The 70,264-nt window shown below is 39.2% G+C and overlaps 5 protein-coding genes and 2 long non-coding RNA genes across 14 annotated transcripts; 4 read left to right on the forward strand and 3 right to left on the reverse strand.

The window, feature by feature from the left end:
- Positions 1-16,564: 16,564 nt before the first annotated feature.
- LOC110933688 (glutathione S-transferase T3-like) lies at positions 16,565-17,654 on the reverse strand. The gene is made up of 2 exons (XM_022176898.1): positions 17,180-17,654; positions 16,565-16,938 (listed from the first exon to the last, which is right to left on the reverse strand). The coding sequence occupies exons 1-2, from the start codon at positions 17,652-17,654 to the stop codon at positions 16,565-16,567; spliced, it is 849 nt and encodes a 282-aa protein (XP_022032590.1).
- Positions 17,655-19,411: 1,757 nt separating this feature from the next.
- On the forward strand, positions 19,412-27,012 carry LOC110934868. Of its 5 annotated transcripts, XR_004890368.1 has the most exons (14): positions 19,412-19,500; positions 19,669-19,718; positions 19,807-20,692; positions 20,800-20,813; positions 20,915-20,965; positions 21,148-21,218; positions 21,291-21,362; positions 21,796-21,845; positions 21,990-22,320; positions 22,485-22,588; positions 24,063-24,172; positions 24,958-25,030; positions 25,117-25,641; positions 25,734-27,012. It is a non-coding gene; the product is annotated as an uncharacterized LOC110934868 (long non-coding RNA). The 5 variants fall into 5 exon arrangements; XR_004890369.1 differs by lacking the exon at positions 20,800-20,813 and having other exon boundaries at positions 19,807-20,102; XR_004890367.1 differs by having other exon boundaries at positions 19,807-20,965.
- Positions 27,013-28,778: 1,766 nt separating this feature from the next.
- LOC110936856 (phosphoribosylaminoimidazole carboxylase, chloroplastic) lies at positions 28,779-34,617 on the forward strand. Of its 2 annotated transcripts, XM_022179271.2 has the most exons (17): positions 28,779-29,049; positions 29,485-29,522; positions 29,597-29,788; positions 29,877-30,216; positions 30,296-30,358; positions 30,812-30,950; positions 31,042-31,097; positions 31,180-31,253; positions 31,654-31,801; positions 31,907-32,080; positions 32,181-32,268; positions 32,363-32,476; positions 32,557-32,654; positions 32,798-32,915; positions 33,018-33,112; positions 33,794-33,900; positions 34,264-34,617. In XM_022179271.2, exons 2-17 carry the CDS (start codon positions 29,515-29,517, stop codon positions 34,358-34,360), a joined length of 1,911 nt encoding a protein of 636 aa, XP_022034963.1. In that variant the 5' UTR covers positions 28,779-29,049; positions 29,485-29,514; the 3' UTR covers positions 34,361-34,617. The 2 variants fall into 2 exon arrangements, with proteins under 2 accessions (XP_022034963.1, XP_022034964.1); XM_022179272.2 differs by lacking the exon at positions 29,485-29,522 and having other exon boundaries at positions 29,552-29,788.
- Positions 34,618-35,392: 775 nt separating this feature from the next.
- LOC110936855 (putative WEB family protein At1g65010, chloroplastic) lies at positions 35,393-36,419 on the forward strand. Its single transcript, XM_022179270.2, has 2 exons — positions 35,393-35,477; positions 35,578-36,419. Exons 1-2 carry the CDS (start codon positions 35,393-35,395, stop codon positions 36,417-36,419), a joined length of 927 nt encoding a protein of 308 aa, XP_022034962.1.
- Positions 36,420-36,504: 85 nt separating this feature from the next.
- LOC110936854 (protein BREAST CANCER SUSCEPTIBILITY 1 homolog) lies at positions 36,505-41,639 on the reverse strand. The gene is made up of 13 exons (XM_022179269.2): positions 41,448-41,639; positions 41,299-41,352; positions 41,110-41,180; positions 40,421-40,528; positions 39,803-40,290; positions 39,619-39,720; positions 38,674-39,498; positions 38,502-38,602; positions 38,247-38,433; positions 37,931-38,158; positions 37,290-37,455; positions 37,078-37,196; positions 36,505-36,987 (listed from the first exon to the last, which is right to left on the reverse strand). The coding sequence occupies exons 1-13, from the start codon at positions 41,501-41,503 to the stop codon at positions 36,667-36,669; spliced, it is 2,826 nt and encodes a 941-aa protein (XP_022034961.1). The 5' UTR covers positions 41,504-41,639; the 3' UTR covers positions 36,505-36,666.
- A 3,451-nt stretch (positions 41,640-45,090) lies between these two features.
- On the forward strand, positions 45,091-48,456 carry LOC110936853. 3 transcript variants are annotated; one of them, XR_004890371.1, is made up of 3 exons: positions 45,091-45,583; positions 45,697-46,028; positions 48,085-48,456. It is a non-coding gene; the product is annotated as an uncharacterized LOC110936853 (long non-coding RNA). The 3 variants fall into 3 exon arrangements; XR_002590341.2 differs by lacking the exon at positions 48,085-48,456 and adding an exon at positions 46,936-47,089; XR_002590339.2 differs by lacking the exon at positions 48,085-48,456 and having other exon boundaries at positions 45,697-46,174.
- An 868-nt stretch (positions 48,457-49,324) lies between these two features.
- On the reverse strand, positions 49,325-52,779 carry LOC110936852 (hydroxyproline O-galactosyltransferase GALT2). The gene is made up of 7 exons (XM_022179267.2): positions 51,441-52,779; positions 51,113-51,345; positions 50,741-51,031; positions 50,531-50,659; positions 50,272-50,445; positions 50,069-50,176; positions 49,325-49,805 (listed from the first exon to the last, which is right to left on the reverse strand). Exons 1-7 carry the CDS (start codon positions 52,348-52,350, stop codon positions 49,599-49,601), a joined length of 2,052 nt encoding a protein of 683 aa, XP_022034959.1. The 5' UTR covers positions 52,351-52,779; the 3' UTR covers positions 49,325-49,598.
- Between the last annotated feature and the right edge of the window lie 17,485 nt (positions 52,780-70,264).

Consider the following 70,264-nt stretch of genomic DNA (forward strand, 5'->3'; position numbering starts at 1 on the left):
AGCAGCATAGTCGTTGGACAACTTGGTGTAGGTTTCAATCTCTGACCCAACCATCTTGAGCTCATAGTACTCGTTCTCAAGCTTGTGGATGTCATCCCGGTGACAGTATTCCTCCTTAATCATGTCCTTGAAATCCTCCCACGCAGTAGCATTTGCAGTTTCCAATCCAAACATCTGAATCTGCGCCTTCCACCAAGAAAGCGCGCTCCCTTCGAGCGTAGCAGTAGCAAATTTCACCCAATTTGCAGTGGGACACTCGCAAACAGCAAAAACAGCTTCAATTTTCTCGATCCAATGCAGAAGACCTATGGCACCCTCAGTGCCGTTGAAAGGGAGAGGCTTGCAATCCATGAAAGTTTTGAAAGTACACACTGGTGGTTGCGCAGGTGCTTGCTGACCTGTTCGTGAGAAGCGAAGCGTATAGGTTTAGAGGCGAAAAGTCGATGTGGCGGTAGGATCTATACATCCTAAAACAACGAGCTTACCTATAGGGTGAGCTGCGAAAGCTGCAGCCACTGTGTTGAGTAGGTTAGTGAACTGAGCCTGCGTCATGTTAATGTTTCCTCTTCCGCGTCCACTCATTGTCTTCATAACCAGAAAACACAGTATGAGTGTGATGTCGTAGTGTAGCGAGAATGAGATAGAAGAGAGAGGTGTATTTATCTAGTTTAGGCACACTAGTACGTATATCATAACAGGAAACATAAAGCAAACAAGTAAACACTGATCCGAGCTATGAGGTCAAATGTGTCGAGCCTTGCACTTGGAGTGTAGTGTCGTCGCGAGTCACGGGTTATAGTCTGGTTTTCTCCAAAAAGATTTTCCCCTTTTTAAAACCAAGTTCACTATAACCAATGGCTCTGATACCAATCTGTCACACCCCCAAAATCTACCTGCGGATAACACCCGCTTCGGGGGCGTGACTGACCAGGATCCAGCCACCAATTATACCGAATACTTAAGTTGATAACAAAAGTAACACTTACTATTCATAAGCTTAGCAGATATTAAGTTCAGAGTTTAAAGTTTTAAGTTCAAAATAGTAACAAGTAGCGGAAGCATAAGTAAGGGAGTTTAAAACAAAGTTCATGATTCAAAATAAGGTAACACCCAATACAAGGGTGAACAGACACTACATGTCCCCAAGCTGCAAGCTCCTTCGTCACTGGTTACCTGCAAAGCATGCAGTATGGGGTCAACAATAATGCTGAGTGAGTTCACTAGTTGTCCAGTTTTAATTTCCAAAAACTTTGTTTCACCGGTTAATTTATCCGTTTATACATGCCCTGGGGAGCTACCCCAAAAGTTAGCGACTAAACTGTTTTTCCAATACCGAACACTAGGTAACCGTTGCGTATCCGCAGGATGCCCCGATGTCAATGTTCTATCATCATTGACGGATTTCTGAGTACATTAGTTCACGACCGTCCCAAACCAGGGCACGGTGTGAGGCTGGTAAACACCTAAATAGCGCTATCAACTAATAACCCGTTCGCCTGAACCCGGCGACTAATCGGTATTTGTAGTAGGGACTTGAGTGATAGAGTTTCGTTTAGTGCCGTTAGTTGCAATCCGTATAAACAGTAATTAACCAAAAGGTTTCCCAATACCAGGGAAGGAAAAGTAAGTTTTGTTCCCGATAACTAGGGAAGGTATGTAAATGGTATCCCCTTTTACCAGGGGATAGGGTTGTTAGTCTCGTGTCCCAAACCACCGGGACGCATGCTTTTAAGTTGTGAACTCACCTTGGGTTGCTCGGTAGGTTTAGGTTACTTGTCAATCACGTTGGTCACCACGTCCTAACATGGTTACCGGTATAGGTCAGGTTCGGTGTACAAGTAATCACGCAAGAACACATATACAGGCACATAACATACATACAAGTAAATAGTCATGGGTTATTGGGCCGGCCCTAACAGTAACACAGTCAAACAGAACACAGCAACACGTAGTCCACTTAACAGATAGCCCAAGTTAGCACAGAATGGCCCAATAACCAAAATGGACAGCCCACTCGCAACCAGCTGGTCTCGAGTCGCAACCAGGTGGTCTCGGCTTGTCACGCTGTGGTTGCGAGTCGCAACCGTAGTCTCGAGTTGTTACGTTTTGGTTGCGAGTCGCAACGGCATGGTCTTGAGTCGCAATCTCGTGGTTTCGAGTTATCCTGCTATGGTTGCGAGTCGCAACCGTGTGGTTTCGAGTCGTAATGCCGTCGTTGCGAGTCGTAATCTGTCACTTTCATGTACACGTGATGATGCAGATATGACAGTCCAAATTGTACCAAGAATTCAGGCCCATATAAGGAAACAACCAATAATATTTCACTAACACTTTTCCTCATTTGACTAGTAGTAAAAATAGATCAAACTTTGCCTTATTTTGAATCTTCAAGCCATATTCAAACAAGTTCTTCTTATGTTCATAGTTTTCTAGGGTTTTCATGCCAACATAAACACATATTTATGAACCGAAAATCACATATTTTGACAAGATCATGATGCTAAACAAGAAAACATACATTATATAGCCGAAAATCTTATGTTAAACATCATCATTCTTGCAAGAAACAAAGAAGCATAGTTTGGTTAGCTATACATATTCTTAGACTACCATTTTCTAGTCATTTTAAGCATGTCATCAAGCATACAAACATAGTGGTTTACACATAATGCCAAACTCACAAAATATCCTAAAAATCATGCATAGCCATTTTAACTAACCATTTACTAGTTTATAAACATTTCATTTATCAAACATTCAAAGCATCATTCACACAAACATAGGACACTAACCGGTTAGGAGAAGAAAGAGCCGAAAACAAGGGAAGAAAATGAGAGAAGATGAAGTGTCCGAGTGATCCGAGCTTGACCGAGTCCTTGTCCGAGATCCTTGCTTGAACCGAAAAGAGAAGAAGAGTGGTGTTGTTGTTGAAAGTTACTAGTTGAGAGAGAATAGAAGTGTTGTGGGTTTGTGTGTTGTAACAAATGAGGGAAAGTGAGGAGAAGGTGGGATATATATACATGGGGTGTTTCGGGTTGGGCTTGGGGGTTTCGACCCAAACCGGTTACGGCCCAAAGGCCCACTCGCAACCGAGTGACCCACTCGCAACCGAGTGGTTGCGAGTCGTGGTCTCGGGTCGTGGTTTCGGCTCTCATAACTATATCTATACTACATATATAATACATACAACACATAGAATGCACAAAGGATCACGTTTTCATTTAATAATATTCATATAGACACAAAATATCACAAGGTGTTCGTTCGGAAAAACCTAGAGTGTCACACCGGGAATCCCATGCCTTAGTAGGAGTGTGAACTCACCTGGGTTTGCTCGGCAGACAATAAAATGCTCAAGTATACAAGTAAGGGATCAACCACGTCCGAGATGAAAACAAGAATCGAGCCGAGAGCTTCAAGGATGGAGATGTGGTCGCCGGTTCAGAGAGAGAGAGAGAGCTTGTGTGTGTGTTGCTTTGTGGTTGCAAAGGTTGTAAAACTAAAACCCTAAGATGTGCATGTGTATATATACGTAGAGTAGGTGTGGGCCGAAACCCCACATGGGTCTCGAGTCCACCATGTTGACCGAGTGGGTTGTTTTTGTAATGATTTACTAATCGGCCCAAATAGTAACATAGGCAATCGCAATAAATCACGTAACATGTAACATTCAATCAATATAATCACGTAATCACACTAGTTCAATGGTTACACGTAATGTACGAGACGGTAAAGTACGAGTTGTCACAATCACCCTCCCTGAAATCACCAATGATAAGTCTTGGCAAATTCTTTCATACATCATGACTGCCATTAACAACTCTTGTCAGTTTCACGGTCGTGATGATGAAGACGCGCCAGCACATATCAACCGTCTCACCCGTCTGTATAGCACCTTCGGCATCGAAGGTGTGAATCTTGATGCCCGCTATCTCCAAGTCTTCCCCTTTTCGCTTGCTGGCCGCGCAGCCACCTGGCTTGATTCGCAGCCGGCAGGTACTTACACCACTTGGGCTGGACTTAGAGATGCCTTCCTTGCTAAGTATTTCCCACCTGCGAAGGCCTCCGGCCTTCGAGATCAGATCCATTCCTTCAGAATGGAGCCTGACGAACCTTATCACTTAGCATGGGAGAGGTTTCAAACATTGCTCTCGCGTTGTTCCCAACATGGACTGTCGGATTGGGCCTTAGTAGAAAAATTTAATAATGGTCTTACCCCTGAGTGCAAGGCCCGATTCGACACATCCGCAGGAGGCCACCTAATGGGAAAGAAAACTGTGGCTGACTGCAACGACCTCTTTGAGAGCTTCGCTCATGCTGATATAGATCATAGTGCTACCGGCAGGAATTCCAATCCTGTGATTACCTCCTCATCTTCTCGAGGAGTGAATCAAGTCGTTTCAGACTCAAAGGTAATATCTCAGCTTGACTATATCACCAAAGAGTTGCTAGAAATTAAGAAGAATTTAGATAGATGCGAGGTTTGTAGAGGGGGACATGACACCATAGATTGCCCAACCATCACCCTAGAGCAGGTCGAGTATTTAGCAGGTCAAAATAGGGGTCCAACTAACCCGTTCAACAATAGTAACTCTAATTGGCGTGCTAATAATTATCGCTCCTCAGGTAACCCCCCTGGTTTTCCGTCAGGTCAATACCAAAGTAGGGGGCCAGGTTTTTATTCTAGTGGGGGGTCGGGTCAAACAGGTCAATTTGCTAGTTCAGGTTCAGGGGGGCAGTTTAGAGGTGAGGGGTCAAACCAAGAGGTTCAACCTAAGAGTGAGGGGTCAGGTGGTAGTTTGTCTAGGATAGAGGACCTTCTTTCCCAATTATTGGTTAAGGATCAGGCTACCCAACGTACCTTAGAGGACCATGCTACGCTCCTAAAGAATAATCATTCAAGCTTCTTAGACCTTCAAAGGCAAGTTGGGGATATTGCACGCCAGTTGCAAGAACGACCTCCCGGTCAATTTTCGGGCAATACAAGGCACAACCCATCTGGCTCTTTGAAGGCAATTTCGACCCGTAGTGGTAGGACCTTAGGAGAGATAGTGAGACCCGAGAGTGTTGAGATAGAAGAGGAAGAACCCGTAGATGAAGAGATTGAAATGGAGGCGCCCGGTAAAGTGCAACCTAGGTTAATCCCAGCAAGTACCGCACACACCGGGCGCCTTCGAGTGAGAAGAGTGTAGGAAAGAAACCCGTTCAAGTCGTTCCTTCACCGAATGTTGATATTTCCCGTGCTCCGTTTCCTTCCCGCCTTAAAAATCAAACCTATTCCAAAGAGTACGGGAAATTTTTAGAGATCTTTAAGCAGCTTAGGATCAACCTTCCATTCATAGAAGCTCTCCAATCCATCCCAAATATGCAAAATTCTTAAAAGACCTTCTAAAACGCAAGGATAGGTTAGGAGAGGTTTCTAACATCCCCCTTAGTGGAGGATGTTCCGCCGTAGTGTTGAACAAGGTTCCGGAAAAATTGACGGATCCGGGCCTTTTTACCATCCCGTGCTTGTTTGGGAGTGATACCGAGTGTAGGGCCCTAGCCGACCTAGGAGCGAGTATAAACCTAATGCCATATTCTTTGTATGAGAGGTTAGGTCTAGGAGAGTTGTCACCTACACGCATGTCTTTGTCGCTAGCCGATAGGTCCGTTAAGTATCCACGAGGCATTATTGAAAACCTTCTAGTCAAAGTGGATAAGTTCGTCTTCCCCGTAGACTTTGTCGTTCTTGATATGGAAGCCGACGAAAAGGTTCCCATCATTCTAGGACGCCCATTCTTGTGTACCGCCAAGGCCATCATCGATGTCTTCGACGGGAAAATCACACTTCAAGTCGGCGAGGAGAGGGTGACTTTCGAGATAGCACGCTCCATGGAACACCCTAGTGGTTCCGACGATCTTAGTAGTCCTTGTCATTCGGTCTATTTCATAGAGTCTTTCTTATCTTGTGTTGACCATTGCTTTGACTATATTAGTGGAGCCGACCTAGTCGAGAGTAGGATAGAGGAGGTAGTTGAGAAGGTAGAGGAGATTGTTAGTGAGAGTGAAGAGGTAGACGAGGACGAGTGGGTCCCCGAAGTGCTAGAATTGAGTGAAATTAAGAGTGAGGGTGAAAGTACTCCTATAGAGAAACCCGCCCCTTTAGAACTCAAAGTCCTCCCATCCCACTTAGAGTATGCTTTCTTAGGTGAGGGTTCCGAGTATCCCGTCATTATTTCGTCTAAGTTAGAGGAGGGAGAGAAGGGTAGGTTATTAGAGGTGTTGAGAGTGAATAGGGAAGCCATTGCATGGCGTCTTTCGGATATCAAGGGCATAAGCCCCGCCTATTGTACCCACCGGATACTCATGGAAGATGACTATAAGCCGGTGGTGCAACCTCAAAGGCGCCTTAATCCGAACATGCAAGAGGTTGTTAAGAAAGAGGTTCTTAAGTTGTTAGATGCCGGGGTAATTTACCCCATTTCCGATTCACCATGGGTTAGCCCGACCCAAGTCGTCCCAAAAAAGGGTGGGATGACGGTGATCATGAATGATAAGAACGAGTTAATCCCTTCCTGTACCGTTACCGGTTGGCGTGTATGCATAGACTATCGAAAGTTAAACGACGCCACCCGGAAAGACCACTTCCCCTTACCATTCATTGACCAAATGTTGGAGCGTCTAGCGGGTCAACAATTCTATTGTTTTCTCGATGGATTTTCGGGTTATTTTCAGATCCCCATCGCCCCGGAGGATCAAGATAAAACGACATTCACATGCCCTTACGGCACTTATGCGTATCGCCGCATGCCTTTCGGGTTATGCAACGCTCCGGCAACTTTCCAAAGATGCATGGTTGCCATATTCCAAGACATGCTTGAAACTTCCATGGAGGTTTTCATGGATGACTTCTCGGTTTATGGCACCACTTTCGACCAATGTCTTTCTAATCTTGATAGGATGCTTAAGAGGTGCATAGAGACAAATCTTATGTTGAATTGGGAGAAGTGTCACTTTATGGTGACGGAGGGGATAGTGTTAGGACACAAGGTGTCGAGAGAGGGCATAGAGGTGGATAGGGCCAAGATAGATACCATAAGTAGATTGCCTCCACCTACTAGTGTTAAGTCCGTTAGGAGCTTTTTGGGTCATGCGGGCTTTTATAGGCGTTTTATAAAGGATTTTTCCAAAATCACACGCCCGATGACTAGGCTTTTAGAGAAGGATGTACCTTTTGTCTTCGACGAGGAGTGCATCACGGCGTTCGACTTCTTGAAAGAAAAACTTGTTAGTGCCCCGATACTTGTTTCGCCCAATTGGAGTGTCCCTTTCGAGCTCATGTGTGACGCAAGCGATTATGCTGTAGGTGCGGTCCTAGGTCAAAGAGTCGATAAACATTTTCATCCGATCTACTACGCGAGCAAAACTCTCAACGATGCTCAAGAGAACTATACCACGACGGAAAAGGAACTCTTAGCCGTAGTGTTTGCGTTTGATAAGTTTCGCTCATATCTCGTGCTTTCTAAAACCACCGTGTTCACCGACCATTCCGCTTTGCGCTTTCTTTTACAAAAGAAAGATGCAAAGCCACGTCTTATTAGATGGATTCTTTTGCTCTCCGAATTTGACATAGAAATTAAGGATAAAAAGGGAGCGGAAAACGTGGCCGCCGACCACTTGTCACGATTAGAGGATCCAAAGAGAGGGGAGGTTCGTGAGGATTCCATAGAAGATACCTTTCCCCACGAAACCATAAATTTTGTTAGTGCCGAGGTAGAGGGTTTGCCATGGTTTTCGGATTTGGCAAACTATTTGGCAACCGGAGATCTTGTGAGGGGTATGTCCTACCAACAAAAGAAAAAGCTTCTTAGGGAGGCTAGGAAGTATATTTGGGACGACCTTTACCTCTTTAGGATAGGTGGAGATAGAGTGCTTAGGAGATGCGTTTCAAAGGAGGATGGGTTGGACATCCTTAGACATGTGCACGAGGGTTTAACGGGAGGCCATCACGGGGCGAATGTGACGGCACAAAAGGTATTTGATAGTGGGTTTTATTGGCCAACGGTAGTTAAGGATGCCGTAGAGTTTGTTAGGACTTGTGACCGTTGCCAACGTACCGGCAACATCTCATCCAAGGATGAAATGCCTCAAAATCCCATCCAAGTCTTGGAAATCTTTGACGTATGGGGCATTGACTTCATGGGACCTTTCCCATCCTCTAGTGGGAATAGGTACATCCTCGTGGCCATTGACTACGTTTCGAAGTGGGTCGAAGCTCAACCTTTGCCCACCAATGATGCCCGAGTGGTGGTGAGATTCCTTAAGAAGTTGTTTACGCGTTTCGGAGTCCCTAAAGCTATCATAAGTGACCGTGGCACGCATTTTTGCAATTCCGCCATGGAAAAGGCACTTGCACGCTACGGTGTCACTCATCGTCTTTCTACCGCGTACCACCCGCAAACTAGTGGCCAAGTAGAGAATGCTAACCGAGGGGTGAAGAGAATCTTAGAGAAAACGGTAGGAAAAAGTAGAAAGGATTGGTCGGAAAAGCTCGACGACGCTTTGTGGGCATTCCGTACCGCCTATAAGACACCGTTAGGCACAACACCCTTTATGATTGTGTATGGCAAAGCTTGCCATCTTCCGGTAGAATTAGAGCATAGGGCGTTGTGGGCGTTAAAAACCATAAACCTTGACCTTACCGAAGCCGCAAGGAGGAGATTCTTCCAGATTCATGAGTTGGAAGCATTGAGGGATGCCGCTTATGAAAGATCATGGAGTATCAAGGAGAAAACTAAGGCATTGCATGATAGGCGGTTGAGAGGTTTGAAAGATTTTAAGGTAGGTGACAAAGTACTTTTGTTCAATTCACGGTTGAAATTGATAGCAGGAAAATTGAAATCGAGGTGGAGTGGCCCGTATGTGGTGAAAGAAGTGTTTCCATACGGCACGGTTGAGCTATACGAAGAGGTCGACAAAGGTGTGTGGAAGGTAAACGGCCATAGACTGAAACATTACTTGGGAGGTCCTATTGATACTACTGAAGAGGAAGAAATTCCTCTAGAGGACCCACCTACCTTTTCCGAACAGTGAGCGCGAAAAGCTTCGCGTGTAGAGTATGTACCGTTTGTAAATTTCTTAATTTTTCGTAGTTTTTCGTAGTTTTTCGGTTTGTGTTTTGTGTCGTTGAGAATTTTGCAGGTTTCATCATCGCTACGGAACGGAGAAGGCACGAGAAAAGAGGTCCCAGGTAAGTGTTTTAGACACTTAGAAACATTTTTGAGGTTTTTGGTTGGGTTGGGAAAAGTTCTGAAAATTTTCTAAGGCATGGAACTTGAATTTGCACGAAACATTCTGCCAAAAACGGACCCTCGCGCGACGCCTAGCCCCTTCGCGTCACGCGAGGGGTAAAGGGTCAAAAACAATTAAAACGTGGACCGCCGCGTTACGCGAGGCCCTAGGGCCACCCCTACGCGTCGCGCGACGCCTATGTGAACCTTTTCAAAACGTTACAAATGACTCTGTTCGCTGCAGATCTCATTCTTTCCCCTTTCCAAACCCTAAAACGCGAATTTTACCTAAATCACCATAACTCACTCGTTTCTTCACCAAATCACTCCGTTCTTCTTCCTAATTCACCACAATCACATTCTCCACAATCTTAGCCATCTATTTCACCCGATTTCTCACCCCATTTTCACGATTTTGGGAAAATTCGTGTGCAAAAAAGTTCAAGACTTCATTTTTCTTGTTCAATCCGATTCCAAGGTATGTTTCTTGTAATTTCTCACTAGTAGGTAGCTTTATTGCCTTGTTTTAGTGTCGGGTCAGTCTTGTCTTGGTGTTAGGGTTTGTGTAGGGTCTTATAGTTAGAATTTTTTGACCTTTTTGTCATGTTAGTGATATGCGGGTGGTTATGTTTGGATGTTTACATATAAATCGGGTCTGCGGATGGTTCGGGTTGGTTTGCTTGAGGTTGTTTAACACTTGTGGGGTATGTTTGTACCACTAGGCATCACGTTTGAGCTTTGCGGGTTTGTTTGGGTATAACTATGGATTTTTGCTAAAAAATAAGTTTTTGAACTGATTTTTGCAAATGAAGTTAGTTTTCTAAACAGATTTTGTTGCCACCAAAGTTGTGTCAAGGTTTAAAATGTCAAACTCTTACGTGTTTTCGCCTCAAGTGTGGGGATATTTTGGCACTTATGCTTAATTGAGGACAATTAAAGTGCCGGGAGGAGATAGTGTACATTGAGTCGTAGTTCGTTCGAGTCGTGAGTCTAGAAGTGTTTTTAGGATAGTAGTTTGAGTCTAGTGTCGGGTTTACTTATATGCATGTACAAGTTCACAACTTTTTGCCCGTACTCAATCTCCATTCGGGCGGAATGATGTGTAACTTACGCCTTTGTAAACGGTAACCCATTTTTTTCGAAATTAGCCGCGAACGAAATGTTATACGGCTATTTCTTTATTGTTTTTCTTTGTCTTTAAAAAAAAATTAAAAAAAAAATTAAATTAAAAATACCAAAAATAGCTCGTGGTACTAATAATCTGCATTGTTTTCTTGTCAAATATTTCTTGTTTTGCAGATCATGTCAGGTGCAGGGTCCTCGTCAAACCCAAGGAAGAGAAGAATCAAGTATCGTGGGAACGATAGGCGAGTGTACGCCAAGATTGACAAGTTGAGTGATCATCCGATGTTAGATTTTGAAGAAGATACTGAAGAAAGGGTTAAGATGAAAAAGTATGTGGTAACCCAAACTTTGGAACATCGGATCATAGATTGGGAATGGTTGGAGAGTATGGGGGCAAGTGATAGGGTCGCGGAGTTGTTAGGACCAAGGTTGCGGATGGCTATGGATGCGTGTGAAGAGACGCAATATACCGAGCTTACTATAGAGTTTCATTGTACCTTCCGTCACAAGGAGGGTGCATTTTCTGAAGCTAATGCGGTATCATTTTCTTTGGGGCGAAATTTGTATGAGATGTCTATACCTCAATTTGGAGTGGCATTGGGTTTGTATACGCCGGAAGAAGTGGCGACGGAAGAGTTCGTTAATGGCTTAAGGGGTGTGTTTACTCATGCTCGGCCGAAGAGTTTGGGCCCGGCAAAATTGGGTGAATTTTGGGATTCGATCTCGACACAATTGTTCTCGCACACGAACCTTATCTCATCGGTTCGTGATCCGATTTACAGGTATGTTTTAAAGATGTTAGCGACGACCGTAGTGGCGAGAAAGTCGGGGGAAAACAAGGCAAATTGGCTAGATATTTTCGCCTTGATGTGTATGGTGGAGAAGCGGAACTGGAACTTGGCTAGTTTTTTCGCGTGGTCATTCAATAGGCCTCGTCGGGGAGGTAAAAGGGCTGCTATGGATATGGGCCCTTACATAGCTAGGTAGGCAAAGAATATTCGGGCCCTCACAAAGTACAAGCTTGATCAGATGAATGAGGGTATGCCTACAGTTCGTTGGGGTGTTGTGGACCTTCAGTTGACAGGTATTCTTACCCACTCGGATCCGCCAGAGTGGAACCATGAGGTTGGTGCTCCTCCACCACGACAGCCGGTACCTCGAGAGAGGCGGGCGGTCCCACCACCACAGCCAGTTAGCACGCCGAGACCCGAACCGTTCACTCCCGAGGCTGCTTTTGACTACACACAGCAGAGGATCGATCAGATGGAGAGCAGGATGCGGGTTGACCACTAGTGGACCATGCAGAGCCACCACCGACAGGATGATATGCTCAGGTACATGATGTCGGGTATGTCAGTAGGTGCACCGATACCACAGCCCTTTGCAGGACTATTACCTCCACCTGTTTATGGAGACGATCAGCAGACCCCGTATGTTTATGGTCAGTACCCGGGGTATGACCAGTGGGGAGGGCAGAGTGGTTATGCTTACAGTGGTCAGTTCGGTTGGCAGCAGGCTGGCGGTTCAGGTACTCACCAGATGGAGGAGGATTCTGGGGATGATGAGGAGTGATGGAGCGGATGGACTGAAGCAGCATATATCCTTTGATATCTTTATTTTTATTTATGCTGTTTTGGTAGATTCGATATGGTTGTATTAGCAGACATATTTTTATTTTTATTTTCTGTTTGAACTTGTGATGTTGGAACGTTGAACGTTTGTAGTAGTTGGTTTGGTATGCTATGTTGGTTTTAGGTTGATGATTTGGAGCCGCTTTCCGTTCGTGTGAGAGAGAGTTTGGTATTGTTTGCTGAGCACGTTCGGTATTGGAGGGCCTATGTGGAAACGACTGGCACTTTGACAGTCTCACATACTGAGTTAAGTCGTTTTCCTTCTTCTTGTTGTTGTATTTTTATTTTTTTTATTTCGTCGTCTAGTCTAGTTAGTTAGTTCGTTTTTTATTTCGTAGTTTTAGGTAGTGTCGAGTCGTGTTTTCGTTCTTGCATTAGAGACAATGCAATCTCTAAGTGTGGGGATGGGAATACATGTAAATAATCGAGTCTTAATTATAAAAATCCAAAAAAATTAAAAAATTGAAAAAAAAAATTGAAAAATCAGAAAATGTCTTTCGAAATAAAAAGAAGTTTGCAAAATAAAGCGGAAAATGATAGAAAAGAAAATTTTTGCTTGGGTTTGAATAATAATAATATGAGATTTAAATAAACCGAGTTTGCGTCTAGTTTGGGATATGTGGATAGGCCCGGGTTTTGGTTCTAAGTCCTTTTGAGTTAATATACCTTAATTGTCGGTCTGCTAGTGGGTTCTCGCCTGGGAAATATGGGAAACTAAAACTGGCAAAAATAGTATAAGGGATGCCGTTATAAGCTAAGATAGTTAGAGTTTTCTATCTTATCTCGCTGAAAAAGAAAAAAAATAGAATAAAAGTGAGCTAGAAACTAAATGAAAGTAACACAGGCCTATGTAATCCGAGTTGGGGATAGCGACTCTACAGCCGGAATGCCTCTGGGATGTGTGAAATCGACTTGCCGAATAAAAGTACCGAAACCTATGTAATCTGTGATTGGGGATAGTGACTCTACAGTCGGAATACCGCTGGGTTAGGGAAAGCATCGTCTAGTCTCACGAATCTGAAAAAAGAAAAAAAAAAAGCAAGCTAGAAAAGAAAAGAAAAAAAATGGAAAAAATATAGATTTGATTTCAAACTCTCTTTATCTTGGTATAAAACGGTTAGGAATTAGTCAAATGATCGTTCTTTTAGTCCTATAAGCTTGAGTTGGGAGTAGGTGGACTGTTGATTCTAGTGTGAGACCCTAGGTGGATTGACCGCACTTAAATTAAATTCACATGATAAGGGTTTGGGATTGGATTCGGGTTTAAAGTGGATAAAGTATATTCGCAATCGCAGCTAACGCAAGCCTTGGTTTTAATTAATTATACCTATAATTTTCGACCCAAGTGAATATTTATCTCTGATTCCGTTGCATAATTCTTTTTCGGGGACGAAAAAAGAGTAAGTGTGGGGATGTTTGATGTACTGCAAAGTACATATGTTTATAGTGTATATTTCGGTCAATTTTCAGTCGTTTAGAGTCTAGTTTAGGTTAGAACTGCGATACTGCTGACGTTAAGCTTTGATTTCAGGTCCCGTAGCTTAAAGTGTTGAAAAACGAGCAAAACCGAGCAGTTTGGAAGAAAATCGGGATTCGTACGCGCGTCGGGAAGAGCCGGAAGCTGATAAGAATAAAAAATAAAAAATATATATAATGGAGGCGCCGCGTGACGCGACCCCCCCTAGGCGTCACGCGAGGGGTGTGAAATCCGGAGGAAATTAGGGTTTTTGTTGGATTGAAGAAAAAGAAACCGAACACAACTCTGAATACGAATCAAGAACCCCTAGGACGAATTTCGGAGGTGATTTTGAGCATTCTGGAGTATTTTGCCGAACGGGAATCATCCGGTTGAAGCTTGGATCGTGAGAGTGAAGATCTTTCGGGTTTTATCTCCCGGTGTTCCTTATTTTTGCGTTTTCAATACTTTATGATGAATTCTTGTTTTGAACTTGTTTTGTTTGATTTGAACAACATGTTTCTTGGCTAAACTTAGATACTACCTAGATTTGATGAAGGTTTAATTTATGTTTGGATCTTTTAACGGTTTTTATTGAATTGATTATGGATTTACTTTGAAAGTAAAGTGTTCTAGATTTTTCTGATTTGGTGCGTGTGCGTATTTACTTTTGATTGTGGATTGTTTGCTGTTTCACATAGATTTTAGTGACGGTCTTTATCACATAATAGATCTGTGTTGATTATTTGCATCCTTGCGGGTTCGGGTAATTTTTGGGTAAATCGGCCGATAGCCTTAGAAACAGTAATTAAAATACAATTAGAAGTAAATATTCTGCTTAACTTGTCGCTGAGAGGCTCGGGTTAGTTATTAGGTCGCGGTGCAATATATAGCTAATTTAGATTTTGAGAGAAGTCGACATTAGTTCCCTCATTGCAGTTGTGTCTAGTAAACCAAGTCAGAACCTAGAATTGCCTTAGATTGTCGCGCTGAGAGGTAGATAGTCGTAATAGGGCACTTTTAGAGTCGTTAGAGGACTGAGAGGAAATCTAACAGTCGGTAATCATAACAGCCTTGTAGGGTTTCCTAGGTTTCTTCTTGAGAAGGGTCGGGAAGTCTTAGCATTGAAATACCTTAAGGTTTAGTACTTTACGATCCCGGCTCCATACAACAATAAAACCGTTAGAAGTCCATTCGTAGTTAAACTGGATTCAAGTCTAGGTAGTCCTTAATTTCATCTGAATTAAAACCCTAGTCTTCGTTCGTACTTTAGTTGAATTTCATTTTAAGTATAATTTTAGGATTTTAGTAAACCCCCCCCCCCCAAACACATCATCTGTTTGATCGTGTCAGTGTCTAGTCTAAGTTTAGTCGTTAACGTAATTCATTAGAGTCCTTGTGGGTTCGACATCCGGACTTACTTTTCTGTGCTAGAGTCGACCGGTACACTTGCCGGTGAGTAGTTTAGTCAAGTTAAAGAGTCTAGATTTTTATTACTTGAGTCTTAATTTAGGGTAATTTTAGTTTAATTAGTTGAACTACTTTTTCCACATCACCGAACCACAACATGCGGTTATAAAAAATATAAATAACCTACCCTTCGGTTATCTCGGTTTTTATTTATTTCGATTCGGTTTTTTCAGTTATTTCGGTTATGATTCGATTAATTCGGTTTTATGCTAACCCTTAATTAATAGGATTGGAACAGTTAAACAATAATAAGTCAATCATTCCTGATAGACATGTAACTTATATTCAATATCTACTAAAACTTTAATCACGCTAGTACCTTGATGCGGTAAACTGGTGGTGTGGAGGGGGTAGTCTTTTGGGGATGATCCGTTATGTAGGCGGCCACGTCATCGAATGTGGGGATGAGCTTCAAGGGATAGGCTAAGGGTGTGGTGACATGCCCTTTTATATATACATATGTATGTAAATGTGTGTGTGTGTGTTGGATAGCAGGGGCGTAGCTATGAAGGGGCCGGGGGGCGCCCGACCCTCTGAACTTTTCGCTCAGTAGTGTTGTGTATGTACGTTTCGTATAGAATTTTTTAGGTATATACGTTTTCGACCCCCGATTTTATATAAAAAAAATTAGGTATGTACTTTTAGGTCCGGTGACTTCCGGCTCCCCGATGAAAATTTTCAAGCTTCGCCACTGTTGGATAGAAAGCAAAGAGGAACGTTGGGAGCGGCTAGGAGGCGACGTTTGCAACGGGGACGGACCAAATGGGGGCGGTCCCCCACACCCTTAGGTTAAGTTTTCTAAACACCTAAAACCTGGATAAATCAAATCTTGAGACTAAACTTAGTCACTTTGTAGGTGTCATAAAGTGTTCATCGATTGGAAGCACAATTTGAAAAAAAAAAACTCATTGCTCTTTCCATTAATTCGGTCCGATGTAAAAAGTGAAATTCTTGGAAAAAGAATTGGGGTCCCTTAAATATGGGTCTTAGGCCATCCGTAATCATAAGGCCCTTTTGGGGGCGTTATGTGACATGTGGCATGCCACGTCATCACGGGGCTTTATGGGGCGTTATGCAAGTTGAGGCCGTAGTCATAACGCCCCTTTGTCATCATTACTCATTTTTTAATTTTTATTTTTTTAATTCATTTGTAATTTTTTAAAAATAAAATTCATTTCATTAAATAAAAAAAAAGTACAATAAAATAAAAAAAAACCATTAAACTAGAAAAAATAAAACATTAAACTAGAATAAAAAAAATTACACAATCAAAGGTTATATTTTTTTTCAATCCGCTCCTTTTGTGCCAACGCCATTTTCAAAGCTTTTCCGGTTAAGTGCTCATGCGGTTTCGAGTAGAACTCAAAGTCGTGAGCCCATAGTCTATCCCGCATAATCTCCGTAACTTCGCGGTTCTCCTCGATACGTTAAGTACCGAGTTCGTGTATGTCTTGAAGTCGCTTGTTTATCTCCGAAAATGCGTTACTCATATCCGTTCCCATAGACATCGACGACGACTCGGGTTTTTTCGCCCGGCTTCTTCTTCCGGTCGGTCTTGGTAGCTCCTCCACCGGCTCGTCATCCGGAATATCCTCGTTCAAGTCGGTGTTTCAAGCGTCGGAGGTTGGCGTTTCGGGTTCACCCGACTCGTTTGTTTTGGACCTCTTTGATGGCCGTGTATTTCCCGAACGACCACTCGGAGTAGATACGGTGGCCCTCTTGGGGCTATGGCGAAGGATTTGCCAACACCTCATGTACGGGAAATGGCCATTAGCCTCCGTATACTCGACCAATGCCGCTTGCGTAATGTCTTCATCGTTACTTCCACTTTTCCATCCGGAAAACAAGCGTTGGTACACGGTTTGAAAGTTTGTGCATTTCTTGTTTATAGAGTCCGGTGGGCGGTATTCGTCTCCTTTACCCATGAGATCGAAAAAAAGTTCTCGTATTCGATTCCAAAAAACGGTTTTACTTTGATTGTTTGCTTAAAAAAAATAAAATATAATGTTAGTCTAAAATTTAAAAAAATAAAAACAGAAAATAAATAAAAAACAGAAAATAAATTAAAAAACTGAAAATAAATAAAAACAGAAAATAAATTAAAAAACTGAAAATAAATAAAAACAGAAAATAAATTAAAAACTGAAAATAAATAAAAACAGAAAATAAATTAAAAAACTGAAAATAAATAAAAAAATGAAAAAAAACAGAGAAAAAAAATATACATATAACCGGGTCCTCCGAAACATCGATGAAAGCGCGGGTTAACGCATACTCCTCTTCGGGCTCCCACGTTATCACATTTTTTTTCGCTCGGGTGGTGCTTTCCACTTTCTTTTTATGTGGCCGTTTTCCTTTTCCTTTTCCTTTTTGCGTCTCCGCTACCTCGGGTTGTGTTTCCGGAACAACATCGGGTTCGTGTAGTGGGGAGCCGAAAGCTTGAGCCGACCCAATCGCTTGAGACGACCCCATTCCATCGGTGTTTTGATTCGGGTTCCACCCGTAGAGATTAGGGTCCCGTGATAGCGGTTGGTTCAAAAGATTCATGAACCCGGGACTTTGTTGATTGTAATCGAGAAAACCGGAGCCGAAAGGGTTGGGTCTAGTGGGAACCGGCGACACGGGGCAAGTAGGATTACCACTTTGGTTTGGGTCCGCACTTGATCGGGGAGGAATGAAGCCACGGTTGAATGGATGCATTGTATAAAATATAAGGATTTCTAAAAAAATGGAAGAGATAAAGAGTGTTTGAGTGTGTGTGGTAAAAAAATAGGAGAGGAGGTATTGATTTAAAGGAAAGTTTGAAAAAAAAATTGATTTTTTTTTTTAAGAAAATGACCGTTTACAACGGTCAAAAAATCAAATCCCAATTCAAAACGCCGTTATATTCATCGCGCTCTCCCAAATTTACAGGGGCATACCGCCCCCCGTTTCGGTGTGCATGGCGCCATGGCGGCGCTATGAGTAGGCATACCGCCCCACTACATATGCTCTTAAGCTACTGTGTTTTTTCTACACCAACCCATGCTAAATGAGCGTAGAAATGACCAACAAACTAATAATAAGTATCACTTGAAACCAAGTTTTTGTAGTTGAATTTTGATGGTTCTATCATCCGATGCTACCAATTAATTGCTAAGGTTGGTATGTATATCATAAAAATCAAAATGGTGATATGGTAGAAAGGTTGTGGTGGTTTTCATGTTCAAGGTTATACATAAAATCGCACAAAAAAGATATAAATAAGTCAAAGCATAATGCAGAGTTACATCATTATGACAAATAGGACATATTAGTGAAAAAGAATGGTCATGTTTGTGGAAAGAGGGCTATGAACAAATGCATGTGGCCAACCAAATTCTTATTTATTTTCTGCTTGAAAAGAAGACTAATATTCGTTAATTTGTATTTACATTAATTTTTATTTGATTATAATTGAATAAATTGTTAATGAAACAAGTCTACATTAGTTTCTTACAATGTGTTATAACATTCAAGTTGTAACATAGAAAATATCCAAAATCTAAATTTATAACTTATAGCCTTATAAGATTTTTACACGTATACAAATTGACCATACAATTTATGTTTATGTATAAAAGTTCAATATCTCGTGCATCTATAGTAAAACGGCAAAAACTGAATCAATATCTCGTTTAATCTATTTTGCATCTATAGTAAAACGGTAAATGCTTAAGACTATACACATCTATAGTAAAACATTAAATGCTTAGGGTGTAAGAAGTGGTTAAACACTTGAGAGTGACAAACTAAAAAATCAACCAATGAGAATGTATCATGTCAAAGTGGTAAACTATGCTCAAAAGTGTTGGCAATGGTTAGACACTTGGTGAAGTGGTAAACTATTTAAAAAAAGGGAAAAATGTGTGATTGGTTGAGATTGGAATGGACCCCACCCCACACTACCCTCTCTCTCATACCCTCCCTTCACCACTTCGGCAAGCCTACACCGATTTGGCAATGAAACCGAGCAACAAAGGGGTCCGCCGCGGTGTTGCCGCGGCGAAACCCTTTGCCACTCCCCTTTGCCGCACCACTCTGGACACCCTTAAGACTATACGGAGTTGGGGGGCATCAAAGAGTGGCGTTATTCGACATGTGGCTGCCACGTCAGCACGCGTTAGAAAAGTGGCGTGGTGCAAAATAGAAAGAGGTGAGAGCGGCGTGTTTAGTGGCATTTTTAAATAATATTATTAATTATTGCTACCCGGAAAGTTGAGGTAGTTTTTTATTTGTTGTATATATCTATATATATAATAAATAAACAAAGTGTGGGACACGTGTCACTATATGGTGCAACCTTACAAAATTTTGGGCGGGAAAATTAGAGAAAAGTGTTATTTTTACACGGGATCCGTGTATTCTATCCAAACCCGCATGAATTGACCCGGGTATATAAGGATCTAAAAAACCCTAATTTTTCACATCGTTATCCCAAAACAAGTACACCATACGTTTCAAGCATTCAGAAACCTAATCTTCCAGCCTCCATCGTCGTTCTTACATCAGTCAAGCAAATCAGATGGTAGGTTATCTGATCTTCACCTATGATTTTTATTGTTAATCCTTTCCTTTTTGATTCCTAAGAATCCCATCACAAACCCTAAATGCAAATTAACTTCTGCTCATCGATCAATCATTCTATTTTCTATTGATTTTATCTTGACTGCTTCACCATTCTCTTCTGGCTCAGGCGATCCATCTTCGTTTAATCCTTAAGGTTTACAGTTCCTCCTCTGCAAGGTGAGTTTATGTTACAATTCTTTTCTTCATTTAAACTTGGTTTGTTCGATTTCATCATAAACATTCGTTTATTTTTCTTTATTATTAGGGATCCTCTTATAATCTTCCATCGTCTTCATACATAAGAAATCGCCACTTCTAATGTCTTTCTTTCCAGGTTTCATCTAATCCCTTTCCATTCAAATCCACTGTTTCAGGAATTGACGGCTGTAAAATTAGGTTTAATAATTGAAATTTTGTAGTTTCTTTTGGCTTTTTTACTTCGCTTTTTTGGTTTATTATTGCATGTTTGATGTTTGTTTCGAATGCTTTAATTAACCTTTTGATATTGGTTTTGATTAGGGTTATGAATCTCATCATCGTGATGTAGCAGATAATCATAAGGTACGGCCACCACTTCCTCTTTTTCCTTTCAATTGACGATGATCTTACATCCAATAGAAGCCCTAATTTCATTATTCTGTTTTGTTTTTTAAAGAATAAAAAAAGAATTGCTGGTTCTGAAAGTAATCCAATAGAAGCCCTAATTTGATTATTCTGTTTTTTTTTTTCTAAAAGAAGAACAAGAATTTCTGGTTCTCATAGTACGGGGTTAGGGTTTTAATTTAGTGACTGAATTATTGATAATCTGTCATCGAGTTATGTAAACATTCTGAAATGCTCTTACTCTACATTTACATGTTAACTCATACACTCTGGATTGTTTCTTTTGCGCACACACTCTACCGAAACCTTAACATTGCTTCATTTCCTCTTCAAGAATCTCCCTACCCTCTGCATTTCTTTTTTCTTTTTATCAAAAACTAAGAACAATCGTATGGCCATTGTATTTGGTGTTCTGCTTTTGTGTTCATGGATCATCTTTTCAAGGTATTTTTCTGGTTCGTTAGTCAAAGGGGTATGGAAGATGAGATTATAATCCTGGGTTCATAATTTCGTGCATGTGAGACTAGGAAAAGTCATTGAAAGAAAAGGTTTGTGTACATTTTATTTTTTACTTCTACAAACACCAAAAAGACCTGATTATAGACTCACGGAACTTTTTCTACTTTCTACCTTGTGTCGCATTCATTCGCTTCAGGAAAAGTTTACCAGGTAATGTTATTGTTAATGCTAATCAAGTAGTTTTATTTGAATAAACTCTCCGTGTGTGTTAAATTGTACCACCCTTATTGACGAATTTGATCATGGTGTAGGTTGTAAAAGCACAACACTCAACTCAAGGAAGGGGAGGTGCTATTATACAGGTTAAATCTCTGTGTGTGTTCATTTATAATTATTTGTTTTCATGCATTGCTGTGTTAATTTCATCGTGTTTATTTAGAATTAATTATCGTTGATGACAATGAAAACTTGATGTATGTGTGTTAATCTTATGTTATTCCTCTTGATCTATTTTAAGTCTCTAACTTTCTTAGATTATCAACAGGTAGAGCTTTCGTGATGTTGACAGTGGAAACAAAGGGAATTAAAGGTTTCATACAGACGAAACTGTTGAAAGTATGTATTTTTACTTTCTGGTCTGATTTGAATGTGGAGAGTGTTTACATTGATTTCTGGCCTTTGATGCAGAAATATTTGTTGAAGCCAAATCTTACATTTATCTATACATTGATGAAGAAACTGATACGATTGTACTAATGAGTAAGTTTTTCCTGTTTAATTTTCTCATTCGGCTAAAATATATTGTTAAGCTTAAATTACAGGTGGCAAATTTGACCCATTACTTATGAATCTGTCGATTCTGGTTATTGTATTTTATTTTTTTCCTTCATCAAATGGGTCAGAAGGGTAAAATAAGAAGAATTTTGTCAAAAGGAAACATGTAAAATAGTGCAAATGGGTCGGGGTCGGGAGTCACCCAAAGTTGATTCTTATGTATAAATATTCAAATCTATCTATTTATTGTTATAAACAAATAAGGTTTGGGACATTTGTCAATTTGTGGTGACGAAATGCAATCATTTCTCCGATGCCGGTGGGTTGATGTCATCGATATACGGGTCGGGTATTATGAATCTGTTGGAGCCATGTGAGGAATATTATAAATCCAAACCCTTGTCTTCTTCTTTGTCAGGTTGTTTATGCAACAATGTCTAAAGCAAGAATGCAGTCTGGGCTATGCAGGTTTCTTTTTATTTTTTTTTATTTTTTTTATTTTTTGTAGTATTCTTGGACTTTGGAATTTACAAATCCTTATGTCCTACTTATGTCTTAATTTCTAACTTTGTTATATTTACTTATGTTCTACTTTTAATGATTTGTTTGTAGGGATTGTAGGAAACAAGTGTATCTAGGTAAGCAATTATGTGCTTGATGTCCTTTTGGTTTGACTTGGTTTCCTAGACACTGGATTAAAGTGTTCAGCGTGTTCATACATAGTGGAAATATCAAAGGGAGTAGACTCCCCTGGTTCCATATTTATACAGTTCGTTTTTAGTGGTTTGACAACTTGAAATTTGAATCACGTGTTGGTAAACAAACCTAGCGGCTAGCTCTCAACAATCTAAGAGAGAAAACGGGACAAGTTTCTACACAAGTTCATCTAAGCTTATTATGGAGCCGCATCAACTAATACAAATCGAACCACCTCAACTTTCAGGTACCGGTAACAATTTTATTGAAATTTGTTGGGACATTTTTTTGTCATAGTTTTTCTCATTTGTTGTTTATTAATGATGTTTTTTTTCATGTAAGTTTCTTAGAGCTGTTATCTTAACATGCATGTTATAGGTCTGATTTGGTTATTCCTTTATGTGTTTTCAGGCTTTTTAAGAGACATTTGGACTGATCCGGTGTTATATCCGAGTCTGACTAAGAGCTGGTGTCTAACATGGTTGTTTGGGACTTCAAATCCAACTAACATCAAGGTAAGAATGCTGATTTTGGGGCTAAGATTTGTTGGGTTACAAGTTATATTGGTGCTTTTGTGTATAACGGATGAACCATAGCAATTTGAAACCAACCTAAGGCTCATATGGACTGGTAACGGGGATATAGCCAGTACAAAGCTTGCCAACTCAAATTGCCATAATTCATCACCAAAAGGTTTTCAAATGGATGTCTCACCACCAAAACATTTAATAAAGAAAGCGGATATGTTCTTTTGACTTTTAGTTTGGGTGACTTTATTCATGATGATCTTTATATAGACAAATCAACCAATGAAACCGGATGATATATTGTTACAACCACCTATAGTCAGTTAATATTTCCAAATGAATGTCGTCACAACTACCTATCAGTTACGATTTCAAAATGAATGTAATTAAAGATTCTCAAGTGTGTGTATATATATGTGTGTGTTTTTATGTTTGTCTTTGTCTATACAAAATAGAAAATGTTCTTTTTTAACCATAGACTCCGATGACAATGATTAGACCAAGCTTATACGTTTATTGAAGTATCTTTTCCAATAGTTATACTTATTGTTGAAGGGCTGGGTGTGGATTAAGATGCTCGATGATGACATTATTGTTGGAAATTGGGGCTTTGTTTTCTCTGTTCTTTTCTTATTAAATATGTTTTTTTCAGAAGATCAACCTGATATGTATGAATGTATAAGAAATAGAATTTGTAACTGCTAATCATTTTAATTACATGCTGCTTGAGATATTGTGTGTGTTGTATTTAGTTATAGATAGTAATTTACAGAGGATAAATATAGCATTCCTTGGCTATAGGGTTTTATATTCATTACAATTTAATTGCCATATGTTGTTTTTATATTCATTACAACTCTGGTTTGATACGGCTGTTACTTATGCCCCTTCGTGTAAGTTCTTTGTCGTAGTTCTCATTATTTTTTGTTGAGTTTTGTTATGATTTGGTTGGTTTTGGGATTAGGGTTTGTAGGACTTTTTAATTACGAGTGGTTTTTTTAATTCGGTTAAGTTTAATATTGATATGGTGCTTTCGAATCTTTTATTCGGTTTCTAATTGCGTTGGAGTTAGAAAAGTGATTTATAAACTGTAGCTTTTTGTTTCTTTGTAGAGACTTTAGGGATGTTCACAGTCAGGTTTAGCCTATCTTAACGAAAGTTTGGGCCGACTTGGTTACTACGATTTGGGAGAAAGGCACACTGAACTAGCTGAAACATATTGGGTTGGCTGAAACTGCCGGTTTTCATGTTTTAACGGTTTAGTTTTGGCGGTTTAATGGTTAAAGAGAAAAGGAGATTGTTTTTGTTTTGAAAGCATAATTTTTTATTAAGTTTTTGTATAAGGATTGTTTATATAATATATATACGTAAAAAGTAGTAAATGTTAAACGACAAGTTTGAGAGGTTTTGGGCTCTACTAACAATTCCGGTTTATAAACACCCCTAATAGAGATGTTTGCAGATATGGCTCGTGTTTGATTTGTTTTGGCTGAAGCTATAATGCACAAGATCAAGACTACAATAGTCTTTCAGTTGGAGAGCGTTTGTGATTTTACAGAAACATCCGAGAAGGTAATAAGCCATGAATTATCTGAATTCATCCCAAGTTTGTCATACAACTTAATTGTTGGTTTTGTTTATAATTTTAGATTTTTGTGATTGTAGGAACATGTACAACAAGTTCATCACATATTACAAAGAACATTGATTTAGAACCAAAAAAAAAAAGTCAGCACATATTATTAAGGGAAATTGGCCTGTAATAATCCCACCTACACCTTATTGGCCATTAATAATCCCACCTCAGAAGATTCCCCCCACCAGTTCCACCTTTCACCTATTTTTCCTACAATGGTCCCCCGTTAAAAAAACTTAACGGAGTTAAGCTTTTTTCCAAATTACAAACAGATTTTTTAGGGCTTTTGATTAGAACGACGATACGAGTCCATTGATGTAAAACTTGCCTCGAAACGGTGCTCCAAACGATGAAAACGACGCTTCAATTCGGGTGTTTAAATTTCCAATTAACCAAAATCAAGTCCCTTGGAGCACCATTTCGAAGTAAGTTTTACATCAATGGACTCGTATCATCGTTCTGATCAAAAGCCCTAAAAAATCTGTTTGTAATTTGGAAAAAAGCTTAACTCCGTTAAGTTTTTTTAACGGGGGACCATTGTAGGAAAAATAGGTGAAAGGTGGGACTGGTGGGGGGAATATTCTGAGGTGGGATTATTAATGGCCAATAAGGTCTAGATGGGATTATTAAAGGCCAATTCCCCTATTATTAATTGTTTGGTCATGATACTTATGTTTCTATGGTATTTATTAATTGTGTTTTATTTTGTTATCAAAATTAGTGCGAATACTCAACATGATCCTTCTGCAAATGTGTCCTCAAAAGATGAACACATTAAATTCCTTCTCAATCAGGTATTACTCTTTATGTAAAACGTCAATTAGACGATGGATTTTCTTTACCTTTCAAACTTCTGATCACAATTCTTTTTTCCTTATAGCTATGTGTTGTGTGTTGTTGAGAAGCCAACCGAACTTAAGAAAGATCTCTCTTCTTTAAATGTGACAGTTATTTGGACGGTTGTGACACGCGTCATCCAACCCTCCTTTTATTTTCTTCTTGCAGCTAATGTGTTAACCCGTTCCTCAAAAATTTTCTAGCGTTAGAAGGAAGAAGAAAGATTTGACAGAAAGGAAGAGGAGAGAGAGAGATAGAAAGAAGAGAAGAAAGAGAGAGAGAAAGAGAGATGCGGGCGGTAGAGAGAGAATTTCGGAGCCGGTGAGTCTCTGACGACTGCCTTCGCGGGCTCGCCTCTCTTCCAGAGTGGAAGATGTAGAAACTCTCAGTGGTGTTGGCTTGGTCAAGTAAGTGATAGTGGTTCGTAATTCGTGTGAATATTCGAGGGTTCAGAGGTGGTAGTGGCCAGTTCCGACGAGTCTAGGTGATTCCGGCAAGGTTAAACCAAGCGGCCGGCCACCACAATTGTCCGTTGCTATGCTCACATCCATGCAATTGTCTTGCGCCAGTGAGATTGCCATGCTGCCTCTTTCTTTCATTATTTTGTGTATTTTGTTTCCAGATTTTAAAGTTTATTCTACGCCTGACATGTATTTGCAGGTGAAACATGGGATAGGTGTGGAAGAAACAGTACACATTTGGTTTGGTAGGGGCTTAAAGTGGTCAAATTTCATTAAAAGACCGATGATGCCTTGGAAGTTTTTCACTTTTAGTCGGTTTCAAAATCAATACACAACAGCAATACTAATGGTATCTTCCCTGATTTTCGGATTGGTGACGCCCCGCTTTCAGTCACCTTCCCTACATTACTCGCTATAGAAAAAGACAATGTGTTTGATTGCGCATCGGATTAAATATGGGGTTGGATGGAACAGTTTAGTGTGGCAATGGAGTCGGGTGCTGCAACATCCTATTGAAATGACTAAGTTACAACAGATTTCAAGCTGAATTTCAGCCCTCTTTTCCTACTGGTATGTTTTCTGTTATGAGCGCTAAACAGTGTATTCAGGTCCAAACTAGATTGCAGCCTCAATATACATTTGTGTGGAATAATTGGGACCCCACAAAAGTGGGGTATTGTGGCTTGGAGGGCTGAAAAGTAGAGACTTCCAACATTAGACGCATTGACAGTCAGAAACATTCAAATGCCTAATGATCGATGTGCTTTCTCTGGTGAGTACGGGGAAACATGTGGAGAAGACATTATCTCTTGCCAGTTCGCACAAACTGTTTGGCATGTAATCGACCAATGGTGTAATGTCCCAAGCTTTTATGTGTTTCAGTTCCGAGATCTCTTGGATATGCCTGAATTTTACCATGGTTCGACAAAAAAGATGTTTTTTTCATGCTATCATTCTTACAAAACCTGGAGTATCTGGATGATGTGAAATAAGATCGTATTTAGGGGGTGTTTGGTTTAGCTTTTTAAATCAACTTATTGACTTATTGGTTTTTTGGAAAAGTCACAACGGAGTGACTTTTTGGGGCTTATTGACTTTTCCCCTCACATACACCCTCAATCCTAAACATCATTTTAACTTTTCAAAAAGCCAATAAGTCAATAAGTTGTTTCAAAAAGCTTAGCCAAACATGCCTTTAATCAGAGTTCAGCATCAGTGTCAAAAGTGATTGAAGAAGTCAAAGCCGTTGCATTCCTTTGGGTAAAAAAAAATTGATCGAAAGAAGCTTCATTAATATGGAATAATTAGTCCAGCTTTAGTTTCATGTTGTAACAGTTTTTTTGGCTGTGTTTTGGTGCCTTACTTTGGGTCTATTGTGGTACGGTTGGTGGATTGTCTCCATGTACTCTAATATGTTTCTTTCTTGAGGTGTCTGTACAATTGGTGCTTGCTACTCGCAAGATTTTAATGATATTATGTTGGCCTTTTAATAAAACAAAACTTGCGTCAATTAGGTTTTTTTTAGTTTGTTTTAAGCAAGATTTAGAATAAAGTGATTGTTTTCTTTTAACGATTTAGAGCATTTAAAAATCTTAAGCTTGATTGGTAATACAAGTCTAATGTGAGCCTGACTTTTTATTTGAATTTTTGATTTGTTGATTTGAACGACTTTTTGGCGATTGCTTTCGTTTCACACATGTTTTCTAGGCCCGTTAATTTTTTTACTGTGAAATTAGGTGTTTCTCATTTCTTTAGTTCTTGCACATGCCACTGTGTATAATAAAAAAAAATCATGTGTGTTCTTTACAATTGACATTTTACCAACTTAAAATTTGGTCCCTTTAATCCAGCATATCATCATTCAACATTTGTGCTTATGGCAGATTTGATTTTTTAAATAATGAAAACAATGCAAAAAAACAGAGTGTAATTTACTAATAGAGTTACCAACTTGAACAATAGGGTTGTTAATGTCGGGTTTCAATATTATTCGGTAAGTGAGTAATTATTTTTTATAGCTTGTGTTTATGTCATGTCGGGTTTCAATATCATTCGAGTGTTATTTTTGTAAGTTCAAAAACTCATTTCCTTTGCTTTATTGATTTAGTGGGATGACGCGCATCTAATTCCTACTGATATGCCAATTGAAGTATTAGAACTCTTCACTTGTGAATTGACAAGAGTACCTATAGCTTTCCCTATATATAAGTCGTTAATATACTTGACTTATTTTTGTTATTTAACATTTTTCTGATGGTGGTGGTCCCTGTATATTAAAGTATATCAAAGAGACGGAAGAACGTGCAATGAAAGGATTGATAGATAGTAGGCACAAGTTGGATTTTATTTCAAATGAAGTACCATATAACTTAAGAATCACTGGGCTGGTAAGTTTTACATATCATTAACACATGAGATTGAATTAGGTCAGGTTTACATTGTAAAGTGAGTTTGATCGTATGATTTCAGGAAGTTAAAACAAAAAATAGCTCAATAGTCCTCACAAAATGTTAGAAGATTTTGTTAAGTCTTTCCAAATAAACCCAGACTTCAAGAAGAGTAGGTCAACTTTTAACAACATAATTCGATTAATATAAATTAAATTTTTTGGCTTCCTACGTTATTTCTGTTTGTTGACGTGATTGTTTGATCTTTTTTTTTTTTTTTTTTGCTTTTGATATCTACGAATAACTCTATCCTTTTTAAAGCAAATTATTTGTTTTTTTTTTTAACTTAATCAACCTGACATTTTGACATTTGAGGCTTTCATCACCATGATCAAAGTACTCTGTTTAACATTAATCGATGAATCTTAATAAAAGAAAAACTAAAACCAAATATATATGATTTCATAATAGACGTTGATTATACTTTCTTTATTAATGTCATTCGTTGCAAATTAAAGAAACAACATATTTTAATATAATTTAAAAAAAAACATAAATCAATAAAACATGTTGTACGGGTTTAGAAAACATTATTATATTGAGATCTCATCATCAATTAAAAAGGAATTAGCTTTACTTGAAAACTTTAAATACATATGGAGGCAAACTTGGATACTTATGAAACCGAACTAAAAATTTGTGGTGGAGAAGGGAAAGAAGATACTAATGAGTTTGAAAATGTTGTTTATGTATTTCTTATTATTGAAAACTAAATTTTCCTAGCCCGGGATGTTCCCGGGTGATAGCCTAGTAATTTAAATAAACAAAATTATTAGGGTTTAAAGTAGCACCTGACAACCACCAGAGTCATCTCGAGAACCCAAGCTTTAGACTTACAATTCCGTTCATCAGTTAGAGTTGTTGCGCTCCAGCCCAGGAGTCGCAAGAGTGAACATCTGAGAGAGAGAGAGGTTGGGTTTATGGGCTTGGAGGGTAAGTGGGCTTGGGCTGCTGAGTGAACCTAAACCCAAAGAAAGAAATCAGCTGTAGACTGAAATCGTCAGACTCCAGTCATCTTTCTCGTCCACAGCACAGCACAGCACAGCACCTTCTTTTCTAATTTCAAAGGTGAGTTTCCGATGATGATGCACTCTTAGAATGCAGTAGCAACTATCAAAAGTCATTATTCAATTTTTAACTTTGCATATTTTCTTCTCCTTTTGCATATCTTGAACAACCCAAATAATAATAATAAAGGAGGATCTATCTGAGCAAATAGGTTAATTTCCAATTTAGCATAATAATCACAGACACCTTCTACTCTTTCCATCTCTGTCTGTGTGTGTGTTTGTTTTTATCTCCATTTTCTGAATTTCTGAATATTTGATTCTTAGCATGCATTCTTTGTTTGGTTCTCAAATTTATAGATCAAGTTTAACTTATTAGAGATTCTGTTTTTTTTTTTTGTTTTTTTTTTTTAAGAAAGTACGGTGCTTTTATTGTCTAGCTGACAAATTAGATTGTAACTTCATTTGTTATTGAATTTTTATTGTTTTGTTGCAGAATTAGAGTTTGTTAGCAAGGACACTATTCATGTATTTGTAAGTTGTTTTTACTTTGTTTTTTGCAGTTTTCAAGAAATAAAGAATATATTTTTCTTCAATCACATTGACAGGATGCTGAGCCCTAACCATCAGTTTGGTTCTGCATCAGTCGTTGTTCGTTCCAACCCAAGTCCTCTACTTGGGTTTGGAACATTCCGGAAATTAAGCAACACTTCGTTTGCTTCAATGAACAACCAACCAAGGGCTTCTTGCACCATAGCTTGCAACACCTCCACAAAAAGTGATGTCTCACTCTCACAAAGGTTATAATATCACACAACACTACAACACTATTATAGTATTTGAGCAGTTCTAAATATTAACAAATCACGCGACTTCGATACAATGTAGGAACGCTAGTATAACAACAACTACAACAACTCATGGACTTTCTGAAACGGTTGTGGGCGTTTTGGGCGGAGGACAGTTAGGGCGAATGCTTTGTCAAGCCGCTTCCCAAATGTCAATCAAAGTCAATATATTGGATCCTTTGACAAACTGCCCCGCCAGTTCTATATCTACTCATCATATGGTCGGAAGTTATAACGACAGCGCAAAAGTTGAAGAATTCGCAAAGAGTTGTGGAATATTGACGGTTGAAATTGAGCACGTTGATGCTGATACGTTGGAGAAACTCGAAAAACAAGGGTTAGATTGTCAGCCTAAAGCTTCCACCATTCGCATTATACAGGTATAATTCTCTTGTAAATTAAACAGTGTCTTGTTATTCAAATAATTGTCACCAACTCTTTACATTTTTGTTTTCACAGGATAAGTATCTACAAAAAGTCCATTTTTCTCGAAACAACATCCCGCTACCGAAGTTCGTGCAGGTTTGGATTATTAAGCAGTATTTTACTTGCATCTTCTTTACCCAACAGAAATAATAAAATGAGTTAAATGCCATTTTAATCCCTGTGGTTTGGGTCATTTTGCCAGTTTAGTCCAAAGGTTTTATTTTTCACCTGTGGGTCCAAAAAGGTTTCACCGTTGCCATTTTAGTCCATTGGGTTAACTTCATCCATTTTTTCTGTTAACGAGAAGGGTAATTCGGTCATTTTATATGTAATTTTGTTAACTAGAAGGGCAATTCGGTCATTTTATATGTAATTGCCCTTCTCGTTAACAGAAAAAATGGATGAAGTTAACCCAGTGGACTAAAATGGCTACGATGAAACCTTTTTGAACCCACATGCGAAAAATGAAACCTTTGAACTAAACTGGTAAAATGACCCAAACCACAGGGACTAAAATGGCATTTAACTCTAATAAAATTTATGTGACAGATTAATGACCAAGAAAGTGCTGAAAGAGCGGGTCAAGAATTTGGCTATCCTCTTATGATAAAGAGTAGACGGCTGGCTTATGATGGCCGTGGTAATGTTGTTGCTAAAACTGAAAAGGAACTCACTTCTGCAATAAACGGTATTTGATTTGTTATTTATTAATCTTTTTTGGTGGTATACATTTATACATGTGTTGGCTCTTAAAGTTCAAAATTACTCTTTATTTGCAGCTCTAGGAGGATTTGATCATGGTTTATACGTTGAACAATGGGCCCCTTTTGTTAAGGTCCGCTTTTGTCACACTAAGGATTTCATACAATTTCGTTGATTTTTTTTCTCTTCAATGTGTATTTTAATGTTTGTTTTAGGAGCTTGCGGTTATTGTTGCAAGAGGACGAGACAATTCTATATCGTGCTATCCTGTTGTCGAGACTGTACACAGGCAAGATGAGATGTTTAATGTGGTTATCATAGTTGTCAACAGCGGACGATAGCGACAAGCTACCTAAATGCTACGTAGCGATAGCGATCAAATATCGGGCGCTATTTCATGTTTAGCGATACACTAGAAGAAATTTTCTGAAAAATTTCTTATGTATATTTTACCCAAAAATATATAAAAAAGCTAAAAATTTTACAAAAATCTCGCTATTTACCGCTATTTGTCGCTACCAGCTATATAGCGACACATGAGCGCTACGCTACGCTATTCGCTATAGCGGGCGCTATGCTCGCTATTAATAACTATGGTGGTTATGTTTATCTTACGTTTTTTTAGAATCTTTAATAATGGTTTTGTTATTTTTATGAACATTTTTTGATATTATTTTTACCTTATTCAGGGAAAACATTTGTCACATTGTCAAGGCACCTGCTAATGAATCATGGAAGATTATGAAACTTGCAACGGATATCGCTTCCCGAGCTGTTGCTTCGTTAGAAGGTGCCGGTGTGTTTGCAGTTGAACTGTTTTTGACAGAAGACGGCCAGGTTACTAATAGTTTGTTTTATATATAATTTGTTTTAAACTTTTATATGTCTACAGTCTACCTCTTTATGTGAATGTAATGTGTATTTGTGTTATTAAAAATACAGATTTTATTGAATGAAGTTGCCCCTAGACCTCATAACAGTGGGCACCACACTATTGAGTCGTGTTATACTTCACAATATGAGCAGCATTTACGGGCCATAGTTGGGCTTCCGCTTGGTAATCCATCATTGAAGGTTCCAGCTGCCATGATGTACAACATTCTTGGTGAAGATGATGTAAATTTTTTTTATTAGTATTGTTATTATATAGTTTTGCAAGTATATTAGATTTATCGATTATTCATAAAGTTGAACGTGATGACGGTTGTTTGTGCAGGGAGAGGCAGGTTTTATTCTGGCAAATCAGATTATAAAACGAGCGTTGTGTACTCCAGGGGCCGCCATTCATTGGTATGACAAGCCAGGTATATGTGTATTCACAAATATGTATTCGTGTGTATATTCACACATACACACACTTCTAAAACATAAAAAATGAATTATTGATGACACTGCAAGATATGCGAAAGCAACGGAAGATGGGCCACATAACTGTTGTCGGGCCTTCAATGGGAATTGTTGAAGCGCGGGTTAAGTCATTTCTCGAAGAAGAAAGTTCAGAGGAGACTCCAGGTTTATTTTCTTAAAAATAGTTTTTTCTTGCCGTTTTTCTATTTTCATAATATAATCATAATGCTGTCATTTTGACACAGTTGCTCCACGTGTTGGAATCATAATGGGATCTGATTCAGATCTTCCAGTGATGAAAGAAGCTGCTAAAATTTTGAACGACTTTGACGTGTCCGCTGAGGTTATTTCTTAACCTTTTTGGGTAGAGCTAACGGGTGGGTTGGGTAAAGGGTCAAAATGAGTATTCTATTACTATCGGCTTGGGTAACGGGTCAAAATGAGTATTCTGGAATTATAGTTTTACGCTTTGAAAATATTTTGTAGGTAAGAATAGTGTCAGCACACCGGACACCTGAGCTGATGTTTTCTTATGCAACGTCTGCTCGAGAACGAGGTGTTCAGGTTATTATTGCTGGTGCTGGGGGTGCAGCCCATTTGCCAGGTTTATCCTCTCCTTCCATTTTTCATATCTAAATCTATAGATATTAACACTCAAGTATGTTATAAAGACAGTAATGTTAATAATATTTTAATGTGTGGTTAGGTATGGTAGCTGCCCTGACACCGTTACCCGTGATTGGAGTTCCTGTACGCGCTTCGACATTGGATGGCCTTGACTCCCTTCTCTCCATTGTGCAGGTATGTAGATAAATTATGTCAAATTTTCTAAAGCAGGCCATTTATCTAATAACGACCCGGTTGGGTAAACGCCAAACGGGTCGGGTTGGTGGGTCCAACTCGACCCGAACCCGAAAATTTTAGACGAACCTGAACCCGAAAATCGTATCATACATATGAACCCGAACACGACCTGTTCAACCCGAATTTTTTAATTTTTTTTCGCAAATTCGTATATTAAAATTAAAATTTTACTACAAAAAACACCAATATATAATCAACCCAACTGGGTTGACACGAACCGACCCGTTTAGATAAACGGGTTCGTGGGTTCAACCTGAAACTGACCCGAACCCGTTTAGACTAACCTAAACCCGTGAAATTCGAGTTAGGTTCGTGTCGTGTCAGAAATTCACCCTCTAGTATAGTTGTCCTCTCTTCTCCAAAACCTTAGTTTTTTTTTAAATTTAATTAGGAAAGTTATATAATATTATTACTTAATGATAATTATATTAGAGTTTTTTTATTAATGATGTATGGCCAAGATATTTTGTCTGACCGAAAAGGCGAAAAGTAGCAGTCTTGCTGTTGTAGGATCAGATTTTCAGTTGCGTGTATTTTGCCATTTTTTGATCCGATTGTTGTGTATTCCATTTAAAACAAGTATTCATTAATTAATGAGGATTTTGTTGTGTGAAGTAGATGCCTAGAGGTGTTCCTGTTGCAACGGTTGTGATAAACAATGCGACTAATGCGGGGTTGTTGGCAGTCAGAATGTTAGGGGTGGCTGATCCTGCCCTCCAAGCAAGGTTATCTCTCACTCTGTGTGTATGTATACATGCATATAAATTATCAGTGACAACACGGGCACGCTGTGTAACAGGTCTTTCTTTTAAGTATGGGTCGGCTTCTATAATCTTTTTTATCCACTTCTCAATTCTTTAGTTATGATTATAAATTTTATCCACTTGTCAATTCTTTAGTTATGATTACAAAAACATCGTTATCAAATGGAAAATCAAAGTCTTTAATTACGGGTTGACTTTCAGCCTGTTTTTCATTTAACCAGTATTGATTTTTTTATTTGACACAATTGAGATAGATCTTAAGAATACACCCACACTTGATAGCAAGTTAAAGTGATACAAGCAGCATATATCGTGTGTATACAGAATGGCACAATTCCAAGAAGACGCAAGAGATACAGTATTGGAAAAGACGGAGAAGCTAGAAAAAGTGGGCTGCGAAGAGTATTTGAATTCTCGATAATACTTTAGAATTCTTCACAAAGTCAGTCACTAACCAACCAAGACTTGCATAAAACCATGGAAGCGCCCATTCATTAGATAGATTTGGAGTCCAGGCCCCATGATGTTTTATTTGCGGATTTTTGTCTGTTTGTACTATGCTTATCTTCAGAGAAAAATGCAAGTGTATGGATACAATAGGAACTTCATATAAGAAATACACTTTATTTTTCAAACAGAAAACTACTTTGAATTGAAAGATTCTACCGATGTTTGTTTCATGTTTGTACATTTTGAGTTGCTTTAGTATGGTTAATGCACGTCAGTCGCTAAGGGGCATTTTCCACCACATCACCATCATAATGCCCCTTCAAATATTGTATAAGAGTTAATGCCCCTTAATGCCAATTTCATTAATTACTTTCCGTTATTTTTTTTTATCTTTTTTGACATTATTCTACAAATATCCCTCCCTCTTCATGTCTCTGTAGTGCCCAATGGGGTGGTGTTGAGGGCATTTTCAAACACTTTCACGCCCATATAATGCTCATTACACGTCTTTAATAGATGTATTAATAAGTAATGCTCTTTTACATGGATGTAATTTTAACATTATATGCTTTCAACACATTTTTCATATTTTTTGATTTGACACGTCAATATTCAGTATAGCAGTGTGTCTAAGCAAATATAAATTTATAGGGTGAGAATATTAGAACATAATGCTTATAATAAAATTATCAATAAACAGAGGAAAGTCAAAATTAGAAAGAAAGAAAAAAAAAACAATTTTAAAAATGGTTTGAAGTAGGAAGAAACAAGCACCATCAAAAGGCATCAACCAACCATCTTCCAATACCAGACACCACATAACCAATTGTAAAATCCAACATCAAACATTAAACAATTTTTCTAAAACAAAATAAAAATTAAAAAAAATAGAGAGAAAGAGAGGGCAAACTTTCAACTGCATCCCCTCTCTCCATCCCTCTTATCATTATCAGATCACCATCATACTTTTTTTTTGTTTTATAATTATTTTTAGATTTTAGATATGAGTAAGTTTAAGGATAAAAAACCTCCAAATCCAATCACGGTATCGACAAATACACAACATTATGATGATGCAGCTTTAGAAGGTAATCAATCTGCTTTTTATTTGATATTAACATTTTATAATATGATGGAAAATGATATAAGTCTATATGTGTTCTTGTGGTATATTGTATCATGCATTAGGAGTTGCTGCAAATGTAAAACTACTATTAAAACTGATTCAAGATCACAAAGATGCATGCAAAACACAAAGGAATGATGGAAAAAGGATGTTAAGGGTGGCAGGAATGATGACCATCCTTGACATGGTTCGAACGAGGATTAAAAATTGTCAATCGTTTGGAACCAAGCAAGGCGAGCTTTCAAGGTCGAGTCCATGCCAAAGCCCAAAAGACAAACGATCATCCGAGTCGATAACATGTGATGAAAAAGAAAACTTGAAAAGAGAACTCAACGCAAACTTGGCAACGCGTAAGAGTCTGGAGATGATGTGCTCGAGTTTGGGTAAAGAAAAGGAGATAATGATGGGAGAGTTGACCAAAAAATCACACGAGTTAGCAGAAATGGAGGAACATATAAACAATCTTAAAGCACAAAATGAGACCTTATTAGAAAGAGTTAAAGAATGCGCAGATGTACATACAGATGAAGGAAAAGGGAAAGAAACGCAAGGAACCATAGAACTTCAAGACCGTAACAAATCACTTTCCAATCAACTTTTGAAAACATTAGATGAGTACAGATCAATGAAGAGAAAACTAACAGAAGTGCAAGAAGAGAATACGGCCATGCAGTCAGCAATGGAGGAAATGGGAGTCAAAGTTAGTACCAGTTTACAAAAAATTCAAAAGTATAGACGACATCTGACAACAGAAAGTGATGAAATTGCGGATATTGAAGAAGGGGTTTCAGAGTTAGAACATATGTTTAAGTGTTTTGAATTAAATGAGAAAAAACATGGAAAGAAAAGTGAACATGCTAAAAAACCAGATGTAAAGCCGATAAAAGATACCAAAAAAATGTAAATGCAGTAAAATGGAACCAGATGTAAAGTATGTATATAATTATCGGTTTTGTAGCGCGTGTTTGGTCCCTTGTAAAATGTAAAAATACTCAAATTCCTTTTCACAAACTAGCACAAGAAGTTTAAACCATAACGGTTTATATATGCCAAAGTAAGAAACAAATTCATCCATAATTATATTCTATACATAATTTCAATAAAAAAGCTGCATAAAGTTCAAAAGATTAAAGTAAAAACATAATTTTTTTCTAGCAAAGATTTTGCAGTGTAGAAGCTGCAATGGAGTTTAAAATCCATGAGTTGCTTACGGCTACGGCACCACATGAATTTGCAAGGGCTTCTGCATTTGACTTTCTTTGACTCAGAATCCGATTTTGCTCATTTGGTTTCAACTTATCAGGAAGCTCAATGCTGTAGATTAGAAACTGTTGTTCGTTGTTCATCGGTACTGGCTTCCTATGCAGAACCGTGCCTCCGGCAGCAATGATAAGATCATGTAAATATCCTTTGTAAGAAGCTACAAAGTCTCCAGTAAAATAGAACTTATAACCGTTAAAAAGTTTCGGTTCCTGCAAAAGATTTCAGATAATCAAGCCAACAATAGAAAACATAATTTATAGAAAACCAAAATATTTTAAGAAAATTAGGTGTGAAAGAACCTTATTAAGCAACCTAGACCGGCCGAGTTTAGGACCACCCTTGAATCCATGAATATCTATATTAATCTCGTAAAGTTGTTCATCAACTGGTTTCTTGACCTCCAAGCAAGCCTTGATCCCTTTTAACATGTTAAAAGAACACAAATTATATCTTTACAATGAACAAATTTTCAGTAGTCAATATTTAATGAATATACATAAATTATGCTTACATTCGATATTAAGAATCCACTTTCCCTCTATAATACCCATCAAATATTTAAGGGTTCTTCTGCATGCGCCATTCTCATCGACTGATGCAATGATGTGTGTAACCCTGGAATCCCATTTCTTCAATACTGTAACTCCAGATAACTTCTCAAACTTTTCAATGGTTTCCTGTAATATAGTTGGGAAAGAAATAAATTATTTAAATGAATTTAAATCTTGGTTTTAAAAAGCGCGCTTGCACGAGGCACACACCCTTGAGCTTTTTTGCTCAGCGCCAAAAGGCGCGCTTTTGGGGGATTTTTCAGGGCTATTTTGGCCTGGGGCGCGCGCCTGTCGTACCTGAGGCGTTTTTTATGCATTTAACTGTTGTACTTTGGGTTTTTTGGCTTGTACATGTAGCTAAAATCATTCAAAAACCTTACTTGTAGCTATATTTTGGGTAGAGAAAGCTAAAAACCTATGGAATATAAATGAGAGATAAAAAATATATATAATTAGCTTGCGCCTCGGGTACAAAAAGCCCGCCGCATTTGCGCTTCGCGTCTCGGTTTTAGACCTCGTCGCTTTCATGCGCTTCTTGCTTTTTAAAACCAAGATTTGAATATAAGTTATATAACAAAAGATAATATTATTATTATCTTACCTTTTCAGTAGTTGTGAGTGCTGAGCAACAAAGAAGCATTTTCGTGAACAGTCCAGATGACTCCCAACGAGAAGCTGTGCTGACTGTATCATCAACATTAACTTGAGATTGTTTAACGATAGTCTGTCTTTTCGGAACATATTTCTTTTTATCTTTTTGTTGAGAACCACATGCTTCATTTGGCAGCTTTTGAGATGCATGAAGTGGGCATAACATGACAAAATTGTCCTGTGACAAGAAAACAGAACTTGACCAGTTGAACAATTGACAATGTTTGATGTAATGCGACACAATATAATGATACACTGATACTTACATCATCCCATCGGCATTGTGGCGTTAACTTTGCACAGGTGAAATGAAAGCTTTTACGACAACTTTTTTCATAACAACCGAGAGCAGCACCTTTTAATCCACAGCAAGAGCACTTAATTCTTTTGCTTCTTGCCAGCTCAGCTTCCAGATTGACAGCAATATCGTCTTCAAAGTATACATTAGGAGCCCTACATACACTTTCAATGTCAGTCTACCAACAAATGGGAAAACAAAAACAATATTTCCACGTAATTACCACTCTGTGCAGTTCCTATGCGCGTGAATTGCATGTGGTACAACTTCATGATCCAAAGTTATAGGCTTTCCTTTAAGGTAGTGTGTCATACATCCAGTAATCTGCAGTAAATATACTGATAAGAAAATCAACAAATAATTGGTTCTAGAAGGATGTGGATTTTGTAACGTACGTTTGATTCTTTTGTGGACTGGCAGAAAGCACATTGCATATAAGACAGAGTGTTACATTTATGTAAGAATGTGGCATTGGATTTTGTCGGAGAACCACAGTTAGCTTCTTCCATCGGTTTGCTGGCCTTTTTATCAACATTTTTAGAAGGTTCTGGCTCATTTGTAGAAAACGTCACCTTTTTAGAAGTTTTTACGCCCTTAGAAACTTTACTTGAAGCACAAACATCTGTCACGGTATTAACAAGAGCAGGTTCACTAGGGAACTGATGGATGAATTCCTTGTTAAGTTCGGCTACGTTAATATTACTAATTCTTGAATCTTGGTTCTTCAACTTTTTAGTCCTTTTTGTATGTTGCTGATTCGTGATCTCTTTTTTCTTCTTGCCTGTGCTACTGGCGTCATGAATGTTGTCACCGCATTTTTTAAGATTCGAAGAATTTGACAGACCAACTGCACTTGCATCTCCATGATTAGAAGCTTCTTCGACAGCTTTTGTTGCAACTTTCTTGCCACTTCGATTCCGTTTCTTACATTTCACAGACTCACTAGTGTTTCCGTCATTATCTTGATCAGCCTTCGGCGGCACAGTACAAATTTCAACAACTTTATCTGCGTCTCTCTTAACTTTCTTCTTTTGAACACTTTCTCGGGTCTTCTTAGCTCTCTTCTTATCCCCTTTGACTTTAGCAACATGGTCAACCTTTTCTTTCGGAAGTGGAGATAACATGGGTAAAACCACTTCTATGGTATTGATTTTCTTCTTTTCTTCCGTGTTATTGTGTCCATTCTCTTGAATTATGTCGCATTCATCAGATTCTTTATCCTGTGTCCCAATTCATTCCAAATTCAGTGACATGATATCAAAAAATAAGGTAAGCAACCCTATTATATGAGGCATGCGTTTTTTTTTTGGCGTGTTATAACAATATACAATATATAGTACCTGCATCTTCAATGGACTTGCACAAAGCTCAGGAGAACAAGGTCTTTGTGTCCATTCAAACATTTCACTGTCAAACATGTTACCATCCGGCAACGATGCGCACTGTCAAAACACCATCGAGAACTATAAATATATAGTTATGTATGCTAATAAATTATGTCATTCGAACAAATTACAAAACTACCTTTGAGGCAGTGTGAGAAGGATGGTCATCGTAAGAATCTTTGATATCACTAAAGCATGGAGCATCTGCTTGTGACACATTTACAGGTTCAAAAGGTGTAGGTTGTGTTGGTTCTTCATTCCGTTCATTTCTCAACCAAAAGAAAGGGGAAAATAACGTATCTCCATTCTCATGTAAATGAGCCGTGTCTTCTGGTGCAGATACGTTACTTTGAGTTTTATCGTTAATAGACGCGATCTTCCCACTTTCAAGATTTGCAGGCCTTGTTGGTGTCTCTTGTGGAGGATGTTGTGGCACCTGGATCCTTTTCTTCGTTGGAAAAGATGGTCTCTCGATATCAGAATTACATCGTTTAGACCTTTTTGAGGATCCATTTGATGTTTTCCCTTTGTTTTTCCTCTGATTCTGTGTGTTTGGTGTGGTTCTGCAAGCTTTGTTGGTTGTCTTGCTTCCACAAATGATTTCATCACCAGTTTGTTTCTCATTACCTAAATAACCAACAAAAAACGGTTTGATCAGAGTCCGTGTAAACATACTTACGGTGAATGTATCTACTTGCTATTAGTAGTTCAGACTTATAATGTTTAACACCTTTACAATAGACAAGCAAACCAATACCTTGTGTTTGAGGTTCTGTTTGAGTGACTAGAATGTTGACTCCTGAAGAAACCTCCATGTTCTTGTAAATGCTCACCAACGTATCCATGTGAGGAGCAGGACGAATCTCTGAAACATAAGAGATTTTGAGTTTAGAATAAAGAAGGATGTAATCTTGGTTTAGATACGTAAGACTTTCGTTATTTAGCTAAACCAATGGTCAAACAATTACAAATAACATAATAACATGTTAACTTTGAAACACAATGATATAAAATATTCTCATCATCTCTTATATATTAGTTAAATGACTTAAATCAATGGTCTAATTTGTTCAATTTCTCACACCCATTGATCAACCAATAGTCAAATTTATTCAATCAATTTGAAAACTCAGACCCATCGCAATTGACAGTCAAATTGGTTCAAATACTAGTGGACTGCGTAAGGCACCGCATCACATGGCATATGCATCATGTGTCGAACGCATCAACTGCAGCGACACAATCTCATTACCATTCACCGCAGCACGCAACGCATACCAAAACTGTAATATCATAGAAGCTCATAATAAACTATATATAATAAATATCATGTCCTTATCTTTCATCTTCTCCTTACATACATTAGTTAAATACTTGTCACAATAAGACCTAATTTTATTACAGATCTGATTAAATTCGTGTAAAAAACATAAAATTAAAAAATACCTCTTCTCCTATACGGAACTTTGCATACAGGACATGTTGAATCGGACTTCATAGACTTATCAATACAAACACTGAAAACAATAATAAACATCAGAACGTCAATTTTCCGGTAACTATTCATCCAATTACACCAATCTATGAAAAAAAACGAAACAAAAATGTCTGAATAACAACAAACGAATAGCTTACTTGCAAAATATATGATTGCAGGTAAGGGAAACCGCAGATTTCAGAAGACTTAAGCTGCAGATAAATAATAAAGTAAAACTTAGGGTTTATAGAGTTAAGAATGATGAAATGCAGACGATTAAAAGGAAAATAGAAGAATTAGGGTTTACCAGATGGGGCATTTGAGTTCTTCGGCCATTTGTCGCAGGTGCGAAGTGGTATCCATTGTTAAGGATTGTGAAGATGAAGATGGTGAAGATGAAGAAGTTGAAGTGAGAATGGAGATAGAAGATGGAGATATTGAGGTGAAAATGAGTTTGAAAGTTGAAAATTTTGCATGTGGCGGGAGAATTTTTATTGGAGGTTTCAGGCGGCAAATCAGGAAATGATTGGGGAAAGTTACAAAAATTTTAGGATAACTTGCAACGAAAGCTTTGTAATGTTATACAAAAATTAATTAGACTAGAAGGTATGGGGCTCGTGTCCATGCCCGTCCACTGCTCGCCGCCCCAAACCTTCCACCCCCTGCTTCGTCGCCGCCCCAGCCTCGTCCCGATCGTCCGCAAGCAGCCGCCCAAGCCGGGCCTCATCCCTTCACACACACACCTATACATATATATATAAAGGGGTTCACCCCCACCCCCTAGGTCCATCTCCTTTAGGCCCATCCTCACACCCGCTTACGTGGCGGTGACGTAGCGGCCCATCCTCCCCACACCATACCTTCTAGCCTTATTAGAACACCCCTAGTGGTACAAATTTTTGGCATTTTTCCACAAAGCACGCCCCTATGACCGCCCCCTGGTCGTTGTTGAGGCAAATTTGGTCTCCAACGTTCTTTAATCCACGGCCAACTTCCAATTCTTTGGCCAATCACATGCATTCTTGTTTTCTTGCCCAATCACATGCATTCTTCCTTTTAACATAATGCACACATCCCCACTACACCCATTTTAGAAAAACGCCCCATAAAGCCCCCTTACTGACTGGACCGCCACCAGGGGCAGACCCAAGCCCACTCCAAGGTGGGCGGGCGCACCCCGGGGAAAAAAAATTTTAGTGTTAAATTCCGTCGAAAATGCCGTCCCCACCCCTTGAAATTTTTCGTCCGCACCCTTGAAATTTTTCGTCCGCACCCCTTAGGTAAAAAGTGTTATCAATTTATATTTTAATTTTTTAGTAAACTCTTATTTAAAAAAAAATACTACCTAAATTATATAACTTTTAATACCTAACTAACTAAACCCAAATACCCATACATTTACTCACTTATAATTCCTAACTAGCTAGCCCACTAAGTCTTAGCCCATTAACCAAACCCAATAATATTTCAAACTATAATAAAATAATTAAAGCTCAAAACCTTTAGAAATTCTCTCCCGCTCTCTCCCTCTCTTGCGTCCCTGCACTGCCAACGAACAACATCACCCAGCGACAACAGTCCAGCAGCCGGCGACCACCATAATCAGCCACCATACCACCGTCGTTTGACACCAAATCTAACCGGTATCCGAACACGGGTAAGTTTCTTTGTTATTTTAATGATTTTGATTGATATTATAGGAGAAAAAAAGGTAATAAAGTTGTTAAATAGGTTTGAAATTTTGTGTGTTTTGACATTGTTTATAGTTGTTTAGATTATTTTTAGGGTGATTATGTTGTTTATATATTTTTTAGGGTGATTACAACTAACGTTATGATTTCTAGGCTTGAATAGTTGAAAATTAAAATTGAAACATTATGTTATGGAGCGATGAACTTATGTTATATAGAGAAAGAATTGTTTAAAAAATTAGTTTTAAAGATGTTTTGGATAGATTTCAAAAAATGAAAACTCGTAGGGCGTCGACCTTTTAATTATGTTTGTAACAAAGTTTACATGTTTTTTATTATTATATAAATTTAGTTTGATGTTCGTTTGTTTTACATGACCCGACCCGACCCGATACGAACCAATTTTTTTACTCATATACCTAGGGGCCTAAAATTTTAAAAAATGTTCCGCACCCCCATAGAAAAATTCCTGGGTCCGCCACTGACCGCCACATGACGCAAAACGCCCAAAGGTAGGGTGTCTTCCACTACGCATGATCTTAAACTAGAGCAAAACAAATTGCATGTTTTTTTAAGAAGAAACGTCCAATCACCCTTCCGCCAAAAGAATACAACATGGCGAACAGGCCCACCCTCTTAGGGGTGGGTGCTCCACTTTCCATCACTCACCACACCCAATCATCAAACGCCACGTCATCAAACTTGTTTCTATCACTAATGATGAATTTTAGTGGGGGTGCTCATCACTAGTAGGGTCACCTTCAACGGTCAAATGCAATTCTTCACGTGTCATGACCACCACGCGTGGTCACCCAGCCACCACGTTGCGCCCCCACCCCCTTATTGTCACACCCCGAAAAATCAGAGCTGGCGTGACTGGACCGGTATCTTCATTGCACAGCGGAAGCAAATAAGCTAAGACTTCTAGAAATTGAACGCCGCTAAGTACTCGAACTCCAATGGGTTCTCCTATTCCAACCGTTCCATAGTTTTGAAAAATGCCACCTGAGAAAGAACATGCGAAAAGTCAACACAAAGTTGAGCGAGTTCATAGTTTGTTTTGAAAAAGATTTAAAATAAATCTTTTTGATAACCGGTTTAAAAGTTGTTGAGAAAGCATAGAAAAATCATTTTTCTCGGCATGATATATGAAAGTTGTGAGTCTAGCCCACGAGAGTCTTTGTAAGCAGGACCAACTCGTCCTCTTACTTGTACATAAGTTGAAAACATTATCAAAGTTTGTAAAACCATGTATTTGTGAGTTTGTGTCAAATGAATCTTAAAGACATTTGAAAGTTATAGTGTTGTAAGTTGGTATGTAAAGCGTCTATGAACATGTTGATCATTAATGTTTCGCGAGGACATTAATATATGCGACGACATAGGAGGTACTCAACCCGCGTAGGCAATTTTTTTAGTGTCGAATCACCTCGACTGGGACACAACAGCACTCTAAGTGGTCACCCATGGACCGTGAGTGGGGCTCGCCCGTACCCATTAGATCTAACCTTTGTTCCTTGGTCCTCAAAAGGATTAATGGCACCTCAAAATCCAAAACGTATTTCTATTGTTTAATCGACACTTATTAAAATTTCGAGGAGAAAATTTCTGTAACAGGGGGAGAATGTGACAACCGGTAATTTACGCGCTTAATTATGTGATTAACAGGTGATTACGCAATAATAAATAGTGTTTACGACGCAAATTAACTTAATTAGGCATTTGGAATACCCAGGAACGTTTATCCAACCTTACAGTGAGCGAACGGTGGTTTACAGAGCAGCTTGTGAAACGTTAAACGGTAACGGGTCGAAACCGTACAGAATACTGTCAACGCCGACAAATATTAAATTTTTTTTTTACGATAAATTTTAGCTTCGTAATTAAATTTTAGTGACTATAGTCAAAACCGGATCGAAGAACGGATTAAAGACGGCAACAATACAATTTTTCGCGATTATTACCGTAGTCGACGAACGGGCGTGCAAACAACGACAGCCGACCGTACCTTGGTGCATTTTAATTTTTGACGTTAAACAGAGTTCAGAATTTTGACAACGGGTCTCGTAGGAATTACGGGCCACTTACACACGAGATGGGCTTGTAGGCCCTGGGCCCAAGCCCAAAACCCACAAGTCTAAGCCTACACATAATAAACTAAATCTACAATGAGATACGGATAGATCTTTTGCTTAGATCTTCATCTCAAATCTTAAAAAAAAAAAAAAAAAAAATCTCTACAAAATCTCTTGATCAGATTTTTAAGTGTACTATTTACTCTTTCTCCTTCTATATATGGACACAAATGAGGAACCAGAGCTCCCATCAAACACATAACAACAACAACAGACTTAAAAGTCTGACCCTCTCTCTCGAATTTCATAACACAGAAAGCTTACACACACCAAAACTCTTGTTCTCACAACACACCCAAGGTCACAAACTCAGTGACAAGTCTCATCTCCTCTCAAATAAGAACACACATCACTCCACCAGCCCCTCTCCCCCCTTCGTTTGACTGAGCGGCCGGCCACCACCACCTTCTGGTGGCGGCGCGTCGGCAAGATGAGAGAGAGAGAGATGATGCAGGAGAGAGAGAGAGAGCAATCGGAACTGAGAGAGAGAAGACGGAGAGGAATGACGAAGAGGAGAGGGCCGACGCTCTATTGCCGATGTCAGTGCCGCCGTGTACGGCGGCGGAGGAGGCGGATTTCGAGCAAAAATGAAGACGACAGCCTGGTGTTCTTCTCCGGTTAGATCTGGTGTCCCATTTTTTTTCTCTCTATTCTTTACTTTGCTTCTTTTATTTTTCTGATTAATGATGATGATATTGGTTGCTGTCGATGATGACGCTGATACTGTTAGGAACGATGATGATTACGTTGATGACGTTGAAGTAGTGGTGTCGGCCACGCCGGCGACGGCGTCGGTGGTAGCGAAGATTCTGATTCGGGTTTCGCTTCGTGGTCGAGTCGACTCGGTCAAACCCGAGTCAACTCGGGCCAACTCAGTCGGTCAACAGGTCAAAACAGTCAAGGTCAGACGTGGTTTCGGGTTTCGATCAACGGTCCGGGTCAGATTTTGAAGCGTTTCGGGTTCACTCGGTCGGACCGAGTCAACTCAGTCAACGCAACGAGTCAACTCAGCGGGTAAACCCGGTTGACTCGGTCAACTCAGCGTGCCGACACGAAGATTCGGTAAAGATTTACGGCGCGACTATTTTGTTATTTCTATAACTTTATTACTCACGTGAAACGAGCTCGAACCAGTTAACTATAGTTTACGTTTAATATATTTTGACAGTTACATATATATTGTTTGAACTTGGTTGAATTTTGATAAACATAACGACAACTTGTGTTGTCGGGGGCGTCCAAAAACAGAGGAAACTCTGCCCGTTTTTCGAGAAAATCCGTAAAATAATACATTTTATTTATAAAATGAAGCAGAACCGATCGACTACAAATGATTTTTATAAAGCAAAATACAGGTGTATATTACTTTCAACGACATTTCACAACATCACGAAAGCGACGTTTCGAAATTATTTACGACAACTATTTTATAAAAATAAATGTAGTTTACATTTATTTCAAACTTTCGTATAACACGAAAACGTTTTATAAAAATAAATATACCGTATATTTATTTTAACAATAGAACAACACGACTTCTTTTATGAGAATAAATATAATTTATTTCCTTATTTCAAAGTTCGAACGACGCTTATTTGTTTTACAAAGTAAATATAGTTTATATATTTACTTCAAATATCAAACGCGAGATATAATACGAGCTTGTCATATACTATTTTCGTATAATATTCTTTTATACACATACGACTTCTCGAGACGGCTAACGTAATTACAACGACATATTTATATTTTTATATAAATAATTATTTGTTTTTAAATCTCTCGAGAATCAAGTCTTTTCGAGACTTATTGATTACTTACGACATTAAGCGAAACTAAACAAAGTTCAACTTAGTCACTTTCATTAAGTTAGCGACTTACGTCAAACCGTTCAATTAACGATTCGGTAGAGCTCGGTAACACATAGTTACCGTTTTTGCTTAGAAACTTATTAGATATTCCGTGTTAGGAATATTGTAGGATGCACGCTAGCGAATCTCATCTTGGAAACGACATCATCGAAGTCGTAATTAGCTAGCTTTGCACAGGAATATTCAGGCGAGTTCATAACCCCCACTTTTTACTACTGTTTTACATTCTTTTTGTAAATGTTTTCGGGGTGGAAAGACATGCACAATTTTCAGAAACATACAAAGTTTTGAACAAACGCAAAACTCGTATTTCTAAATCATATCACGAATGGATTTCGAGGAACTCAAATGATTTACGAAAGGTTTATACTAAACATACCGGTTTTTACAAAACAAATGCTTATTTTCGAAATATGAATGATTTTTCATAACTAAGGAGTCAGTCAGGGTGGCTGGGAAGGTTCAGTCAGGGTGGCTGGGAAAGTTCAGTCGGGGTGGCTGGGAAAGTTCAGTCAGGGTGGCTGGGAAAGCTCAGTCAGGGTGGCTGGGGAGGCTCAGCCAGGGTGGCTGAGGTGGAATATATGTTACAGTAATTACGAAAAATTTTTACATGGTATGGTTAACGTAAGGAGGTGTTATACGATCATGTGAGTGGATAGGAACAACATGGGGCCATTAGTCCTCATGGAGGGACCGAGGGACAGGAGCGGTAGATCTATCTGGGTGTAGCGAGCCCAGCCCCCGGCCAAACTAGAAACGGACCGTGGGGTGACTTTGTCCACATACTTTGCCGTGGCGAAATCTGCTAGGTTTGAGTCTCCCTATTTGCACTTCACATATGTCAGTGGCCTTGCAAACCATTGGTGATCACAAGTCCCCTTACACTGCTACATACCAGGGATTTTATACTTACGGAAACTTTTAGTTCATACAAATTAACTACCATGTTTTATACAAATCCAAAGAATTATGGGGGTATAGAGTCAAGGTCAGGGTGGGCATTGACGGTTATGCGAACATTACAAATACATGGTTTTATGAACATAACATGTTACAAACACAACGTTTCCATATAACTTGGCAAGAAAATGATTTTTAAATTCATTTTCTCAATACTATTTCAAAAACCGGTTACCAAAGATTTATTTCAAACCTTTCACAACTCAAAAGATTTATTTCAGATCTTTTACAAACAAACTATGAACTCGCTCAACTTTATGTTGACTTTTTCGCATGTTCTTTCTCAGGTTGCATTTCTAATACAAGGAACGGTTGGAGTAGGAGGACCATGAAGAGTCGAGTACTTAGTGGGCGTTCAGTTTCTGGAAAGACTTAGTTTATTTGCTTCCGCTGTGCAATGAAGATACCAGTCCAGTCACGCCAATGCTCTGATAATTTCGGGGTGTGACACTTATGAGGAAACCTACAACTAGGAAAATCTCTGTTTTTGAATGTCGTATTTGAAAAACAAAAAATCAAATCTTCATCGTTGCTAAAAAAACCTAATATATTACAAAAGAGAAATTAAATATATGCTATTTGTTAATATGGATGTACCTGTATGACCGTTTAGTGAGCTTGATTTATTTTAACGTAACATGTGTGAGATGTTTTATATAGTAAAGTGTAATAATGTTTTCAAGCATCGTATTCAGGGATAAAACGTACTAGAAAGTAGAAATCGATGAAAAGGCTACAAGTTATTAAAAAATTGTATATCGTCCCTTGAATGTCGGAGATCATTTTCAATGAGACCTTACAAAAACATTGGTGACCTATCTACCTTTAAGTTTCCCAAAATGACATTCTGGTGGTTAAGTAGTGTGTTTCACAACCAAAATGTAAACAATTCAAATTTTGCATAGGAATTGTTGTTGAGAGAAAAATTTACCCTTTGGTGGGTTTACCAACATATTGGGCGGAGCCGAACTTTTTATTAAAGCTTCACCTATCCACAAACGCGCGTTCAAGTTGCACCAAGATTCAACATCCCGAGTGGCTTGGTTCATACTTCATATACCCATATAACCACATAGGGCTCCGACATTAGTTAACGTGTATGGCTTAATTTCTACATATCATAAAGTTGTAGTACTTGACACAATATCGCGTTCATGCTCGCATCTTTGATAATTTACACTTAAGGAATTTATTTAAAAATGCTTTGATAATCCTTTGCATCACAAGCTCTTTCTTGAAGAAGGCATGTAACAATGATTATCGAAGCATTTTTGTCTAGTTATAAAGCTGCCACCGTCATCACCAAACCCCTCCGCCATAATATAAATACAACAGGTGAACTAATTTTGATATTGATATCTTTTGTCTCTATAAAACGAATAATTATAACGGAAGTCCATTTCGAACACAAGTTGTTTTTACCCTGACCCATTATGTTCGGAACCCATTTGACCTAAACCCACCCGACCATTTTTCAAGGCTTATATTTATATACCATAAACAAGATCAAAATTTGATTAGTGTTAATAACATAAAGAGGCGTAATCACTTCTATATAAATCAATTGTACATCCAGGCTTACAGCCTCCATTTCAATGGCACATGCCGAAAACTCAATGGCCCAAAAATACTCAAAAACATCAATCATGGATTCATGGTTCATCTTCATGAATCATGACCATGCCCACCATAATCCACAGTTCCATGTTACATAAGTTTTCACAATAAGATCACAACAAAATCATGGTACATATGAACCAAAAACACAAAATCCCCCACGCATCAATTGCTGACTTTTTTCTCATCTAAAGTTACAGCAGCGAGCCCGTCCTCTTGCTAAATTATCCCACAAACACACCATTTGTCTTGGTGATTGATAATGTGCGGTGTAATAATTATCTATACACCCGTATTGACAGAACTTACCATTGTGGGAGTATTGGATCGAGTTGGTGCTGTTGAACTGCTCAACCCACATTCCCATGCTCACGTCTTCCATTTTAAATATCTGCCAAACGGATCACATAAAGGAAACATGTCAGACAAGTTTAAAGTTGAAATACATCCAACGTGCATTCAAAATTTCGAATTCATAAAACATCCTAAGTAGCTCTTTTAAAAGAAGTTTGATTACTTTTAAATTCATATTCTGCATGCTAAATCATTTTTATATATCAAAAATTTGTATAAAAAGTGTGTGTGATCTACAAGGCTACAACCAGCCCATTTTGTCACTAAATCTACAGAAATTTAGAGGGGTATATAACGGACCCTGAGCTTTCTTTTCATGTGTTGGGATACGATGAATTTAGCTATATCAATGGAAATAATATATCCTGGTCCATTTGCATAAGGTGGATATACTGCTTCTGGCCATTCCTGCAACATTAATATGTAAAGAACCATTTCAAATCAGACAATACTGTAACTAATTATATCATTTGCCATATAGTTATGATTAATTGTTATCGGACCTCAAAACTGACAGCCCATTTGCCATTTCTAAGAGGCCGGTGATAGAGATTAAGATTTCCCATGTAAAGGGATCGTTGTTGCGGGACCCTCTTTAGTTCTTTCAAGACGGTATCCACCCGTGTAAAAGTGTCATCATCACATTTCATCACATATGAAGCACTCACATTTTTAACCTGCAATTGCAAGTGGCAAGACTGTAAATAAAATGATTGTAAAAAAGCCAGTTTGCAAACTACGGATAGCTATAATCATAATTACCGCATATTCGCAGATAGCTATAGTTTTAAGCACCACGAGCTCATAATGATCCATAAATGTTAATACAACAATATCACCAAAGTAATCAGCCTCCTGTTTCAAAACTGCATTTTGCTCCTTCCTTGGAGACTGCAATTTAACATAACTTTTGTGACAGCCAAAACAAAAATCAGAAATTATTTTAAAAAAATACAGTTTTAGATTTCTTACTAGTGCAACAAAAAAACGAACAACAACATTTGAGGACTTAATTGCTGAAGACTGCATCCATGTTTTCCTAATGGCCATACGCTCAGCAAAGTGATTTGTAGCAGATAAAATCCCGATAAAAACTCGTATACGATGACGTGGCAAAGGTTTAGCTTTCCATTTTCCCGACATTTCTATTACCCTTTGAGGCGAGAAGCTCGGGTGAGAAGTTGGGAGTGATGTAGCAAAAACAGAATGCACATCTACATCACCTTTAATTGCTAATCCTGTTGCATCCTCAAGGGTATACCCCTGTAGCAAAGATATATTTTAAATCAACTGATAGTTATAGATGAATGTATAAAGCAATATTATGAAATTGGATTAACATACTGTACGATACGGGAAGGAGGTGACGTGGCGGCCTCCAGCATTTATATGGAATCCATCAACTCCAGCACGTATGGTAAGCACAAATAATTTACCTTCCACAAAAGGAAATGGCCACGTCATTTCGGGTTTCTGCGCCCGTCCTATAAACCGTTTGAACCATGATGATGTTCGTGACTCTTTTGAATCCACCACATCGTTACGCATCCATTTTTCACATCTCGGAAATCCATCAACTGCAAAATATAGTATACATCAAATACCAAGAGAAAATCAAGCTTTATATTCTCTTCCTATTTTAATAAGTTGATAACTATAGCAATATGCTTACCAAGCATGTCGTCATCGCCTTTTGATGGTAAACCATCACACCTCTGAGCCGCCCCCCATTGCATTCTATAGCATGTATTGTGTTCAATAACCGGTTGATGGCTCCAATCACCTCTCAACCGAGGATTCAAATGCAAAATTTTCGGCGGATCTTCCGCAACCACAGATTTTAGCCCCTGCAACTCAACTTTAAACTGCGAAACCAAAACCATCGGATCACCTCCCTTTATTCTTGCAAGCTGAGGAACATACTCTTTATGAGCATAATGAGGAGTTCCCACCACCGTTATAGATGACCCCGCAGCAAGACCACAGGGTAGAAACATGATCCGATCCCCTTTAGTTAGTTCTTCACCACTAACCGATACCCACTGCGGACACTCTTCTTGTTTCCCGTCAAGTATCGAAGACAACTTAGTATCGTTCTCATTGTTCTTATGAACCTCTTCCCACGCCTTTAACCCTAGACTCCAAGCTTCATCCGCCATTTTCTCCAATCCCGACATATCCTTCGTCCTACGTCTTTGCCTCAAGATCTTACCAGTTAACCGCCCGTATCGCGGATCAATAGGAGGCAAACCATCATCCTTCTCATCTTGACTATCCGTTTGACTAATCGTTTCAAAATCGGTCTCGTTCTCTAACGTTTCCCTATTTATATCACCAGATTCAACTTCTAACTTATCTTCTTCTAATGTAGATCTTATTAAAGGTTTACTCACTTCTAACTGTAACCTACTTACTACTTCATCATCAGAGCTAGTTGATGCCTCAAAATACACAGAAAACTTAAAGCAAACAACAATCAAATACAATGCAGCTAATCCAAACAATATATGCGGCAGTTTAAGTCTTCTCAAACCGAAAACTTCACTACGTGATCTCTTCATTCTCGATTTCTCAGTTAACATTACAAAATCGAACACATTGAGCTTTAATTAGGGAAAACTGAAGCAATCGCATTACCTAATTTCAGTTGACAAGTTGCAATCGATAATATAAAACGTAGGATTAAGAGAATCCGCGTACCAGGATTTGGTCAAGATGTGTTGTGATGTTATTACCTGAAATTGAATGCGGAAAAACCGGAAGAAATCAGTGGAAGTTTAAAGGGATCGGAAAGATTTGAGTAAACGTGAAAAAAGGTGAGAATGAGGGTGATGAGTAGACATAATGGGTAGGGCAGCTGGACTGCGAGCTTATTTGTTGAATAAGGTGGTGTTTGTTTTTTTTCAAAAAGAGCTTCCTGCCTCTTCTGTCTGCACCGTGCAGACGCGGGAAGATGTTTAGCCTCAAAAGAGTGTTTGTTTTTTTTTTTTTTGAGAAGTGCTTCCTTTCTCTCCCCAGCCTCTTCATGAGGAAGTGATAAAACCAAGGTGGTGTTTGTTTTTTCTTCTTGAAAACCTCTTCTGCTGCAGGCCACATCTGCAGGCATCTGCAGGAGAAGAGGTGGACCAAATGTCTTCAGTCTGTAAGGAGATGAGGGTTTGTTTTTTCTTTTATATAAAACCTCTTCTTCTTCTTCTTCTAGGTTTTAACACACACAATCTGCACCTCCACTCTCTCTCTACTCTCTCTCCACTCTCTCTCTACTCTCTCTCTACAATCTGCACCACCGCCATCATCACCACCGCCACCACTTCACCACCGCCATCTCTCTCTACTCTCTCTCTCTACAGTCGCTGATTTAGGGTTTTCGTTTTGGGGTTTTCGTTTTGGGGGTTTTGATGTGGGGGTTTTGTTTGTGATGTTGATGATGATGTCGGAGGTGGTGGCGGAGTGGAGGTGGAGCAGAGGTGATGGCGGAGTGGAGGCTGGAGCAGCGGAGGTGGTGATGATGATGATGATGGCGGAGCAGTGGTGGTGGTGGCGGAGCAGCGGAGATGGTGGCGGAGTGGAGGTGGTGGTGGCGGAGCAGGGGTGGTGATGATGATGATGATGGTGGCGGAGCAGTGGTGGTGATGGCGGAGCAGGGGCGGAGCATGGGTGGAGGTGGAGGTGGTGCCAAGAAGAGGTAAAGCTCTTCTTGGAGAAGCTTTGGTTTTATCACTTCCTCATGAAGAGGCTGGGGAGAGACAGGAAGCACTTCTCAAAAAAATAAACAAACACTCTTTTGAGGCTAAACATCTTCCCGCGTCTGCACGGTGCAGACAGAAGAGGCAGGAAGCTCTTTTTGAAAAAAAACAAACACCACCCAAAGCTTCTCCAAGAAGAGCTTTACCTCTTCTTGGCACCACCTCCACCTCCACCCATGCTCCGCCATCACCACCACTGCTCCGCCACCATCATCATCATCATCACCACCCCTGCTCCGCCACCACCACCTCCACTCCGCCACCATCTCCGCTGCTCCGCCACCACCACCACTGCTCCGCCATCATCATCATCATCACCACCTCCGCTGCTCCAGCCTCCACTCCGCCATCACCTCTGCTCCACCTCCACTCCGCCACCACCTCCGACATCATCATCAACATCACAAACAAAACCCCCACATCAAAACCCCCAAAACGAAAACCCCAAAACGAAAACCCTAAATCAGCGACTGTAGAGAGAGAGAGTAGAGAGAGATGGCGGTGGTGAAGTGGTGGCGGTGGTGATGATGGCGGTGGTGCAGATTGTAGAGAGAGAGTAGAGAGAGAGTGGAGAGAGAGTAGAGAGAGAGTGGAGGTGCAGATTGTGTGTGTTAAAACCTAGAAGAAGAAGAAGAAGAGGTTTTATATAAAAGAAAAAACAAACCCTCATCTCCTTACAGACTGAAGACATTTGGTCCACCTCTTCTCCTGCAGATGCCTGCAGATGTGGCCTGCAGCAGAAGAGGTTTTCAAGAAGAAAAAACAAACAGCACCTAAAATTATGTTTTTGTTGTCTACAGTTAAATGCTTGGCTGGTCTATGTGGTTTGTAAAAATTTCATATTTGGTCTTAATAGTTTACTAATTATACGCGTGGTTCTAAAAGTTGTCAAAAATGAACTCGGTTGGTCCCTTGACCTAACTTCTGTTAAATTTCTCAGTTAACTATGTGTGAAATGACTATATTATCCTTTAACAATTAAAAGAAATAAAAAAAATATATAAATAAACAATGGCGGACACACACCCAGCCCAAGGTGGGCGGGCGCACCCCCGGGAAAAAAAATTAATGGTATTATCCGTTGAAAATCACGTCCGCACCCCTTAGAATTTTTCGTCCGCACCTTTGCTAATTTTCGTCCGCACCCCTTAGGTAAAAAATCTTAGCAATTTATATTAATTTTTTTTCGTAAACTCTGGTTTTTAAAAAAATACTACTTAGTTATATAACTTATAAGTTATAACCACTTAACCCTTATAACATTAACCCAATTAACATTTTAGCCCAATAAGTGTTATCCAAGCCCAATCCACATTAGATTTAAGTTTTAAACAATTCGCCAACTTGGATGTTTGTCAAGTCTTGTAAGATTAATGGTTTCAACAAATATTCACGTATATTTTACATTGTTATATCGGTTATTGAAGCTTATTCTCGTATTACCCGTTACAAACGCAACCGTTGAAAAATGTTTTTTGGCAATGAAGAATGTGAAGACCGACTTGCGTAATCGGATTGGCGATGAGAATTTAAGTGATAGTTGTATATGTTATATAGAGAAAGACTTGTTTAAGAAAGTAGCTTTAAATGATGTTTTTGATAGATTTCAAAAAATGAAAACCCGTAGGGCGACGTTTTAATTATGTTTGTAACAAGATTTGACGTATTTTTGAAGATTATATAAATTTAGTTTGATGTTCTTTTTTTTACATGACGCGACCCGATCCGAACCGACCCGATACGAACCGAATTTTTTGTTTATATACCTAGGGGCCTAAAATTTTTAAAAATGTTACGCACCCCCATGAAAAAATCTTGAGTCCGCCACTGATAAAGAAGATATGGTGTGTGCAATTCAGAGTTATCAAATACATCCAATTGATCTTCGTTTACAATACAGAGTTATCAAATACATCATTTGATTTCAATTAGATGTTTCAGTTCAGATTCTGTAAGAACACTTCGAAGAACAGGGGTTACACACTTCAAGCATATGGTGTGTGCACACATTAAACCCTAAATCAGGGTAAGAGAAGGTCATGCCACCAAAGCAAACAGAGGGCCTACCCCATCATCATCATCATCATCATCATCGTCGTCATCATCATCATCATCATCTTCCCTCTCTAAAAAACCTCAACACCCAATCTAACATTTATAACAACCAGAAAAACGAACCTACAACTGAACTTGCCGGAGCTGCCGAAGCCTACTACCAGAAAAACGAACCTACCGGAGCAGACTACAAGAAAACGAACCTGCAACTGAACTTGTCGGAGTTGCAGCCTTTGCTGCCAATGATGCAGACAAACCCGTCGGAGCTGCACAACTCTCCTAACCCTGACCTACCTCTCTCTCAGACTCCCCTCATCTTCCACCACCATCGTCGACCAATACTCCCCAAAAATGTTGTTACCGAGCTTATACAGGTACGTATTTAGTTTCTGATGATTTGATTTTGTGTAATTTTGTTTCTAATTCTTTATGTTATTTAAAAATTGATGTGTGTTATGTGTAATTGATGCATATGTGCTGTTGTTTATTGTGTTAATCGATTGGTTTTCAGTGGTTTGGGGAAATGGTGGTGGTGGGTGTTTAGTGGTGGAGATGAGATGGTGGTGGTGGGTGATGGAGTGGGGAAGAAGAAGGGTGGGATGGGGTGGGGCCACTTATTTATATTTGGTTTTTTAACCTTTAGGGGGCAATATAGACATTTCACACACACTTAACTGAGATATTTAACTTAGGTTAGTGATAAGGACCACCCGAGTGCAAAAATTACAACTATTAGGACCACCCGTGTAATTAGTGAACCACTGGGACTAAGTTTGCAATTTTCGCAAACCACATAGACCAACCAAGCATTTAACTCTTAAAATAAAGTACCAATAGTTGTGTAAAATGTGACTTGAATGGTTTTAACGATTAAACGTTGAACACAATCTTGTCTGGGATGAATAGATCATGTTTAAGTGTGTTACATGCATGGTTGCAAAAGTCGCTAGGCGCTCACTAGTCGGTCGACCGGGGAGTTGAGAGTACTCGGTCTAGGCGGAGAGTACTCGGGGAGTAGTTGGACATGTTAAATTATAAAGAAATTACTTTTTGGAGATTAAATATATGTCAAATAACATAGAGTTACTAATATTTATAATAAAATACGTGAAAATGATATTCATTCTTTAAGTCAAACTAGGCCCGAGTTGACCTACTAGAACTAATTCTGGCCAAGGTTGACCGCGTTTGACCGACTCCGAATAATTAGGCGGAGTCAAAGAAAGTCGTCTCGGCAGCCTACCTTGTAGCGACTACTCGGCCTTAGAAACCTTGTTTTACAACCATGGTTACATGTAATACATGACCGGGTTATGTCTTTTACCGGGCCGGATCTGGGCTCGGCAAACCAGTGCCGATGCCCGAGGCCTAAAATTTCAAAGGGTCCGAAAGATCTTTATAAGCTTGTATATATTTATTAAATTATATATCTAGTATATTCATCTGTTTATTATGCAAAAAAATATTGGTGGCGTAGTGGCAAAAACCATCTCAAAATAATGTAAAAGGTCTCAAGTTCGAGTCTTTGCTCCATCACTAAGTTTTTATTTTTGTAATTCATTTACTCTTAACCATAATTTTGGGCCCAATTCTTTTCGTCGCCCGAGGCCTAAATTTTTTCAAGAGTTTTCAAGGACGGCTCTGTCTTTTACTTTTAATTTTTGAGACTTACGGTAGACGGAACTCATCCTCGTAATCTTTAAAGTTTAAACCACACCAGGGTCAACGTCACATCGCCATTTTCCATCTCATTTTGTTCTTCCTTAAACCTACAGATTCCCTCCTCACCATCCTCGAATCAATTTTGAGAGAGAGAGCGCATGTGCACTTATACTTGTTACCTTTAGTATCCTAGCATGGTTGTATCGATTTATCATGCTCATCCTCGGCAGCAACATAGTCGGGATGTTGCTCAAGTGGGTGCCGAATGTCACATCTTCAATACTGTCTAGATGCTGAGAGTGTTGCCCCCCCCCCCCCCCCCCCTCTTCCTTTTTTTGGCTTTACATCTCATGCACTTTTAAATAGTGTAAAGCATGCCACTAGCCTTCTTGACTGATGCGGTTCATTTACTATTTTGGTGTGTGTTTATGACTTGTTGTTTCATGAGGTTGTCCGTTGCCTAGTATTGATTGGTTATCGTGTGTGTCAAATTTATGCTTTTCGCTATATACACTATAATAGTATTAGTTTACCTTGTGTTATTTTGTAAATTGTAATAAACGATGACAATCACCATGAAGAAGGTGATGCACACCATCATTTCCCCTTCGTTACGTGATACTCGTAATGTATTTCTTATTTAGGAATCTCGTTAACATCCTTCTTAATCAACCATTGAAACCATCATAAAATTCACATGTCGGCTTTTTTATCCATCCCGTCCAGTCTATAAAAAAGTTGAATTCACAATGCTCCCAATGGGACAACAATTTTAGTTATGGTAGTTTTGCATGCGACACATGTGGAAATAATGCACATATAAGTTCTAAGTAGCAATATTAGCCATGCTCTCTTTTTCGGTAACAAACTTAACAATAACAGAATCAGAATATCAAACTCGTTTTATCAAGTTTGGTATTATAGAAAATGATAATTTAACTATGTTAGATGAACAGATATGTCGGATATTGACGGACATGTCTTCATAGTCATCTTGTATCTCAGTGGCGGAGCTTGACCAAAAGTTTCGAGGGGGCGAAAAGTCATAGGACCCAATTTTTTTTCTATCGTTATGTTTCGGGTCGGCCCGGGTATTCGATTCGGGTCGGGTCAAATAATAGTAGTTCCAAATAAAACTATGTCCGGTTGTTTGGTTAGATACCGTTCCGTTAAAGTGCTAAGTTATTCCGTATAGTGTCCTTTATGCAACTTTTTGTGACACTTTTAATTCCCGACACTTAGGAAAGCAAAAAAATTCATCTATTCAAATGACCCGTTACATATAAAAAAACTAAATATTGTTTAACAAACAAAAGACCAATATATATATAAAATGGTACGAGATAAATGAAACCTGGACGAAAAATTACAACTCAGCCCGACGACCTTTAAGATTTAAAGTGGCAATAAACTTTACTTTGATTTATATATTATATAAATATTTAGGCAAAATAATTGGAGGGGGCTGGTGCACCCCCGGGCACCTACTAACCTACACCCCTGCTGGATCTTATATATATGTGTTTGTGCGTTTTGTTTTTCGATTTTCCTCTACCTCTTGTGGTCTAGTGGTTGGAAAAGACTTGGGTTCTCCTTGGAGACCCAAGTTCAATCCTCACTAGTGCCATATTTGGTGGATAAAGGCAATAAAGACTAGTTCTTCCGGACCCTAGGTCAAGAGTTCGAGCCCGAGACACCCCGGGTTTTAGTCCACCGTGCGTTACGACAAAGAGATTCTTTCTTGTGGCGGCACAAGCCCCTGCCACTGGCAGTGGGTGGTATGGTTTCCCGGGGAACGTCGTTAGCCGAACTCTGACGCCAACGTGGACCCGGTTAAGATAACATAGTCTGGCCAGAGTAGGATTAAGGTCCTCTATTTAGGAGTGTGTGGGATCTCTCTCACAACAAATTAAAAATTCTCACCCTTAAAAAAAATCTCTTGGCCACACTCTTTATAACCCTATCGACTAGTATCAGTGTACGGATACCAATCTCGATGCCTTCCCCTCCCTTTTCGAGGTTTTTAGATTGAGTCTCTCAACTTACTTACAACTTCCCTCCTGCCCCGCATTATCACTTTTTGTTTTTATTTATACTTAGTGAATTATTTTTCCACTCAGGCATTTACTTATATATACAAAAATTAAAGGGATTTTTACATATATTAAGATACATTATTACATATTTACCCAACTCTTAAATTTAATTACATTTTCCCCCTATTTTTATGAAATTACTCATTTACCCTTTTAGTTATCCCTTTCTTTAATCAAAATTTCAAAACCACCTTCCCTGCTTATCAAAGGTGAATTCATCGTTACTCTTCCATTTATCTTGTTGATTGCCATGAAATTGCCCTTAATTACTTTGCAGATGGTGTTCATTTCATAATCAAACGGTAATTGCTTCATTCATCTTCACATAAATGTTTGTATTCATAATAATTGTTGTTTTTTGATCGTTAAGATAGTTTGACTTGAATGAATCTCAATAGTTTTGAATTTCAGCGATATTCTGGTTGTGAATTATGTGCTTTTGATCGGGTTTGGTCGATCTCTCATAATGTTAATTTATAAACAGTTGAAAGCGTCCCGCAAACCGAAGAAAGTCGGAGGTTGGGCAGTTTGAGTTCCAAACGGTTCAGTTTACAGTTTGGTTTTGGTGGTTTGCTGGTTTATCCGTTTGGTGCAGTTGGTTTATCCGTTTGGTGCAGTTAACTTATACTATTTGTATATATATTTTTCTTTTATTCTTAGGATGGAACCGTTTTCATCGCTTCAAAGATTGTTGGAAATTTTGTGAAAATAGCATCTTTCACAAATATAAGAAAATGATTTTTTTCCTATTTTGGACTAGAAATAAATATAATAAAATGAGCGGGTTTTATGTATTTATTTGTGGGTTTGTGTTCTATGTTGGAAGAGCTTCGCAACGAACTAAACCACATCCAAAACGGAGCTAAGATGAATGAGATATCGATGCTCAAAGTTTGGTGTTTGAAACTTGAATGCTGAAAATGTGGGAAAGTGGCACCTTGTCCCACATCGGATGAGAGATGAAACTTAAAGGGGTATTTAAGTGGGAACTCTCTATCCTTATTGTTTCATGGAAGCACTCACTAGTGTACTCGCGAAGGGTGCGGAGCACCCTAGTTCGCACTCGTACACGCGCGCGTGGCGTGGGCGATGAGGCGCAATGTGGCGCTTTGATGGTGCACTTTGCACTTCGCATCGCCGCGAGCCGCTTGAGAGGCGCCTTTGTATTTTTGACTGCGCGCGCGTGGTGGAGCACAAGGGTTGCAAGGACCAAGTGGCAGGTGATGTGGCGCATGACGTGGCAGTCATGCGCATACGCGCGCGAGCGAGTACACATGAGCGCGCGGTTGCGCGCATGGTGCATAGGCCTGATGTGACGTGCGCGGCGCACCAAAGTGAGCCAAAACGGCGCGACTGTGTGGCATGCTCGTAGAGGCTCACAGGTGACGTGGCGCACGTGCGCAGGCGTGCATGGACCTGAGTGAGTATGGCGCACGCGCGCATGGCAGTGGGCCAAGTGGACGCACCGCGCATGAGGGTGCAGACCTGCGCGCGCACCGGTGTGTCTTGCGCGCGCGCGCGGAAGCTTCCTGTTGCAGTTAATGCTAGTGCAGTTATATTCAGCATTTGAAACTGACGAAGTTAATGCGTTTGACTGAGAATTAAGTGACGAATTAAAGTGCATTAAAGACGTCTAATGCAGTTTAATTCTCCATTTAATTCGTTTTTCAGTTTCGCCTAGACCTGCAACTATAAATAGGGTGCTACCCTATTGCAGAAACGACACCTAAAACACAAAAAGCTACCTTCTTCCTCTCTCACAAAAATCTATATCTTCTTCAAGAGTTCAAGGTACACCTTCGGGTTGGAGTCAAGGCCGGCAGTGCAACTGCTTGCGGCTGTTGTATCCTGGAAACAAACGTGTACTCCTGGGAGACACGAAATTTGTTTTAAGGGACCCGTGTCTAACACGATCCTCAACCAAGAACAATTTTTCTGTTCGAGTTTTCTGTCTTTGTTTTTACCTTTTTCAGTTGTAATTCTGTTATTGTTCTTGTATTTCAAGTTAATAAATTATTTTATTTATTTTACGCGAATGGATTCCTACAATCTTAAAGCAAATTTAAAAAAAAAACACCGTTCGTGTAGAATCACAAACATATTCTACTGTGAATTCGAACCAGTTTTGAATATATACAGTTGTGTTTTAAAAAACAGATTTTCTTTTCTCTGTTTTGATTCAAAGTGGCGACTTTGTCAAAACAGAACTCTATTTCTACTCCTTTCTGTCGCTGAGTTCTAAAAACCTACTGTTGTAGTCTTCAAAGTTGGACTTAGAAGCTGCGCGGTGGTTTCAAAAACTCTTTACATTGGATAAATAATAAATTAGCACATTTATTATTTTATTAACTTGGTTTTGTGGAAACTTTCAGAATGTCGACTGAAAATACCAACGTCAACGTCGTTGTCGGTACCCCTGCCAACACTGTGGGAGCGTCCACAGTGGCAAATCATGCTGAACGACCCGAGAAGTTCTCGGGTCTCCACTTCAAGAGGTGGCAACAGAAGATGTTCTTCTACTTGACCACCATGAACCTTGCGAGGTTCTTGACGGAGACCGTTCCCCAACCTGCGGAAGGGGAGACCGACGCTCAGGCTCTGAGCGCGGTAGAGGCGTGGAAGCACTCGGACTTTATATGTCGAGGCTACGTTCTCAATGGTCTCTCGGATGCCTTGTATAATGTGTACTATAATATCAAGACTTCCAAAGAATTATGGGAGTCTTTGGAGAAAAAGTACAAAACGGAGGATGCGGGAACAAAGAAATTTGTTGTCGCCCGTTTCTTGGACTTCAAAATAGTTGATAACAAGACTGTTATGAACCAAGTCCAAGAGTTACAAATTATACTTCATGACATCCATGCTGAGGGTATGGTACTCAGCGAGACATTTCAAGTGGCAGCCATGATCGAGAAATTACCTCCTGCTTGGGTGGACTTTAAGAATTATCTTAAACACAAGCGAAAGGAAATGTCAATTGAGGATCTTGTCGTCCGTCTTTGTATAGAGGATGACAACAGGGCGGCCCTAAAAGGCACCATTTTGCAAGCTTCGGCTAAGGCAAACATGGTGGAATTTGGGGAGTTCTCAAAGGGTAATAAGGCAAAATGGGGTAAGAAGGACAACAAAGGGAAAGCAAAGGTTAACAACCTTGGACCTAAAAAGGGGGCTGTGAAAAAGAAGTCTGCGCCTTTCCAAGGTACTTGTTACAATTGTAACGAGACGGGGCACCGTGCTAACCAATGCAAGAAACCTAAGCGTGAGCGTGCACACATGGTTGATGAGGATGGTATGCCTCTAATTGCAATGATAACCGAGGAAGCAGCTATGATTGAAGAAGTCAACGCGATGGGTGAAAACCCAAAAGGATGGTTCGTTGACACGGGTGCAACCAGCCATGTTTGTGGAGACAAGGCTCTTTTCTCTACATTCAAGGAAGCTTCGGGTGAATAAAAGTTTTATATGGGAAATAAAGCTACCGCAAGCATCAAGGGGGAAGGCACTGTCATCCTGAAGATGACGTCTGGCAAGGAGCTTACTTTGACCAACGTGCTTTATGTCCCAGGGATAAGGAAGAATCTCGTGTCGGGATGGATGCTCAACAAGTTTGGATTTCGTCTAATGTTTGAATCGGACAATTTTGTCTTGTCTAGACGTGGAATGTTTGTTGGAAAGGGCTATGCCCTAAATGGAATGTTCAAAATGAATGTAATGGTTGTAAACCAAAACAATAAAATGAATGATATTTCTACTTCTTCTTACATGGTTGAGTCTTCTAATGTTTGGCATGGTAGACTAGGACATGTAAATTTTAATTCATTACGACGTTTAATTAAATTAAACTTAATACCAACATTCCATATCGAGTCCAATCACAAATGCGAGACATGTGTTGAATCCAAACTTACGAGATCATCGTTTAAATCGGTTGAACGAATAACCGAACCCCTTGATTTAATTCATACCGATGTGTGTGATTTAAAAGCGGTTCCCACGCGTGGAGGAAATAAGTACTTCATCACGTTTATTGATGATTGTACGAAATAGTGCTACGTGTATTTACTTAAAAGTAAAGACGAAGCAATAGAGAAGTTTATCTTGTACAAAAACGAAGTTGAGAATCAACTTAAAAAGAAGATAAAAGCTTTGAGAAGCGATCGAGGAGGTGAATATGTTGCACTTTTTGCGGATTTATGCGCAAAAGTGGCATTGTGCATGAGTGTACACCTCCTTATTCTCCACAATCAAATGGCGTTGCGGAACGTAAGAACCGCACATTGAAAGAAATGATGAACGCCATGTTGATAAGCTCGGGAGTGAACCAAGAAATGTGGGGGGACGCCATTCTCTCAGCAAACTATCTTTTGAACAAGATACCTTTGAAAAATAGGGACGAAACTCCATATGAGTTATGGAGAAAAAGGAAGCCATCGTACAAATACTTGAAAGTGTGGGGGTGCCTAGCTAAGGTGATTGTACCACCTCCTAAGACTCTTAGGATAGGACCCAAAACTGTTGATTGCATTTTCATTGGATATGCACATCAAAGTAGTGCGCATCGTTTTCTTGTACATGAGTCCAAGAATCCCGATGTACACAAACACACTATCATGGAGGCAAATCCTAACATCGTCTCATATTTTGAAAATGTGTTTCCTATGTTAGGTCAAACACAAGCGACTTCATCAACAGCGGCTGATGAAGCGGGTCTAAGTTCGTCTACATGGTTAGATGAACCAGGTCCAAGTTCATCTACATGGGTAGATGAGGCAGGTCTGAGTTCGTCTACGAGATTAGATGAAACTCATGAACGACCTGAGGTCGAGGAGGGTGAGCTTAGACAACGTAAACGACAAAGGGTTGAAAAATCTTTTGGTCCAGACTTCATGAGCTATATGGTTGAGGGTGAGCCCAATACCTACCGCGAGGCGGTTTCCTCCGCAGAAGGACCTCAATGGCAAGAAGCAATTAAGAATGAAATTGATTCTATATTGCAAAATCATACTTGGGAGTTAGTAGATCTTCCACCTGGTTGTAAACCACTTGGATATCGTTGGATATTCAAAAGAAAGATGAAAGCTGACGGAAGTATTGATAAATACAAGGCAAGGTTAGTGATCAAAGGATTTAGACAAAAGGAGGGTCTAGATTACTTTGATACTTACTCGCCTGTAACGCGAATAACCTCTATACGATTGGTTCTTGCAATTGCGGCTCTAAGAAATTTGGAAGTTCACCAAATGGATGTAAAGACTACATTTCTGAATGGCGATTTAGAAGAAGATATTTACATGGAACAACCTGAGGGTTTTTCCGCCCGTGGAAACAAGGGTAAAGTATGTAAATTGGTCAAGTCTTTGTATGGCTTGAAGCAAGCTCCAAAACAATGGCACCAAAAGTTTGATCATGTCATGATTGACAATGGTTTCAAAATAAATGAGTGCGACAAGTGTGTTTATTTTAAAGACACACCAAGAGGTTATGTGATTTTATGTCTTTATGTAGATGATATGCTTATCATTGGGAGTGATGATAACATGATCAAATCAACAAAAGACATGTTGAAAGCGAGGCTTGACATGAAAGACATGGGTCTCGCGGATGTGATTCTTGGAGTAAAAATCACTAGAACCCAAAATGGTCTTGTGTTGAGTCAATCTTACTACGTGGACAAGATCCTTGGGAAATTCAATTCGGACGATACGAGTATAGCTCGAAGTCCAATTGATAATACCCAACGCCTAAGGAAGAATAGAGGCGAGAGTGTTTCTCAGTTAGAGTACTCAAGGATCATTAGTAGTTTAATGTATCTAATGACATGTACTAGACCCGACTTAGCGTATGCTGTGAGCAGGCTAAGTAGGTACACCAGTAATCCGAGCGAGGATCATTGGAAAGCTATCACGAGGGTGCTCGGATACATAAGATACACGAGAGACTATGGATTGCATTATACCCGTGATCCAGCAGTGATCGAAGGATACACTGACGCGAACTGGATATCGGATATAAAGGATCACAGATCAACAAGTGGTTACGTGTTTACTCTTGTTGGCGCAGCTATAGCTTGGAAGTCTTCCAAGCAAACGGTTATAGCGAGATCCACGATGGAATCCGAATTCGTCGCTTTAGATAAAAGCGGGGAAGAGGCGGAGTGGCTACGTCAATTTGTGGAAGATATTCAAAGATGGCCAAAGCCGTTGACGGCGATCTGCATACATTGTAACAATCAGTCTGCTCTTGCAAGAGCACAAAGCATGATGTACAATGGCAGATCAAGGCACATTCGACGTAGACACAACACGGTACGACAACTTATCTCAACGGGTGTTATCTCAGTTGACTATGTGAGGTCAAATGAGAACATTGCGGACCCGTTAACAAAAGGCTTAAGCACAGATAAGGTGTATAGGTTGTCAAGAGGAATGGGACTAAATCCCATAGATGAAGGGAATATGAGGGAAACCTAACCTAGTTGACTGGAGATCCCAAGATCTAGGTTCAATAGGCAAACTTAATAATAAACCCAAAGGGAGTCACTGTGGGGGGTGTCACGGCCCTCGGCCCCGGTTTGACCCGGTCCAGAGCCGCGAGGCAGGAAATCCCGTGGTATCTAATTAAGTGACAGCGGAAGTCTTTTTAAGCAGGATCGTTTAATATTAAAACTGCTCGTTTATATATATAATATAGGGATAAATCCCATAATTTACAATAAAGTGATTTCAATGGGAAATCTTTATTTCTCAAAACATGTTTCTTTATTTATTTATATTGAGCCACTTTTCTAAGCTTGTAGTGCTCCATGGCACTTTTCCTTTGCTCACAACAGATCACCTGAAACATGTTTGAAAAAGGTTTTGTCAGTAGGGAAATACTGAGTGAATCATTCAGTTTTACTGAAACGACTTATTTGTTATAATTCACAGTATTAAGAGAGATTACAATGTTTCTAATATCAAACCAACTACCCACAGTATTTGTCACTCAACTCATTTCGGTGACTGTGGTCATATCATCCATTGGCTGCCCCAAGGGTGACGAATATCACTAATTAGGTTCGCCCACCTAAAGTGATAACAACAGTAGTAATGTGCACAATACCCCACATACCGGCTGTAATTTGGTGATTACATAAACTTAATCACTGTAATTATAACTTTGGAAAATAATTTGGAGTATTGTAAAACAGTTGATAAAAAGAAAACGACTCACATTGTAAATTTAACGAGCAGAGTATAAGCCTACTGATTAGCCTTGATTAACCTAATTTAAATAACAATGCACACACTAACAGGTTAGTAACTAATACAGCAGTTACGACAATTCACGAGATTAAACCCTCACAACGATTTACAAGTGCAATGCTTAACAACTCAGCGGATTCACAACGAATGACAGAGTATAGTCCGAGTTCGAACAGCACTCAAACATTCAAGTCGAAATCACGATGAATAACAAAGTATAAACTCAATTTGAGCGGCACTTAAACAATCGTTGGATAGTTATAATCGATCGGACGTTGAATCGTAATAGCGATCGAGTTATTACCCTGATTGCGGCAGCGTTTCGAGGTTTTGTGTGTGTTATGGACTGTTTCTGTTATAACTCAGCCTACGTAAAACGAATTTACGTCGTTCCAAAGACAGAATTCAAGTCCCAATGTCGGCTATTTATACAAATTTTTGGGCCTTGCTTACGGACCGTAAGCCTTATCCCTTACGGTCCGTAAGGGAAGCAGAATTTATAGGGTAGCTGGGTTCGGGACTAGGCTTGCTGACTTGACAGAAAATTCGATTTATAATTTGACAACGAGTTTTGTTGATAACCGTTAGCTAGGTTTTACCCCCCCTGAGTTTTAGGGGCCCTGATCCTGATTCCGATTGTTCTGGAGAATTTTAGAGTTTATGCAGAATTACTTAGGTGTCTCAATTAGGGTTTCCTTATTGGATAATTATCACACTAAGTATTAATTTTGGTGAGAGTTGTTACATCCTCCCCACCTTAAGAAAAATCTCGTCCTCGAGATTTACTGGAATAGATAAGGGTATTTTCGCTTCATTTCTGATTCTAGCTCCCAAGTGTATTCTGGTTCTTTCTTTGAATTCCATTTGACTTTGACCAGCACTAGTCGTTTGTGCTTGAGAAATTTGACTTTTCTATCTTCTATCTGTAGTGGTTTTTCTATGAATTTCAGCTTTTCATTTACCTCTACATCTTGAAGAGGTACTACCAGGGATTCGTCTGATAAACATTTCTTGAGATTGGATACATGAAATACATCATGTACTCCGGCTAATTCTTCTGGTAGTTGTAAACGATAGGCTACCGGTCCTATTCGTTGGATTACTGAAAATGGTCCTACGTATCTTGGACTCAGTTTTCCTTTCTTACCGAATCGTATTACTCCTTTCCAAGGAGAAACTTTCAAGAGTACTTTGTCTCCGACTTGAAATTCTAACGGCTTGCGGCGATTATCTGCATAGCTCTTCTGACGATCTCGAGCTGTTTTCAGTCTTTCCTTAATCTGAGTTATCTTGTCAGTAGTTTCTTGCACAATTTCTTGACCTGATAATTGACTTTCTCCTATTTCTGCCCAACAAACTGGAGTTCTGCACTTACGTCCATATAGTGCTTCAAATGGAGCAGTTTCAATGCTTGAATGGTAACTATTATTATAGGAGAATTCAATTAAGGGTAGGTGGTTATCCCAATTACCACCGAAATCAATTACACATGCTCGGAGCATGTCTTCCAGGGTTTGTATCGTCCTTTCACTTTGTCCGCCTGTTTGAGGATGATATGCAGTACTCAATTTGAGTCAGGTTCCCATTGCTTCCTAGAAACTAGTCCAGAAATGGGAAGTGAAACGACTATCTCTATCTGATACAATGGAGAGTGGGACTCCATGTAAAGATACCACTTCGTCTACGTACAACTTGGCTAGCCTTTCCATGCTAAAGGTTTCCTTCATTGGTAGAAAATGAGCTGATTTGGTTAATCGATCTACAATTACCCAAATCGCATCATTACCTTTTCTGGTCTTGGGTAACTTAGTAATAAAATCCATTGTTATGAGTTCCCATTTCCATACAGGCATTTCTAATTGTTGTAGTAGTCTTGAAGGTTTCTGGTGTTCGGCCTTAACTTGTGAACAAGTAAGACATTTAGATACGTATTCAGCTATATCCTTTTTCATTCCTATCCACCAGAAATTATTTCTTAAATCTTGGTACATTTTATTGTTTCTTGGATGTACGGTATACCGAGATTTATGAGCTTCTTCTAAAATCTTATTTCTTAATTCTCCCTGCTTAGGTACCCAAATTCGTTTCTTGTGGAATCTCCAAATTCCATCATTTCCTTGCTCTAGTTCCTTTATATAACCTTTCATTCCTTCAGCATCGTCCTTGATTGCTGTTTCCTGAACTTTCTTTAATTGTTCCATTAAATCTACTTGTAGATTTAATCTAAGAGCACGGACTCGCTTTTGTTTTTCCTGATACTTACGACTTAAGGCATCTGCAACTACGTTTGCCTTTCCTTCGTGATATTGAATATAACAGTCGTAATCGCTTAGAACTTCCATCCATCTTCTTTGCCTCATATTTAACTCTTTCTGCCCAAATATATACCTTAAACTTTTATGATCTGTATAAACAGTAAACTTACTTCCATACAAATAATGTCTCCAGATTTTAAGGGCAAAAATTATGGCTCCTAATTCTAAGTCATGAGTCGTATAATTTTCCTCGTGCTTTTTCAACTGCCGGGAGGCATACGCAATTACCTTCTTGCGTTGCATCAACACACATCCGAATCCTAATTATGAAGCATCACAATATACTTCAAAATCTTCTGTTCCTTCGGGCAATGCTAAAATTGGAGCATTCGTCAATCGGTGCTTTAAAATCTTAAAAGCTTCTTTTTGTCTATGTCCCCATTCAAACTTAGCGGCTTTATAGGTTAACTTAGTCAAAGGTACAGCTATCTTAGAGAAATCCTTAATAAATCGTCTGTAGTATCCAGCTAAGCCTAGAAAACTTCTAATTTCCATAGCTGTTTGCGGGACCTTCCATTTGGTGATTGCTTCTATTTTAGCAGGATCTACGTGAATTCCTTCGTGATTCACCATGTGACCTAAAAATTGTACTTCTTGCAGCCAGAATTCACACTTCGAGAATTGGCATAAAGTTTTTCCTTTCTTAACAAAGTTAAGAGTGTATGCAAGTGTTCGCAATGTTCTTCCTGACTTTTGGAATAAATAAGTATATCGTCGATGAATACGATTACAAATTTATCCAAGTATGGCTTACAGATCCGATTCATCAATTCCATAAATGCTGCTGGGGCATTTGTTAGTCCAAAGGGCATGACTGTAAACTCATAATGGCCATACCTAGTTCTAAAAGCAGTTTTAGGTATGTCTTCTTCTTGTACTTTTAACTGGTGATATCCGGATCTTAAGTCTATCTTAGAAAAATACCTAGCGCCTTGAAGTTGATCAAAAAGATCGTCAATCCTAGGTAATGGGTATCGATTCTTAATTGTAACTTTATTTAGTTCTCTATAATCGATACACATTCTCATCGATCCATCTTCTTTTTAACAAACAACACTGGTGCTCCCCAAGGGGATGAACTAGGTTGTATAAATCCTTTGCTTAATAATTCATCTAACTGCTTTTTCAATTCCAGCATTTCGGTGGGTGCTAATCGATAAGGTGCCTTGGCTATTGGTGTAGTACCCGGAATTAGATGAATTCTAAACTCTACTTCTTTATCAGGTGGTAACCCAGGTAATTCTTCTGGAAAGATGTCTGGGTATTCTGAAACTATAGGGATGTCCGGGAGTTCCTTACTTTTAGTGTTAATGATTACCGAAATCATATACACCATTTCTTGTTTTCTTGAATAACTAGCCAACTTCATTACTGAAAT

This window comes from Helianthus annuus, chromosome 4 (assembly GCF_002127325.2).
Source record: "Helianthus annuus cultivar XRQ/B chromosome 4, HanXRQr2.0-SUNRISE, whole genome shotgun sequence".
Taxonomy (NCBI): Eukaryota; Viridiplantae; Streptophyta; class Magnoliopsida; order Asterales; family Asteraceae; genus Helianthus; species Helianthus annuus.

What these genes read in the sequence shown, in the direction of transcription:
- LOC110933688 (XM_022176898.1), bottom strand. Translation starts at nt 17,654, where the DNA reads ATGCATCCATTCAACCGTGGCTTCATTCCTCCCCGATCAAGTGCGGAC. An exon ending in TTCGGAGGACCCGGTTATAT is followed by an intron (nt 16,939 to 17,179) that starts GTATATTTTTTT and finishes ATTTTTTTTAAG; the next exon opens with CAAACAATCAAAGTAAAACC.
- LOC110936856 (XM_022179271.2), top strand. An exon ending in ACTCACTTCTGCAATAAACG is followed by an intron (nt 30,951 to 31,041) that starts GTATTTGATTTG and finishes CTTTATTTGCAG; the next exon opens with CTCTAGGAGGATTTGATCAT. An exon ending in GATCCTGCCCTCCAAGCAAG is followed by an intron (nt 33,901 to 34,263) that starts GTTATCTCTCAC and finishes GTGTGTATACAG; the next exon opens with AATGGCACAATTCCAAGAAG.
- LOC110936855 (XM_022179270.2), top strand. Translation starts at nt 35,393, where the DNA reads ATGAGTAAGTTTAAGGATAAAAAACCTCCAAATCCAATCACGGTATCG. An exon ending in TGATGATGCAGCTTTAGAAG is followed by an intron (nt 35,478 to 35,577) that starts GTAATCAATCTG and finishes ATCATGCATTAG; the next exon opens with GAGTTGCTGCAAATGTAAAA.
- LOC110936854 (XM_022179269.2), bottom strand. Translation starts at nt 41,503, where the DNA reads ATGGATACCACTTCGCACCTGCGACAAATGGCCGAAGAACTCAAATGC. An exon ending in AACAGAACCTCAAACACAAG is followed by an intron (nt 40,291 to 40,420) that starts GTATTGGTTTGC and finishes TTGGTTATTTAG; the next exon opens with GTAATGAGAAACAAACTGGT. An exon ending in AGTCCACAAAAGAATCAAAC is followed by an intron (nt 38,603 to 38,673) that starts GTACGTTACAAA and finishes TATTTACTGCAG; the next exon opens with ATTACTGGATGTATGACACA.
- LOC110936852 (XM_022179267.2), bottom strand. Translation starts at nt 52,350, where the DNA reads ATGTTAACTGAGAAATCGAGAATGAAGAGATCACGTAGTGAAGTTTTC. An exon ending in CCTCCTTCCCGTATCGTACA is followed by an intron (nt 51,032 to 51,112) that starts GTATGTTAATCC and finishes TCTTTGCTACAG; the next exon opens with GGGTATACCCTTGAGGATGC. An exon ending in TTCGTTTTTTTGTTGCACTA is followed by an intron (nt 50,660 to 50,740) that starts GTAAGAAATCTA and finishes GTTAAATTGCAG; the next exon opens with TCTCCAAGGAAGGAGCAAAA.